Source organism: Balaenoptera musculus, chromosome 4 (genome assembly GCF_009873245.2).
Source record: "Balaenoptera musculus isolate JJ_BM4_2016_0621 chromosome 4, mBalMus1.pri.v3, whole genome shotgun sequence".
Lineage (NCBI taxonomy): Eukaryota > Metazoa > Chordata > Mammalia > Artiodactyla > Balaenopteridae > Balaenoptera > Balaenoptera musculus.
The window spans coordinates 32,840,375-32,912,463 of NC_045788.1; the positions used below are offsets into that span (position 1 = coordinate 32,840,375).

The 72,089-nt window shown below is 38.3% G+C and overlaps 1 protein-coding gene across 2 annotated transcripts; it reads left to right on the forward strand.

Annotated features, from left to right (window-relative positions):
• Positions 1–6,960: 6,960 nt before the first annotated feature.
• On the forward strand, positions 6,961–13,727 carry P2RY1 (purinergic receptor P2Y1). 2 transcript variants are annotated; one of them, XR_005019730.1, is made up of 2 exons: positions 6,961–9,597; positions 11,602–13,726. XR_005019730.1 is itself a non-coding variant. In XM_036851095.1 (2 exons), the coding sequence occupies exon 1, from the start codon at positions 8,059–8,061 to the stop codon at positions 9,178–9,180; it is 1,122 nt and encodes a 373-aa protein (XP_036706990.1). In that variant the 5' UTR covers positions 7,922–8,058; the 3' UTR covers positions 9,181–9,218; positions 11,602–13,727. The 2 variants fall into 2 exon arrangements, 1 of the variants encoding a protein (XP_036706990.1); XM_036851095.1 differs by having other exon boundaries at positions 7,922–9,218; positions 11,602–13,727.
• Positions 13,728–72,089: the final 58,362 nt, after the last annotated feature.

Consider the following 72,089-nt stretch of genomic DNA (forward strand, 5'->3'; position numbering starts at 1 on the left):
GGTCCCAGGCACAATCCTCTAGCCTCCTTGAAGCTTAGGAGTTTGCCTGTCACAACTGTATTCCTGAAACCCTTGTTTTCCTCTTCCTCCCCACCCATCAATCACATCCATGGTTGTACTGCCTTCTATACCAGAGGTGATAACAATGTCACTCCCTACCCCCCTATGTCCTCCTAAGACAGGCAGGCTATACTTTTCTTTTTCTTGGAGTCTGTCACTCAGCCCTGGAGGAAGGCTCTGATCGCCTGGCTCATCCCCTTCACCTCCAGGCCTAAGTGAATTTGACCATGTCAGTCCAGAATCTTTCCTTAGGAATTTATTATTGGAAATAATGCTAGGCTTTGAGTTGCCACGTTGAGTCATATCCATGTAGGAAGAGAAAACTGTTTTGCAGAGAGAGGGAAGAGGAGAAGAGGAAGAAGAAAGGAAGAAAAAGAAGGAGGGAGGGAAAGAAAATCAGTGGTTGAATAGAGAAAGGCAGAGAACAGAGACCCCATGTCTTTAAAGAAATAGAGAGAATAGGCAAAATACATGATTTTCAAGTTCCTATACCTTCTTTCTTCTAAAGCCCAAACTCCTGTACCCTTCCAATAAAGTCACTTTATTTGTTCAAGCTGGTTTTGATGAATTTGGTTTCTTACATCCAAATGCCCACTTATCAAGTTATATCCATTAAGGTAAAAATGATAGTATTATAAATAATAATGATAATAATAGCTAGTATTTATTATGCACTTACTATGTACCAGGCACAGTCCTAAACACTTTACTCACACAATCACATTCTTACAGCTATCTTGTGATATAGGAGTTATTTGATAAGAACATTGACACGACACAGGTTTAGCCACGTGTCTAGTTGCACAGCTATTAAGTGGCCCTAACTGACCTTTGAACCCAGTTCTGTCCTCTTCTCCAAAACCACGTGCTATGATCTAATACATAAAAAGCATTCCAAATAGCACGTGGCACATGCATACCACAGTTCAAGATTGCTAAACCCTTAACGTGTTTTAGTCACTGGATAGGAGGAGCTACAGCATTTTTAAACTGGCATAGTAAAGCAATGTCAGGCAGGATCATGTAAAATCTTGCTACTCAGAGTGTAGTGGTTGGATGAGGAGCTTGGACATCAAACAGAACTTGTTGCAAATGCAAAGTCTTGGGCTCCACCCCATACCTACAACTGCATTTTAGCAAGATCCCCCAAGTGATCTGTATGCACAGTCAAGTTTGAGAAACTGTGCTAAGAGACTCAAAGCAGACGTTGCTGGTGAGCTAAGACAGTATTTTACTTACATGGTTATTATAACTATGATACAGTCTCTAAGATAAATATTTAGCTGCAATATCAGGTGTCTAGAACTGAAGTTGAAAGATGAAAATCAGAACTAATGTTGAGGTTCTGCTAAACCCTATCATTGAAAATCTAAGAATTTCTCAAGGAGTAACTGATTATTTCTCCACTTGAAGCATAATCTAGACTATTTGAGTTCTCTGTCAACTATAAATGTTTCTATATTGAATTATATTTTATTCCATTTTATTGTTTTTATAGACAAAACATGGGTCTATTTCACTTTAGTATGTTGACATATTAGATGCTTTCTTTGGCTACCCAGGTATCTTTCCAGCAGAGTATCCAATCTTGTGTTTGTTGTAAGAAGACCCTCTTGGATAAGCCCATCCTGCCAGCTTTTCTACAAGAATCTAAATTAAAAAATTATAAAAATGGACACAACGCTCATCTGCTTAAAATTGCTTCACACTTTGAGTGCCACTGGTGAAAACTTATCAAATTTTCAGAAAGCCAAATTCCAAAATCTGAAGTTCGAATGACAACAACTGCTATTAAGTTAAATCTTGAAAAATGTGTACAGCACTATATAGCACAGAGAACTATATTCAGTATCCTATGATAAATTGTAATGGAAAAAATATGAAAAAAAGAATATATATATATCTGAATCACTTTGCCGTACAGCAGAAATTAACACAATGTTGTAAATCAACTATACTTCGATTTAAAAAATGTTTAAATTTAAAAAAGAAAAGAAAAAGAAAAATGTGAAATTCTCAGGACATAATTGAGATCAACATCCCAGGAGTGAGCTGATGGAATCTGTGACTTCACATGAGGAAAACAGGTGTTTCTTTATTTTCACACATGGTTTTCATTTACCTATTTGGGATTTAGCTTATGTACTCAAAACATGGATGTATCAGAAATCAACAATTTGTTTATGGTGGATATAATAATGATGACAAATAACACTCAAATTATGTCATATTTTTACCCTTTGTGCTACCATGGAAACCCTCCATGGGTCCATGAGTATGGTGTAAGATCTTGGATATGGGTAACTGGCTTTAAAGATATTTCTGCACCCACAGGCTTTACAAACACTTATTTCCTATCTCCTGAAAAAGCTAAGTGTATAACGAAATTGTAGGGACCTCCCTGGTGGTGCAGTGGTTAGGAATCCACCTGCCAATGCAGGGGACACAGGTTTGAGCCCTGGTCCGGGAAGATCCCACATGCCACAGAGCAACTAAGCCCATGCGCCACAGCTACTGAGCCTGTGCTCTAGAGCCCTCGAGCCACAACTACTGAGCCCACGTGCCACAACTACTGAAGCCCGCGTACCTAGAGCCCATGCTCCGCAACTAGAGAAGCCACCGCAATGAGAAGCCCGCACACTGCAACGAAGACTAGCCCCCGCTCGCCACAACTAGAGAAAGCCCGCGTGCAGCAACGAAGACCCAACACAGCCAAAAATAAATAAATTAACTAATTTAAAATAAAAAAAGAAAATTGTAGAAAAACTGGCATGTAATATAGCATTTCCAATCTATTATCAGTAAATGTTGTGAGACATGCCTTTGTGAAACCAGAGAGGTCAGATACAAAGAGAGCAAAGGGAATATTTATCAGATAAAAATGATTAGAGAAAGACGACAAGCCAGGACTGGCATTTTTATTCTGGATTTAACATAAATTCTTTTAAAAATATTCCAAAGTGACCAAGACTAGGGACTAGGGCTTCATGTGGATGGGAAGAAGGAAAGTAAATACTAAAAAGGGCACTATAGGGAAGCAGTTTCCTTGAATATTCTTAACTCCTGGGAGCAAGAAATTTTGTGAAGGATGAAAAGATTTAGGTGGGCTGGGATTTTACCGGTCCTTGTAAGTGATAGCACACAGATAGTGATAGCACGCAGATGGAAAACCTAGCCTATATATACATATATATATTCATATATATATGAATCATTTTTCTGGATACCTGAAACTAATACAACATTGTAAATCGATTATACTTCCAAAAAAAAAAAAAAAAAAAAAACTTCATTGAACTGAAACAAAAAGAAAGAAAAGAAAACCGAGCTCAATGTCATCTGCCAAGGGGCAGATACTCAAACGGCACATTATTCTAACCACGGGACCCCTCAGCCTGTGTCATCTCACCACCTCCCAGACCCCTCCCCCCACAGCTACCCAGATTCAAACCTAAATAATTGGAAAGCAATGCTCTGTGAGATTTCCAAAGTTCCCTATCAGTTCTGTGCAAGCACCTTGCTTTCTCTTCTCCCCTACACAGTTCCCCTCTTGCACCTCCCTCTCCTTCCTCCCTTTCCTTTCCCCTCCCTCTTTCCTCAGCCTCCCTGGTCCCTTACTCTCCTCTCTTATTCATTCCAACCCTGGAGCAACCAAGCTGTCTCCTATGCTGTGTCCTATAGTCCTGATGTGATTCTTAATGAAATAAATTTCAGGAACCCTACTGATTGGATCCATGACAAGTGAATCATTTATAGGAGCAGCTGGGCCCTCCGCAGCACAGGACCATCTTTCATCCTTTCTCTGTGTGCTTTTTCCACTCCTGCTCCACCTTAGCTCTCTCACCTCTAACTCACTGGAGGATACCAGCTGTGAATTCCTTGGGCTTCTGTCTTCTTTCTTTCTCCTATATTCTTCTTGGAGAATAGAAGAGTCTCCTCACTTTCTTAAGGTATATCTCAGAAGTTATCACACTTTAGTTATTATTCTTGGAGGGATCTCTCAAAAGATTCCCTTGTCTCCCAAAGCAGTCTCATCCTCTCTCACCTGCAAAATCCCGAGTTGGCCTACCCATTAGCTCTCCCTTCTCTCTGCCACCCTTTACATTTTAGGTTTATCAGAAGTTTTTTTCTTTTTATGCTTGTAGACCTCGATTCAAATTTTTTCAATAATCTTTCCATCCTCAATGATTGTTGGATTTTCTGTGACTTTAAAAAAAGGGAAAGAAGAACCTTTGTAAAGATGGTTATTAGAAACTTTGTAACAAGAAGGGCAGCCTTTTTGTTTATGAGTCTGAAACTGAACAGGTTTGACTTTCCTAGAATTGTCTGTCACTTCTCAAATTATATATAAATTGTTGGCTATTTTTTAAAAAGCCTAAGGAGAGCAGAACATTTGGGAAGCTTCTGAAATACTCTATCAGTACCTTCAAGACCTGGCTCAAAATTTTCTCTCTTGATAGAAGGCTTCTGGGAATAACACTTTCTATACTCAATCTTTTTTAGTAGTGGCCACTAATGGTTAATTTTCCTATCACTGCCCTGTACTAGTGTGTATTTTATCATAGAATAGTGGTTAAATGTATGGCCTTTAGGGATAGATGGCTTCAGTTTAAATCCCAGTTTCTACTGTATGACTCTGAATGAGTTACCTAACCTCTCCGTGCCTTCGTTTCACCACTTATAAAATAGGGATATGACTGTCGATTACCATAGGATATTTTTTAAAATTATTTATTTATTTATTTATTTATTTATGGCTGTGTCGGGTCTTCGTTTCTGTGCGAGGGCTTTCTCTAGTTGCGGCAAGCGGGGGCCACTCTTCATCGCGGTGCGCGGGCCTCTCACTATCGCGGCCTCTCTTGTTGCGGAGCACAGGACCATAGGATATTTTAAGGATTAAAGGACTCAGCACTGTGCATAGTGCTGCGTATATAGGAAAGGCTTATTATTATTGCTATTGTTATATGTTATTATCATGGTTAACCCTGTAAGTTCTTTGCATTTCCAACTAAATTGTTAATCTCTTAAAGTCAGACATTTACATCATTAATCAAATAAAAAACAAATTAATACAAAATGTTTGCGGTAAGTCACTTAAAGATATGAACCATATTCTTTTCATAATTTTAAGGCATTTATATTTGGTATTTAAGCATCAATAAATACTTACATGTTATTGGGTTTTAGATGGTATTTTATGTTTTCCTTTATTAAATCTAGTCCAAAGTATTACAAATAGAAAGTTAACATAGTCAACAAACAATAACTGAATACATAAATTATTTCTCAAAAGCACAGTTTTGATTTAAAATATAACTTAAACATATTTCAAATCTGAAATATGTGGCAGGTAAAAGCAGTGTTTACAAAATCAACCTTTTTTATCTCATTTTAAAAAGTCTGTGGTCCACTTAGGACAACTATCTTCTCCAAATGCCTAATAAAGTGTGAAGTTTCTGAAAGTACTTAATGGTATTTAGACTAAGTGTACATTTCCAAACACTCACATTATGGGTTAATGCATTTGCAACAGACTTCTGAATGAAGTTACATATTGCTTATGTTGCAAATGAAAAATGCAAAAGAGTGAGGAGTTAGGACCTATTGAGTACCAGTGGAAGTCAATGTTTTCTTCCACTTCCCTCTCTCTCTTAATAGAAAATGATCCCAGTCAGTACCATCCTAATCAAAGAATATGAAAATGTTTCATGTTAAGACTTGGAATTATAGAATCATACATGGATGGGAAAAAAAATCAAATGCAACTCCCTTATTTTATAGTTGAGAAAACTGAGGCCTGTAGCATTCATTTCAATTCAGACTTGTTTTCAAAACAACATTCATGCCCCTGAGTTATTTACTCTAGTTTTATCATTTATTTTCACGCTGTTTTATTGACCACAACTCAAAATGCCAGTGTGCTCACAATGCCATGTGTTTGGATATGGTCCTTTCTACATGTGTCCCTGGAAAGGACTGTCTGGTCCTTGCGGGGAATTTTCCTTTGTGGTATCAAAGCCAGGAGCTCCAGGTTTTCCTTTAAGCATTTTTTAAGAGAACATTATCATGTAACATCTGGGACCAGAAAGAAATCTTTATGGTATATATTTTACAGATATTTTCTTTTGGGATTTTTTTTCTTCAAAGAGAAAAGCCTTTGTGAATATTTCACATAAAGCATATGTTAATTAATAAATTGTCATGATTGCTAGATTCCATCCCTGTGTGGGCCCATTTAAATATGTCCCTCAATAGCTGATAATTAATTTTCCAGTCAAACTTACTCAACTACAATTTTGAAGTGCATTGCTCTAAAATTTGATACATTCAAGCCATGAAAACGAGTGTTTGAATAAATGTAGTATCCAAGGAAGCCTCAACCAGTATTGTTAGGGTACTTACCAGAGATATTTGTGACTAATCACTTTAACCTAAAGAAATAGGATTGGTAATAAAACCCCCAAACCACACCTTAATCACTTTGGAGTTGAAATTGTCTTTACATCTATCTATATAAATTTATATTTAATATTCACGTTATTTCCTGAACAATATGTTTTTATTTATTTTTTTATTGCAGCCTTTGATATTTAATTAAATGTACTGGACAGGAGGATTTGGGGACCTTGCGTTGTCTGTAAGTGGTAGGTAACAAATTGTGCTGAAGCAACGTCAAGTATCAACTACTAATACTTTTACAAAGCCCTTTTAGAAATTTTCACGTTGATGTTACCAGTTGACGTCGGTTTATTAGCATTTGGTTAATTAAGAGAAACCATATTGAAATAAAAGGGGAAAGGCAGACTAGAAGGACAGAAGGAGACTCTCCCCATTTCCCTCTCCACCCTCCCTCCTCTGAAAGCTTTCTGGGAGCAGCAGGTTCCTGCAAGTGCCAGGAATCCGGTCTCGGAGAATCGCGGAGCGCTGCCACGCCAGGGCTTTCCCGGTTGGGGACTACAGGCTGCTTGGAACGTGCAAACACCTGGCGTGGTTCTTGAGTGCCCCAGAGGCTTGAGTCTCATTCCGGTCCGCTCCAGGGTTGTAGGCAGAAGGCTCGGAGCGGTCAGAGGGGTTTCCTGTGTGTCAGCAACATCACTCTGCCGAGATAGCTGGCGGAAGAGCCAAGGAGCGCTCTCGGGCCAATCGCTCTCCAGCAGCCAGCCCTAACCCTGCCCCTGATCGAGCGCGCCCTGACCGCCGACTCTGGTGAAGACCGGCTTTCCCAGAAGACGCCTCCGGCCCCGGGCGAACTTCGCGGAGGCACGCCCCTCGCCTGCCGGCGGAGCGCGGACTCGCCCGGGCGCCCAAACTCCGCCCATCCTCGCGGGGAGCCCGGCTCGCCCTCCCGCCGCCTGCACTCGAGCAGGTCTCTAGAAGAGCCTGCGAGCTCACACAGACGGCGAGCCGGACGCGATCCAGAAGCGCACGAGTCTGCGACCACGCGCGCTCCGATGGCCCCCAGAGGCTGAGCGCCGGGGGGCGCTGAGGCAGCGGCGCGGGCCCTAGAGCCGAGCTGCTGGCTTGCAAGGTAGGGAGCAGGAAGATGCCCAAACGAAGTTGATCTTTGGGGGAAGGCGGTTGGGGCGCGCCCTCCCCACCTCGGAGCGCAGAGCAGCGAGTTTGGCTCGACCTCACTGAGCCCCCGGCGCGCTCTCCGGCGCTAACCCGCGGTCCCTCGGGAAAGCGCAGTCAGAAAGTTGTCGGCGGCGGTGTCCCTCGCGCCCTGTTGTGTAACCTCGGCGCTGCCAGCCTCACCGGGAAGTTGCTGGTCCTCCGGCCAGTTCGGTTCGGTCGCGGCCCGGGGCAGATTTCATGGCCCGCGGCGACCGCGGGGCCGGAGCCGGCGCGGGCGAGCCCCTGCTTGCCCCCTCCCGCAGAGATCCCCGGCGCCCCCTCCCGTCTGCTCGCCCGCCTTTCCGATGCTCGCTGCGCCCCTCGCCGCCGCCCTCTTGCCGCCGCTTGCCCCTTGGAGCCGCCGCCTAAGTCGGGGAGGAGAGAATGACCGAGGTGCTGTGGCCGGCGGTCCCCAATGGGACGGACGCTGCCTTCCTGGCCGGCCCGGGCTTGCCCTGGGGGAACAGCACAGTGGCCTCCACCGCCGCCGTCGCCTCTCCGTTCAAATGCGCGCTGACCAAGACAGGCTTCCAGTTCTACTACCTGCCAGCTGTCTACATCTTGGTGTTCATTGTCGGCTTCCTGGGCAACAGCGTGGCCATCTGGATGTTCGTCTTCCACATGAAGCCGTGGAGCGGCATCTCCGTGTACATGTTCAACTTGGCCTTGGCGGACTTCTTGTACGTGCTGACTCTGCCGGCGCTCGTCTTCTACTACTTCAATAAGACCGACTGGATCTTCGGGGATGCCATGTGCAAGCTGCAGAGGTTCATCTTCCATGTGAACCTCTATGGCAGCATTTTGTTCCTGACCTGCATCAGCGCGCACCGGTACAGCGGCGTGGTGTACCCGCTCAAGTCCCTGGGCAGGCTGAAGAAGAAGAACGCAGTCTGTATCAGCGTGCTCGTGTGGCTCATCGTGGTGGTGGGGATCTCGCCCATCCTCTTCTATTCCGGCACCGGGATCCGGAAAAACAAAACCATCACCTGCTATGACACCACCTCAGACGAGTACCTGCGAAGTTATTTCATCTACAGCATGTGCACGACCGTGGCCATGTTCTGTGTTCCTTTGGTGCTGATTTTGGGCTGTTACGGATTAATTGTGAGAGCTTTGATTTACAAAGACCTGGACAATTCGCCTCTGAGGAGGAAATCCATTTACCTGGTGATTATTGTACTGACTGTTTTTGCCGTGTCTTACATCCCTTTCCACGTGATGAAAACAATGAATTTGAGGGCCCGGCTGGATTTTCAGACCCCAGAAATGTGTGCTTTCAATGACAGGGTTTATGCCACTTATCAGGTGACAAGAGGTCTAGCAAGTCTCAACAGTTGTGTGGACCCCATTCTCTATTTCTTGGCAGGAGATACTTTCAGAAGGAGACTCTCCCGAGCCACCAGGAAAGCTTCCAGAAGAAGTGAGGCAAATTTGCAGTCCAAGAGTGAAGACATGACTCTCAATATTTTATCCGAGTTCAAGCAGAATGGAGATACAAGCTTGTGAAGACGCAAGAATCCCCAAACACCCACTTTTGTAACATGGTAGGATGCTTAATAGAGCCAAGTGCTTTTTTCCCCTTTAAGTTTCTAGTAAGATTAGAGAAGATTCAAACCAAGAAAGCAGTGAGTTTAAAAAAAAAAAAAAGAGAGAGAGAAGTGGAAATGCCTACACCCACACTTAGCTTGTTTGGGTTTGCTTTCAAGGACTTCCTTCTTTCTCACCAGAAGTATGTAACATAAAATAATACTATCCTACTTAAATATTTACTTTCTCTTCTGCCTTTAGAATTTGCAAGCTCTTCTGTTTAAAGTTTACATGAGTACTGGAGCTATTTGGATATTAATAACTTCTCCAAGAAAACTGACCACCTGAAACTTGAGTTTGTGATTCATCTAGTCTTATTGTTTTTAATAATCTGAGGTAGGAACAAATTGAAACTTCACATTCTCAAATTACTGTAGTACAGCAAAATACTAAACTCGGTTCATTCAGTAGCAGATGAACAGATTGCAGCTGGGTGTCTCTTGGTCCTGTAAGCATAGGTGATGGCTGGCTGAATTACTTTGGAGAATTAAATAGAAAAGTCAAGTCAATGAATTTACAAGTCTAAAAAGTGATTATCTCCCAGTTATTTCTAGAAAACGGCTCACTCTGTGTTGGGTGCTAAATGTTTGGGGGTGAAATCCTGTATATATTATCTTACAGGTAAAATGCCTTCAAAATAATCAAAGTGCATGTACTTTCCTTGTAAACACCATGAACTCTGTTAGACTTCCTGTGACAAAGAGCATTTACTTGCACCACTGCTGTGCAGTGCCCTAGGAGTGTTTGTGTTCCAGTACAAATGCTCACTTACATCTGTAAAAACAGTTTTAAAAATCACAGATAAATTACAGACCAAAGTTGAGTAACTGTTAGCAAGTTGAGGGATGTTGGGCAGACGGGAGAGTTGCTGACAGTCATCCATAATGCATAGCCTGCAAACATATTCTCGAATGTATGAGGCAACTGGGAGTGGGGAGAAGACATTTTTAGAATAAGGACTTTAGTTTAAATTAATTATGGTGTAAAGGCCCTTTTTTTGTTTCGTTTTGTTTTTGCTCCTTCCAAATGCTGGAAAACATTAAATGCAATATACAAAGAAGAAGGCAGAATTTGTATGGGTTGTGTTGGTAGAATGAAATGCTATAATGCTTCACTGGATCTTACATCCTCATATTTGAAGGAAAAAACTCCAAATATATGGGAAAGGGAAATATGAAGAATTAAATTTAAGTACTTGAAGTACCATAGCACTAAAAAAGTAAGGTATAGAAACTACTAATCAGACTAGTAATAGTTTAAGAGGAGACCACCAGACAGTGTTTTCTTTTATATTTTCCCTCTGCCAGGCAGTAATGACAAATCTGTAAAATACTTCAATAACTTTAATGACGATTTTCAGTGAATATGGAAATGCTGCATTTCTAGCCTTTGAAATGGTCAAATTCGATATAATGCCGAATAATGAGGTGAGGTGACAATTTACAACACCAAATAAATAAATCCAGTGTCAAAGGAATTTTTAATTGTGAAGGTACCCCCAACAAAGCCAATATCAGAGTCTGCAACTGATGGTGGGGTAACTTGTTTGAAAGCACTTTATATGTAGAGCAGTTTGGGGCTGTGTCTCAAGGTGAGAACCTTAGCTCCCTGTGGGACCTGGTGACAGGGAAGTCAGAGCTGGGCTTCAGTTCTTGCAGGGCCTCAGTGGACTACAGGTCTGTGAGCCCTAAAGTTTCTTCCTAGATTGGCTCCAGCCACTAAGATCAATGAAGAAAAGCTGTGTTTAGCCATCCTAAAGAGTGCTGCTTTTTCACATGTTCAGTCTTAAAGCACAGAATTATAGAAACCAAATCAAGAAGAAACCTTCTAGATGTCCTACCTACACCTCCTCATTTTGAGAAAAGAGAAGGGTTAGCTAGGCTCTCATTTGGTTAGGGCCCTGCAGTGTTGTCTGTTGTGGAATCCTAAAAGAAAAAGACTAAGATATGTCATGAGTGTGTTACCCCAGTCAATTAATATCACTAAATTAATATTAATATCACTAAATTGGCCAAAATGGAAATGTCAAAGCCCGTATCATCCTTAAACTCAAAGGCTAATGGTACACATTTCTATAATATTCCCTCACCGTTTACTTTAGTGTTCTTCCTTTTAGGTCTGATGCCCAGCCTGGTTTACAGTATGTGTTAAGTACATTGTTTCAGCTTCCAGAGAACTTTCTTCTCTGGATAGTAACAGTGACTAGAAACGCCCTTTTACTTCCTGGCATGCTTTTTCCAGAGTGTTTCTTCTTTAGCTTCATACATCACGTGGTAGACAATGATGACATGCAGATGCCTGCCTGATAGTGACAAGAATGATCTCTCCAACCCCTTCCAGGCACAAACTGGTCTCTGGGACGAGTCTGCTAATGATGAAAACATACAGAGGGTCAAGATAAAGCGGTGATCTATTGGGCTGAAGATCTGATTTCATGATATATGATAAGAGTAGGTATTTTAAGAGTAAAGGCAGAAATCTACTGGCATTTTGATAAAAGAATCAAAATTACAGAACTTATCAGTTAACTAAATTTCACACTACAAAACTGTTTGAATGCCAAGCTCAAGGCGTTTTACGGCTCATCAGTTGGCATCTTTGACTCTTTGAACATCCATGTGTGTTTGCACTGAAATGCTAAAAACACAGACCAAGAAGAGATACAGCATGAGAGTAGGATTTGGAGTTAAAATGGTGACACTGCCACTTGGCCAGCTGTGGAACTCTTGACCCTGTCAAGACCACTCTCCGTGGATTAAAAGGGTTGGATGACATCCATCTGTTGGGGCCTTAGGGGATGTGGTAAAGCCAGAGGTGCATGAAGTCTGCTACTGTATTTTCCAGGACTGTTCAATCCCAGTCCTTGACTGAAAATTCATACAAAGTTCACCGACTGTGATACGGATATGACCTGTAGGTTTTCTCAGTCTCCTCAGGGCAGTGCACTGTACTGCCTTTGGATACAAGAGATGTCAGTGCTTACAGCATGTAGCAGCTTGTAGCAGCTGGAATTGGACTAGTGACAATAAAGATGTGTAACTAGTTAGAGATGTAGTGAAGCTTTAACTTTGCTGGTCAAATTGTAACTATCATAATAGTATTTATTGATGAAGCTCACAGCCCTTCCATTGTACAGATTGAAGAACTTTCTTGAAAGTTCCACCATACTGAGGTAAATTATATTTATTACAATGTATAATATTAATATGTCACACTGGTGTATTTTACATAATATATGATGCATAAAAAATGAGAGTTACTGTATATTATGATGCTTTCCAAATATCAGTATCTTGAAATGTTTAAGTCTTCAGATTTCTTTTATCTAAAATATGAAAATCTGTTTTGTGATACAAGTGATTCATTTTCTCTACAAATGCTTTTGCACGTTTATCTTTTTATTTAGGGTTCTTTCTACATAGACACAGTTTGGTGTCAGTCGATAGTAAATACAAAATATCTTAGCCAGACTGGGTCTGTATTGTCTACATTTTATATACTATTGTAGAAAACTTTATATTGTCTTTTTAATACATTTGGAATTGTGTCCCCAAATACAGTCAGAGCTTCCCATTTCCAAATGCAAAAGACTTGTCCTAAATTCAGAGGAGATCTCTTATGTTTTAGAAGTCTGGTGAGATGGGCATTACAGATACAACATTAGAGTTTGAGGAAATATTTTAGGGAGATGGGGAGAGAAAGAGGCAGCTGGTGTAATCAGTTACTGTGCTCAGTTCCGCTTCAATTTTTATTTTGTGTTTCTTCTCAAGGTGAAATAGTATAATCTTAATTTCTTTGAGATGGAGTTTCTAAGTAACACACTACCAGAAATTCAACACTGCTAGTAATTTTATTGTTTTCTTTGTTCATTTGATAACTTTAATTCCAAGTTTTACAGTAATAACTGTATATTATTTGGCTGCTGAATCCTGTTACAGTTTTTTAGTTCTGTTGTACATTGTATTATACACATCATTGCAAATTAATATGAAGGGGAATATATGTTACATATCAAAAATTATGAATTTGAATTCTAGTATGTGTTAGTGCTTTTGCCAAAATGTTTATTTTTATAATCTCTGTAATTTTAATATAGATAATTGAACTAGATTTCTTTGTGATTAATAGTGCCATTGAATGAGCAGTATGGAAACAGTGTTACTTGACATTTTGAGCTTTCTCAGGTTTATCTAAATCAATGGTAGCTTAACAGATTCCAGACTAATTGTGCATAATTGTGTTTTAAAAGGAATGTACATTTTCTATAAGTTTGCATGCAGGAGTGTACAGCTTGGAATGTGTGTGTGTGTGTGTGTGTGTGTGTGTGTGTGTCCATGGCATGGCAGCCAACTTCATATCTGCTGTTGGTAATAACAGCAGAGCTTTGATATAATCATGGTCATTAGAATTGTACCTACCATAGACAGTTAAAACTGAAAAAGTCTCAATAAAACTATGAAATGTGGTCTGATGGCTTCTATGTTATTATAGTACTAATACTTACAAGTTTCCCCAAATTTTGACATGTACCATTATACTGGCTGGCAAATATTGGCAATACTATTTACTAGTATCCTACTAATACTAGGATATATTGAATCAGCGCAGGCATCTCTTAACATGTAGCCTGGATTGTAGGAAGTGAAGTGTCAAAGAAAGAATCCTGGTGCAAGGTAACTGATAAGATCATCATTATTTGATATTTAAATATTAATAGGAACTTGATTTAATTCTTTGAGGAAAATATGGAACACAATCTTAATACATATTTCTCATACTAGTGTTCTGTGTTTAAAATGTTAGCTGTAATCTAATGTAATGTAATGCCTCTAATTTTTTAATCCATGGAGGTAGTCATTCTAATAATCCTTTGTGGTTTCTGTTTATCTACTAGCCTACATTGCCTACTTCTCTCAAGTTTATATATTGATACACACACACACACACATGCACACATATATATGTTACTATGCAGTGAAAAGCTGTACATGGAATGGACACATGCTTAAAGCATTACTTTTTTTCCTTAGTGGGGAAGGTAAGTGCACTATGGTCCTGCACTGGATTTTTTGGTTGTCTGCTGAGACAGGTGCCCTATCACAGAATCCTGTGGGTAGAAAAATGCAAATCTCTTGCAGCCCCTAAGATACTGTCACTCACTTTTAACTCCTTAATTGACTGTACTATCCAGACTTAACCACTCAGGAGTCCTCACGTATTAACATCAGCTTTGGTAGAGTTTTGTGGCTATGTATATGTGTGTGTGTGTGTGTATGTTTGTTTAGTGCATACACAGAAATTATACAGATAATTATCTTTCTGACTTAAGAGGAATTTACCATAATGCTTTGGGCACCCTGTGATTTTCAAAATCACTTTGGGATTATAGTCAGAGAAACTTCTCTATCCACAAGTAAATATACTGTGTTTAAATTCTCTTTTTTACTTTAATGAACTGGGAAGTTTATATTTTCTTTTCAGGAGGTTTAGACTTTTGCTGCCAGATATGGTCAGAGTTTCTATTTCCAAATGTAAAAAACATGTCCTAAATTCAAAGTAGATCTGTTATGGTTTAAAAGTCTGATGGATGGGCCATTAAAGACACAACATATGTCACTAGGAATCCACGTAAATATTAATACTGTGCTTACTTGATTTAACCCTGCAAGGTTATATTGCTTTGGGGTAGACCCTAGGGCCTAACATCCCCAGCCAGCATGGTTTCTGGGACCGATGATCCAAACAACAGCTGTGGATGGAGTCAGGCCCCTGGGCTGAGCAGCTGACAGCACTGAAGCCCCTTGGAAATGGACGTGGGTAAGGAGTAGGGGTGATGGGAGGCACGTGGGAGCAGTCAGTACTGCACAGAGGGGGAAAAATGCACTGCCTTTCCTGTTTACCAGATGAAGGGAGATCATCTGCGTGAAGGTGGAAACTCCCTGATGATAGATTAAAACAGAAGGAGGCCTTGGAGATGATCCAATCCAGTCACCTCAGTTTGCTCCTGAGAGTAAAATTTTCACGTTCAAAGGTAGAAGTAGCAAAAAAACAGAGGGTTCTCACTCCTATTAACACATTGCTCCCACATCCCAGGGCTCTTCACACTGTGGATCTTGACCCATTGGTGGGTCAGAAAATGAGTATAGTGGGTTATGATAGGCACTCATGCACATAATGGAACATTATGGCTCAGAGTCCGTAATCAGTGAGCAAGTCTTTGTGATTTTAACTTCAGACACACACACACTCATGCTCACACAACACATATATTGACATATATTTACGTGTACTTGTGCCCTGGGTCACAGTGGACATTTGATTTCTTATTGAGGACCTGGTCAAAAAAGTTAAAAAATGACACTACTCAGCAAAAGGTAGCGTGGAGTTATGGAATAGGGCATGAGAGATTGTTTTTTAAAAACTATTTTTAAATCAACACAAAGAATCTTAGTTGTTGAGGAGCTTCAAGATGGCAGAAGAGTAAGACGCAGAGATCACCTTCCTCCCCACAAATACATCAGAAATACATCTACATGTGGAACAACTCCTACAGAACACCTACTGAACGCTGGCAGAAGAACTCACACCTCCCAAAAGGCAAGAAACTCCCCACGTACCTGGGTAGGGCAAAAGAAAAAAAAAAAACAAAGACAAAAGAATAGGGACGGGACCTGCACCAGTGGGAGGGAGCTGTGAAGGAGGAAAGGTTTCCACACACTAGGAAGCCCCTTCGTGGGCAGAGACTGCGGGTGGCGGAGGGGGGAAGCTTTGGAGCCACGGAGGAGAGCGCAGCCACAGGGGTGCGGAGAGCAAAGCGGAGAGATTCCCGCACGGAGGATCGGCGCCGAGCAGCACTCACCAGCCCGAGAGGCTTGTCTGCTCACCCGCCGGGGTGGACGGGGCTGGGAGCTGAGGCTCGGGCTTCGGTGCTAGCCGGGAGGGAGTCTGGGAAAAAGTCTGCAGCTGCCGAAGAGGCAAGAGACTTTTACTTGCCTCTTTGTTTCCTGGTGCGCGAGGAGAGGGGATAAAGAGCGCCGCTTAAAGGAGCTCCAGAGACGGGCGCGAGCCGCGGCTATCAGCGCGGACCCCAGAGACGGGCGTGAAACGCTAAGACTGCTGCTGCCGCCACCAACAAGCCTGTGTGCGAGCACAGGTCACTCTCCACACCGCCCCTCCTGGGAGCCTGTGCAGCCCGCCACGGCCAGGCTCCCGTGATCCCGGGAGAACACACGGCGCGCCTCAGGCTGGTGCAATGTCACGCTGGCCTCTGCCGCCTCAGGCTCATCCCATATCCGTACCCCTCCCTCCCCCCGGCCTGAGGGAGTCAGAACCCCCTAATCTGCTGCTCCTTTAACCCCCTCCTGTCTGAGCGAAGAACAGACGCCCTCAGGCGACCTACATGCAGAGGCGGGTCCAAATCCAAAGCTGAACCCCGGGAGCTGTGCGAACAAAGAAGAGAAGGGGAAATCTCTCCCAGCAGCCTCAGGTACTGGATGTACCTGCATCTGTGGAATACCTGAATAGACAACGAATCATCCCAAATTGAGGAGGTGGACTTTGGGAGCAACGATATATATATTTTTCCCCTATTTCTCTTTTTGTGAGTGTGTATCTGTATGCTTCTGTGTGGGATTTTGTCTGTATAGCTTTGCTTTTACCATTTGTCCTAGGGTTCTGTCTGTCCGTTTTTTTGTTTGTTTGTTTTTTATTACTTAAAAAAATTATTTTTCTTAATTATTTTTTATTTTTTTATTTTAATAACTTTATTTTATTTTATTTTATTTTATTTTCTTCTTTCTTTCTTTCTTTTCTCCCTTTTATTCTGAGCCGTGTGGCTGACAGGGTCTTGGTGCTCTGGCTGGGTGTCAGGCCTGTGCCACTGAGGTGGGAGAGCCAAGTTCAGGACACTTGTCCACAAGAGACCTCCCTGCTCCACGTAATATCAAACGGCAAAAATCTCCGAGAGATCTCCATCTCAACGCCAAGACCCAGCTCCACTCAATGACCAGCAAGCTACAGTGCTGGACACCCTATGCCAAACAATTAGCAAGACAGGAACACAACCCCATCCATTAGCACAGAGGCTGCCTAAAATCATAATAAGGCCACAGACACCCCAAAACACACCACCAGACACGGACCTGTCCACCAGAAAGACAAGATCCAGCCTCATCCACCAGAACACAGATACTAGTCCCCTTCACCAGGAAGCCTACACAACCCACTGAACCAACCTTAGCCACTGGGTACAGACACCAAAAACAATGGGAACTACGAACCTGCAGCCCACGAAAAGGAGACCCCAAACACAGTAATTTAAGCAAAATGAGAAGACAGAGAAACACACAGCAGATGAAGGAGCAAGGCAAAAATCCACCAGACCTAACAAATGAAGAGGAATTAGGCAGTCTACCTGAAAAAGAATTCAGAATAATGATAGTAAAGATGATCCAAAATCTTGGAAACAGAATGGAGAAAATACAAGAAACGTTTAACAAGGACCTAGAAGAACTAAAGAGCAAACAAACAGTGATGAACAACATAATAAATGAAATTAAAAATTCTCTAGAAGGGATCAATAGCAGAATAACTGAGGCAGAAGAATGGATAAGAGACCTGGAAGATAAAATAGTGGAAATAACTACTGCAGAGCAGAATAAAGAAAAAAGAATGAAAAGAATTGAGGACAGTCTCAGAGACCTCTGGGACAACATTAAATGCACCAACATGCGAATTATAGGGTTCCCAGAACAAGAAGAGAAAAAGAAAGGGAGTGAGAAAATATTTGAAAAGATTATAGTTGAAAACTTCCCTAATATGGGAAAGGAAATAGTTAATCAAGTCTAGGAAGCACAGAGAGTCCCATACAGGATAAATCCAAGGAGAAACACGCCAAGACACATATTAATCAAACTATCAAAAATTAAATACAAAGAACAAATATTAAAAGCAGCAAGGGAAAAACAACAAATAACACATAAGGGAATCCCCATAAGGTTAACAGCGGATCTGTCAGCAGAAACTCTGCAAGCCAGAAGGGAGTGGCAGGACATATTTAAATTATGAAGGAGAAAAACCTACAACCAAGATGACTCTACCCAGCAAGGATCTCATTTAGATTTGATGGAGAAATCAAAAGCTTTACAGACAAGCAAAAGCTAAGAGAATTCAGCACCACCAAACCAGCTTTACAACAAATGCTAAAGGAACTTCTCTAGGCAGGAAACACAGAGAAGGAAAAGACCTACAATAATAAACCCAAAACAATTAAGAAAATGGTAATAGGAACATACATATCAATAATTACCTTAAATGTAAATGGATTAAATGCTCCAACCAAAAGACATAGAGTTGCTGAATGGATACAAAAACAAGACCCGTATATATGCTGTCTACAAGAGACCCACTTCAGACCTGGGACACATACAGACTGAAAGTGAGGGGATGGAAAAAGATATTACATGCAAATGGAAATCAAAAGAAAGCTAGAGTAGCAATTCTCATATCAGACAAAATAGACTTTAAAACAAAGGCTATTACAAGAGACAAAGAAGGACACTACATAATGATCAAGGGATCAATCAAAGAAGAAGATATAACAATTGTAAATATTTATGCACCCAACATAGGAGCACCTCAATACATACGGCAAATACTAACAGCCATAAAAGGGGAAATCCACAGTAACACAATCATAGTAGGGGAGGCCCCTGTACCAATGTGCAATCATAGTAGGGGAGGCCCCTGTGACCAATGGGTCAATACTTTAACACCCCACTTTCACCAATGGACATATCATCCAAAATGAAAATAAATAAGGAAACACAAGCTTTAAATGATACATTAAACAAGATGGACTTAATTGATATTTATAGGGCATTCCATCCAAAAACAACAGAATACACATTCTTCTCAAGTGCTCATGGAACATTCTCCAGGATAGATCATATCTTGGGTCACAAATCAAGCCTTGGTAAATTTAAGAAAATTGAAATCGTATCAAGTATCTTTTCCGACCACAATGCTATGAGACTAGATATCAATTACAGGAAAAAATATGTAAGAAATACAAACACATGGAGGCTAAACAACACACGACTTAATAACCCAAGAGATCACTGAAGAAATCAAAGAGGAAATCAAAAAATACCTAGAAACAAATGACAATGAAAAAACGACGACCCAAAACCTATAGGATGCAGCAAAAGCAGTTCTAAGACGGAAGTTTATAGCAATACAATCTTACCTTAAGAAACAAGAAACATCTCAAATAAACAACCTAACCTTACACCTAAAGCAATTAGAGAAAGAAGAACAAAAAAAACCCCAAAGTTAGCAGAAGGAAAGAAATCATAAAGATCAGATCAGAAATAAATGAAAAAGAAATGAAGGAAAGGATGGCGAAGATCAATAAAACTAAAAGCTGGTTCTTTGAGAAGATAAACAAAATTGATAAACCATTAGCCAGACTTATCAAGAAAAAAAGGGAGAAGACTCAAATCAATAGAATTAGAATGAAAAAGGAGAAGTAACTACTGACACTGCAGAAATACAAAGGATCATGAGAGATTAATAGAAGAAACTATATGTCAATAAAATGGACAACCTGGAAGAAATGGAGAAATTCTTAGAAATGCACAACCTTCCGAGACTGAACCAGGAAGAAATAGAAAATATGAACAGACCAGTCACAAGCACTGAAATTGAAACTGTGATTAAAAATCTTCCAACAAACAAAAGCCCAGGACCAGATGGCTTCACAGGCGAATTCTATCAAACATTTAGAGAAGAGCTAACACCTATCCTTCTCAAACTCTTCCAAAATATAGCAGAGGGAGGAACACTCCCAAACTCATTCTATGAGGCCACCATCACCCAGATACCAAAACCAGACAAAGATGTCACAAAGAAAGAAAACTACAGGCCAATATCACTGATGAACATAGATGCAAAAATCCTCAACAAAATACTAGCAAACAGAATCCAACAGCACATTAAAAGGATCATACACTATGATCAAGTGGGGTTTATCCCAAGAATGCAAGGATCCTTTAATATACGTAAATCAATCAATGTGATACACCATATTAACAAATTGAAGGAGAAAATTTGATCATCTCAATAGATGCAGAGAAAGCTTTTGACAAAATTCAACACCCATTTATGATAAAAACCCTCCAGAAAGTGGGCATAGAGGGAACTTTCCTCAACATAATAAAGGCCATATATGACAAACCCACAGCCAACATCATCCTCAATGGTGAAAAATTGAAACCATTTCCACTAAGATCAGGAACAAGACAAGGTTGCCCACTCTTACCACTATTATTCAACATAGTTTTGGAAGTTTTAGCCACAGCAATCAGAGAAGAAAAAGAAATAAAAGGAATACAAATTGGAAAAGAAGAAGTAAATGTGTCACTGTTTGCAGATGACATGATACTATACATAGAGAATCCTAAAGATGCTACCAGAAAACTACTAGAGCTAATCAATGAATTTGGTAAAGCCGCAGGATACAAAACTAATGCACAGAAATCTCTTGCATTCCGATACACTAATGATGAAAAATCTGAAAGAGAAATTAAGAAAACACTCCCATTTACCACTGCAACAAAAAGAATAAAATATCTAGGAATAAACCTACCTAAGGAGACAAAAAACCTGTATACAGAAAATTATAATACACTGATGAAAGAAATTAAACATGATACAAATAGATGGAGAGATATACCATGTTCTTGGATTGGAAGAATCAACATTGTGAAAATGACTATACTACCCAAAGCAATCTATAGATTCAATGCAATCCCTGTCAAACTACCACTGGTATTTTTCACAGAACTAGAACAAAAAATTTCACAATTTGTATGGAAACACAAAAGACCCTGAATAGCCAAAGCAATCTTGAGAAAGAAAAATGGAGCTGGAGGAATCAGGCTCCCTGACTTCAGACTATACTACAAAGCTACAGTAATCAAGACAGTATGGTACTGGCACAGAAACAGAAATATAGATCAATGGAACAGGATAGAAAGCCCAGAGATAAACCCACGCACATATGGTCACCTTGTCTTTGATAAAGGAGGCAAGAATATACAGTGGAGAAAAGACAGCCTCTTCAATAAGTGGTGCTGGGAAAACTGGACAGCTACATGTAAAAGAATGAAATTAAAACACTTCCTAACACCATATACAAAAATAAACTCAAAAGGGATTAAAGACCTAAATGTAAGGCCAGACACCATCAAACTCTTAGAGGAAAACATAGGCAGAACACTCTATGACGTAAATCACAGCAAGATCCTTTTTGATGCACCTCCTAGAGAAATGGAAATAAAAACAAAAATAAACAAATGGGACCTAATGAAACTTAAAAGCTTTTGCACAGCAAAGGAAACCATAACAAGGCGAAAAGACAACCCTCGGAATGGGAGAAAATCTTTGCAAATGAAGCAAGTGACAAAGGATTAATCTCCAAAATTTACAAGCAGCTCATGCAGCTCAATATCAAAAAAACAAACAACCCAATCCAAAAATGGGCAGAAGACCTAAATAGACATTTCTCCAAAGAAGATATACAGATTGCCAACAAACACATGAAAGAATGCTCAACATCATTAATCATTAGAGAAATGCAAATCAAAACTACAATGAGATATCATCTCACACTGGCCAGAATGGCCATCATCAAAAAATCTACAAACAATAAATGCTGGAGAGGGTGTGGAGAAAAGGGAAGCCTCTTGCACTGTTGGTGGGAATGTAAATTGATACAGCCACTATAGAGAACAGTATGGAGGTTCCCTAAAAAAATAAAAATAGAATTACCATACGTCCCAGCAATCCCACTACTGGGCATGTACCCTGAGAAAACCATAATTCAAAAAGAGTTATGTACCAAGATGTTCTTTGCAGCTCTATTTACAATAGCCAGGAAATGGAAGCAACCGAAGTGTCCATCAACAGATGAATGGATAAAGAAGATGTGGCGCATATATACAATGGAATATTACTCAGCCATAAAAAGGAACGAAACTGAGTTATTTGTAGTGAGGTGGATGGACCTAGAGACTGTCATACAGAGTGAAGTAAGTCAGAAAGAGAAAAACAAATACCATATGCTAACACATATATATGGAATCTAAAAAAAAAATAAAAAGTGGTCACGAAGAACCTAGGGGCAAGACGGGAATAAAGATGCAGACCTACTAGAGAATGGACTGGAGGATATGGGGAGGGGGAAGGGTAAGCTGGGAGAAAGTGAGAGAGTGGCATGGACATAGATACACTACCAAACATAAAATAGATAGTTAGTGGGAAGCAGCCGCATAGCACAGGGAGATCAGCTCGGTGCTTTGTGACCACCTAGAGGGGTGGGATAGGGAGGGTGGGAGGGAGGGAGATGCAAGAGGGAAGAGATATGGGGACATATGTATATGTTTAACTGATTCACTTTGTTATAAAGCAGAAAGTAACACACCATTGTAAAGCAATTATACTCCCATAAACATGTTAAAGAAAAAAACAAGAATCTTAGTTGTTAATTTTGTTAAATGTGTTCTCGTTTTTTTAAATGTTAGTTTCTTATGAAGATTTCACTTGGAATTCCCAAGGAAATGATTAAAGCAGCATTTAGCCTACATCTAAGGATGGTTATTTGTAGTTTAAGATAGTAAGTGAAACTCAGATTTATGTAAACTTTGACAGCTTAACTCTTCATTCTATTCCCTCTGGTTTGAACAATTAACAGCAAAATAGCAAATGTCCACTATGTGTAAGAGCATTGGCTTTGCAGTCAAAATGCCTTAGGTTTGAAGCTACCTATCACTGCCATTTACTACTTCTGTATCCTGGGCAAGTTACTTAAATCCTCTTGGTTGTGTTTTACTCAACTATAAAATGGGCATAAAAATTTGCAGCTCAAAGGATGTTAGGAGAATTAAGTGAAATAAAATATGCAAAGACCCTACCATATAATGCACACGTAATAAATGGTAGGTATACCATTCTTGAGGCTGCTAAGGTTTTGCCACTCCACATGCCATTTTCTTGTTGTTATTATTATTTCTCTTTTTATTAATACAAATATTATTTCTACTAATAGGGATATTAACATTTCTGTTTTCTTTCATGCCATGGAGGCTTTGTGGTTCTCCTGGAAATTTACATCGTGGGATTGAAAGTGGGTCTCTCAGAAATTCATGCTATGGGATTGAGTGCATTTAAAATTGCTCTTTTCAGAGAAAGACAAATATCACATGATATCACTTATATGTGGAATCTAAAAAAATGATACAAATGAACTTTTTTTACAAAACAGAAATAGACTCACAGACAGAGAAAACAAATTTATGGCTACCAAAGGGGAAAGAGGAGTAAGGGATAAATTAGGAGTTTGGAATTAACAGATATGCATTACTATACATAAAATAGGTAACCAACAAGGACCTCCTGTATAGCACAGGGAGCTATATTCAATGTCTTGTAATAACCTATAATGGAAAAGAATCTGAGAAACATATATATTTTTTTAATTGCGCTTTTGGACATTCCACTGAATATCTGAGGTCAAATAATAAGCAAGTGTTCAACTTTTTGATGCTTTGTACCATGATATTCACTGTGTGGGACAAAGATATATAAGGCCAAGTATGTACAGCTAAAAATATATCCTCAAGAACGGTCTGCTGACCTCCTTAACTGGGCTTCACCTTCAGATTTATGGTTTATTTTCAGTCACCACAGTCCAGAGCCTGGTCTTCAGTTTTGCAGATCTAGAAACTTGATCTCAACAGTTCACCTAGAGGTCACCAACTCTGGGGCACTGACTAACACCAAGCAAACTGACAAGAAAATCATTTACCAACTAGAATGTCACCTTATGAGTATACAACAGCTATATCTCAGTCACAATAACAGACATCTGCCTTTCTGTTTAATCTAATTATGTATCAGAAAGTTGCCTGCAGAGCTTAAAATAAGAACAAAGAGAGGCACTATTTTCAATAAGATAGAGAAGCTAAAAGAATTGCTTATCCCTAGAGATATTGGTCATGACAATCAGCATTCACCCTGTACTTGAAGAAATTCCACCTGCTTGTGACAGCTTAGCAGCACATAAGTAGAAAATTTCACATCTGCTTATTTTTTTAAAATCAGTCACCACCATTATTACTTCTTTACTTGCAAATTATGTTTTAGTAATGTCTCCCAATGGTGGTGTGGGAAGAGGGGTGTGGTAAAGAACACTGCAGTGCTCGCTAAGTTGGAGATACTTAAAAGACATCTAGTTGGAAAGGTAGAATATGTCATGACAAAGACCATTCTAGTGTTGTAGCAAGAGATCGAGGTTGTCCATGTGCAAATGATAGCTGTAACCAAGTAAGTAGGTGTAAGCACTCAGGGAGAATGTGTCGGCACAGAAAAAAAAAGGGCCAGCAAAGGCGGGTGGCGTTGAACCATAACAACACCAGCATTGGTGGGATGGACAGAGAAGAATACTGAGCAGGAAGAATTGGAGTCATAGAAGACCCCTGACAGCCTCCTGAAGAAATCAGTCTCAGAAGAGGATTTCAGGGAGGAGGTAAATCTGTGTCCCTCGTTACAGCAAGGGCCATGAAGAAGTCTGCTGGATTTAGAAATTAGAAAGCATTGGTATTTAATTGAGAGCGTTTTCAAACCATAAAAATAGCAATGATTACTGATCACCCAAGGAGTGCTTTGGTGATGATATTGAGGAAAAGAGGTTAGTAGTTTGAGGAGAAGACAGGGATTAGAGATAGAAAAACGTATAAAGAAAGAGATTGCTTTATAATGCCAGAGGAAACAAGGTCCTTGGGGAAATTGGAGTAGATGGATGACATCAACAGGACAAAAGAGAAGTGGCTGTGGTTACTGGAGTTGAATGGCAGTAAAGGCTGTCACAGTAGAGGAGAGCCGTAATTGTGAGGCTAGGACACTGGATGGGTCACTGAGTGACAGGAAGACTGTAGGAGTTGTGGAGGAAACTGATTCAAAAGTTGGTGCACAAGAAGAGCACTAAGTAGGGGACAGCTAGCGAGAATTAGTTGGCATTACTCTCAAAAGGCAGGGTTACATAGTGGTGGAGGAATAATGTGAAGATGCAGTGGGGATCTGGGAGAATGCCTATCCCTTTTCTGGTGGGTTAGGGTAGCGAGATAAAAGAAATGGCTTCTACTGGGAAAAAGAGCGAGCAAAATATTTTACTGGAAAGTTGTCAGCAGCTTTTGGTAAAAGAAGGTTGAGGGTACAGAAGTTTCCTTTGGAAAGAATTGTGTCTCCAGAATACATAGCCAAAAAAAAAAAAAAAAAAAAAGAAACAAAGAAAAAGGGTAGGAAGCGTGGTCAAGAGAGGGTAGAAATGGGAAGAGAGGGAAATGAACTGGATGGAGAAGAAAAATTTGGTGACAAGCAAACTTGTACCCAGGAGGTCATGTGAGATCATGAGGATAAAAGAGGCAAGCTGTAGAAAGATTCCAGGGTGGAAATAACTGATATCTCAATAGGAACTTTGGCAGTAAGTTTCCCCATAGTCTAGACAGATTGTCTTTAGATGGATGGAATCAGGGAAGGAGGAAATAGATTGGCTTTAGACAGTGATGGAGAGCTTGTGTGGTGGTCTTAAAACATGGCTATAAATTCCTTGCCATTTCTTTCCATTAAAAATTGGGGTCTACAGGGACTTCCCTGGTGGCAGAGTGGTTAAGAATCTGCCTGCCAATGCAGGGGACACAGGTTCGATCCCTGGTCCGGGAAGATCCCACGTGCCACGGAACAACTAAGCCCGTGAGCCACAACTACTGAAGCCCACGTGCTCTAGGGCCTGCGTGCACAACTACTGAGCCCACGTACTGCAATGACTGAAGCCCATGCGCCTAGAAGCCCGTGCACTGCAATGAAGAGTAGCCCCCACTCGCCGCAACTAGAGAAAGCCCGCGCACAGCAATGAATACCCAATGCAGCCTAAAAAAAAAAAAAAAAAAGAATTGGGGTCTATGTTCCCTCCCTTTGAATCTGAGAGGATCTGTAATTATTTTGACCAGCAAAACATGGCGAAGTGATGCATTGTGACTTTTAAGACTAGGTCACAAAAAACTACATAGCTTCTGCCTTGTTGGTTGGAACATTCTTTCTTGGAGCTCTGAGTTACGGTATAAGAAGCTGACTACCTTGGGGCCGCATGCTGGAGAGACCATATGGAGAGGTCACTTGGCAAGGCCCTGAAAAGAGAGGCAGAGGTGCGTGTTTGTGAGAGAGAGAGAGAGAGAGAGAGAGAAAGAGAGAGGGAGAAAATGAGAACCCAAGATCCTCTAGCATGCAAATCATACCAGCCCAGGCACCAGAGACGTGCATGAAGAAGCCTCATCCAAACGCTCAGCCATTCTAATCCCTCCAACTGGTTGGCTCTCCTTCGCTGAGGCCTCCGACATCATGGAGCAAAGACAATCCATCTTGACTGAGGCGTGTGTGAAAACTGGACCCACAAAATCTATTAGGAAAATAAAATTGTGGTTATTTATGAGTTTGGGGGTAGTTTCTTACACAGCAATAGGTAACCTGAAAAGCCTAAGTTAGACTACAATTGGAGTGGGACTGCCAATGCAGTGTTATCTCTCAAGGTAATTGCTTTTTTTGTCTTTACACAGGTGTGGCCAAGGTAGTGATAGAGGTTGGGGGGTGGGATTGATTTAGGGATATATAGTGTATCCTCAACCAGGGATGATATTCAGTTATATGCATCAAGAGAACTGGATGATTGGCCAGATGCCCATTCAGATTGGATAGAGTTAGTGCCTAATTGTGGCTAAATATTTCTATTGCTATAACCCATGCCTCAAAAACAGTGCCAGGCATTTAGAAGGCACTTAAATTGGCACCAAAGAACATCTCACATGGAGAAGAGTTAAGAGGTAAAATGTATCAAGAAGCTATGAGTATAAAAGGATTTCACAGAGAAGAGAATTTCAGTTAACTCGAGTAGACTGAGAAAGCATATTCATGAAGGCAATTGTTATTAAGTTGGCTTTAAAAGTAGAATAGAATTTAATATTCAGGAGGGGAAAGTATGCCAGGCTTGTTATTCATTGGGGTGTAATGGAAAAATGAGCAAAGGCAGCAGATTGGAAACAGGATGAACTTTGGTAGAAGAAAGGGAGAAAACAGATTCACTGTGGCTCAGTGGATCCGAGAAATTAAGGTTAAGTAGGCAGAATAAAACCACACTGTGATGGAATAGGCAAAGAGGTTTGTATTCACTACAGAAGGCAACAGAAAGTCATGATAAGTTTTAAATCAAGAGAATGACATCATAGGGAATTCAGCAAGGGGAGCAGAGACACTGTTGCTCTAAGCAAGACATTCAAGCAATGGTGGTATGGTAAATTAAGGAGGCAGAAGCATAAAAGATTTTGTAGGAAGAAATAAGGGCATATGAATAAAATGGAGAAGAGAAAAAGAAAAGTCAAAAATGCCTGAGGTTCCATCTGGAGAATTAGGAATAATGGTAGTGATTCTGATGGAACTAGGATGTTGGAAAGGGAAGCAGGAGAGTACAAAAAAAAAAAGCATGAAAATAGAGTGTAAGATGCGAAGGCCCCTGTGCAAGATATAGCACTCCATTTATTTTTCTATACTTAATTTTTATGAGCCTCTCTTCTGCTAATCTGGCAGAAATTTAACTTCACTTTGTTCAGTTCCTCTGCCCTTCTCTTTGAAGCTGTGACTGAAATCCATAAGGAAATTTAGTTGCTGAAAGGAGGGCATCTGGTCCACACCATCTCTCAACACTGGCACTCACGAAGCGGCCTGTGTCTGCAGTGCACTGCTTAGTTACCCCCTTGTTGCCATTCGCATGAGCCCTTCATTTATGGCTCTCTGAGCAGATACCATGCCCTTCTTGGAATAGCATCTTACTGCTGGGGCATGAGGTTTCATGGGGCATCCTGTGAGTTCTCCTAGGCCATCGCCTTAGATATACCACATAGCTATTTCTATTCAAGGGTTTTTCTGCCTCCCAGGAAAATGTAAAAAGAATTCATCTTGATGATACAAATGAACTCATTTACAAAACAGAAATAGACTCACAGACATAGATAACAAACTTACGGTTACCAAAGGGGAAAGGTAGCAGGGAGGAATAAATTAGGAATTTGATTAAAGTATACACACTACTATATATAAAATATAAAGCCAACAAGGACCTACTGTAAAGCACAGTAATAACCCATAATGGAAGAGAATGTAAAACAAGAATATATATATATATATTCAGTTATACATATATATGTATAACTGAATCACTTTGCTGTCCGCCTGAAACGAAAACAAAATTGTAAATCAACCATATTTCAATATAAAACATATATATGTATTTTTCCTCCTTTCCAGTTTTCTAAATTGTTTGATGATTGAAGCAATATTATAATACTATTTGATTTGGTTCTAAATATATGTAGAGAAAATATTTAAGATAATTATAAATGAGGTAGGATAAAGAGACATAAAGGAGAGTTAAGGTTTCTACCCTTAAGTTGAACTGGTAAAATAATGGCAACAGTAAATAGGAACAGTTATGTCCATATAAAGTAATAGCTAGAGCTACAAATAAAAAGTAGTTATACAAAGCAATGCACTCAAAAACAATGTAGATAAAACAAAAATGGAATTCTAAAAACACATTCAAGTAACCCATGGAAAGGCAAAGAAAAGAAAACAGAAACAAAAAAACACGGAGAATAAACAGAAAACCAAAAATAAAATGATTTAAATACTAACATATCAATAAACGTAAATAGGTCTAAATATACCAAGTAAAATGCACAGATTGGCAGACTGGATTTAAAAACATGACCCAACTTTATTCTTTCCATAAGAAACTCACTTCAAATATAACAATACAGCAGATTGAAAGTAAAAGAATGTAGATATGTCATATAAACACTAATTAAAGAAACATAGGAGTAACTATAGTAATTACAGATAAATTACACTTCAGAGCAAAGAAAATTATCAGAGACAGCAAGGGGTGTTTTATAATGATAAAAGGGTCAGTCCACCAAGAAGACATAGCAATCTTAAACATATATATGTGTGTGCGTGTGTGTGTGTGTGTATGTGTATATATTGCAAAATGTGTGAGGCAAAAACTGATAGAACTGAAAGGAGAAATAGACAAATCAAAAAATATGGTTGGAGACTTCAACATTCCTCTTTCAACAACTGATAAAATACTAGACCAAATATCAGCAAGGATATAGAACTTAACAACACTATCAACAAGAGGATCCAATTGACATTTATAGAACACTCCACCCAACAATAGCAGAACATACACTCTTTGCAAGCACACACATCCTGAGCTATAGAACAAACCTCAAAAAATTTAAAGGAATTGACATTATATAAAATGTGTTCTCTGACCACAGTGGACACAAACTAGAAATAAATTAGAGAAAGATAACAAATCCAAGCACTTAGAAACTAAAAAATACACTTACAAATAACCCATAAATAACCTTTGGGTCATGAAGAAGTCTCAAGGGAAATAAAAAAAATTGATTGAACTGAATTAAAATGAAAATGTAAAATATCAAAATTTGTGGAACACAAGTAAAGAGCATATTTTCTTTAAAATTACAGCTAACATCATATTCAGTGGTGAAAGACTAAATGTTTCCCTCCCTAAGATGGGGAACAAGGCAAAATTGGTGCTAAACCAGTAGTAAGAGGGGAATTTATAGCATTAAATTTATAGTATTAATTAGAAAAGGGGATAAAACCTCAAATCAATAATCTAAGCTCCCATCTCAAGAATCTAGAATAAGAAGAGCCAAAAAGAAAAGGAAAAAAAAACTGACATTACATAAAATTCCTCCAAAAATACTACTTTATCCAATTCACCCAATTTGAGTAGTCCTGAAACTATGAATGAAAGTGAATTTGTAACTTAAACCCCACCCTCCCCCTGCAAAAAAAAAAAAAAAACCTCCAGGCTTAGTAGGTTTCATTGGAGAATTGAACCAATGTTTAAAGAAAATTTACACCAATTCTACCCAATTTCTTCCAGAAAACAAAAGAGGGAACACTTACCAATTTATTATATGAAACTAGTACTACCCTGATACCAAAATGAGACAAAGAGCACCAAAAAATAAAAAATAAAAATAAAAAATAAACTATAGACTAATATCCCTGATGAATATAGTCACAAAAATTCTTAACAAGATATTAGCAAATAGAATACAAGAATATATAAAAAGAATTTTCATGACCAAGTGGGACCTGTGATGCAAAGCTGATTTAATATTTAAAAATCCATCTATATAATCATTAAATTAACAGACTAAAGAAGATCACATGATCATATCATTGATGAAAAAGTATTTGATAAAATATAACATTTATTCATGATAAAAATTCTCAGTGAAACAGGAAACGAGAGGAATTTCCTCAACGTGATAAAGAGCATCTTTAAAAACAAAACAACATAAAACAAAACAAACAAGCAAACAAAAACTACAGCTAACATTATACTTAATGGTGAAAGACTGAATGATTTTCCCCCAAGATTGAGAACAAGGCAAACAGTTCTGCTTTTATCCCTCTTATTCAACATAGGACTTGAAGTTCTAGTCAGTGTAATAAGGTGAGAAAAGCAAATAAAAGATATACAGATTGGAAAGGAAGTAATAAAACTGCCTCACTATTTGCAGATGATACGACTGCCCTGTAGAAAACCCTAGAAATCTCCAAAATAAAAGTCCTGATTCTATTAAGTGAGTTCAGCAAGGTCACAGGACATAACAAACAAACAAATATCAATTGTATTTCTATATATTAACAATGAACACATGAATGTTGAAATTAAAAATACAATACCATTTATAATAGCTCAAAAATGAAATGAAATCTATCAAAACATGTACAGGACTTGTATGCTTAAAACTATACAATGTTGATGAAAGAAATCAATAAGCTAAATAAATGAAGAGACATAACATGTTAATGGATTAGAAGACTCAATATAATAAAGGTATCAGTACTCCCCAAACTGATATATAGGTTTAACACAATTTTTATTGAGATTCCAGCAAGACTTTTTGTAGATATAGACAAGATTATCCGAAAAATTTAAGTAGAAAGGCAAAGGAACTAGAATAGCTAAGACATTTATGAGAAAGAAGAATAAGGTGGGAGAAATCAAAACTACCTGATTTCAAAACTTATATAGTTATAATAATCTGTTTGCTACTGGCATAGGAATAAACACATAGATTAATGCAATAGAATAGAGAACGATGACATAGATCCAGAGAAAAATATCCAGTTGCTTTCTGGCCAAGGTACCAAAACAATTAAACGGATAAAAGATAATATTTTCAACAAATGGTGCTAAAACAGTTGGACATCTATGACCAAGATGGAAGAAAGAAAGAAAAGAAAGAAAGAAAGAAAGAAAGAAAGAAAGAAAGAAAGAAAGAAAGAAAGAAAAGAAAAAAAGAAAGAAAAAAAGAAAGAAAGAAAGAAAGAGAGAAAGAAAAAAAGAAAGAAAGAGAGAGGGAGAGAGAAAGGAAGGAAAGAAAGAAGGAAGGAACAAAGGAATGAATGAAGGAAAGAACGAAAGGAGAAGCCATCACTGTAAACCTCATTCCTTATAGAAAAATTCACTCAAAATGGAGCAAGAGCTTAAATGTAAAACATATAACTATGAAACTTAGAAAAATCACAGGAGAAAATCTTAAAGATCTAGGACTAGGAAAAGAGTTCTAGATGACATCAAAAGCATGATCCATAAAGGAAAAATTGATAAATTGGATTTCACCAATCTTAAAATGTTTGCTCTGTAAAAGATCCCGTTAAGAAGATGAAAGACGTGCTTGGGAGAAAATGTTTGCAAACCTCATATCTGACAAAGAACAAGAAATGGAACTCTCAAAACTCAATAGTAGGGACTTCCCTGGTGGCACAGTGCTTGGGAATCCGCCTGCCAATGCAGGGGACACGGGTTCGAGCCCTGGTCCGGGAAGATCCCACATGCTGCGGAGCAACTAAGGCCATGCGCTACAGCTACTGAGCCTGCGCTCTAGAGCCTGCGTGCCACAGCTACTGAGGCCCGCGCACCTAGAGCCTGTGCTCCGCAGAAAGAGAAGCCACCGCTATGAGAAGCCTGCGCACTGAAACGAAGAGTGGCCCCTGCGCGCAGCAATGAAGACCCAACACAGCCAAAAATAAAAATAAAATAAATACAAGACTTGACCTTTAAAAAAAGAAAAAAACAAACAAAAAAAACCTCAATAGTAAAAACACAAATAATCCAAGCAGAAAGTGGGCAAAAATATAAGGATGTAGAAACAGCAAATAAGCACAAAATGTACATTCAACATCATTAGCCACTAGGGAAGCGCAAGTTAAAACCACAATGAGATAACAGTACATACCTATCAAAATGGCTAAAATAAAAAATAGTGACAACACCAAATACTAGTAAGGATATGGTGAAACTGGATCACTCATACATTGATGGTGGCAATGTAAAATGATACAACCACTCTGAAAAGAAGTTTGGCAATTTCTTTAAAAAGCTAAACAGGCAACTACCATATGACCCAGAAATTGTCCACTGGACATTTTTTCTAGAAAAATGAAAACCCATATTCACAGCAAAACCTGTACAAAAATGTTATACACATTTTATTCATAATAGACAAAAATTGAAAACAACCCAGGTATCTTTCAGTGGGTGATTAGTTAAACAAATTGTGGTACAAACTATCTCATGGAATACTACTCAACAAGAAAAAGGGAAAAAAACTATTTATACAGCCAATGTCCTGGAATAATCTCCATAGAAACAGACTGAGTAAAACAAACAAACAAACAAAAATCCTCAAAAGGTCAGATGCTGTATTAGTCCATTTATCTAATTCCTGAGATGAGAAAATCAGATGACTAGTTGCCAGGGGTTAAAGAGGGAAGTTGGGAAATGAATATAACTATACAATGGTAATGTGAGGGATTCTTGCAGTGATAGAAATGTTGCCCTTAGGGGAAACTGGGTAAAAGGTACGTGGGCTCTCTCTGTATCATTTCTTAATAACTGCATGTGAATCTACAGTTACCTTAAAATAAAAGTTAAATTAAATAAAAAGAGAGAGAATGAGAATCGTCAAACCCGGAAATAGCTCAAATATCCATCAACAGATGAATGACAAAACAAATTGTGACAGAGCCTATTTGGCAACAAAAGGGAGCAATCCACGAATACAACATTGATGAATCTCAAAAGTGCTATGCTGAGAAAAAGAAGCCAGACGCAAGATTACGTTCTAGAACTGACCAGTAATTGCCTACGGCCAGAACTGTGCGGGTCTAAGGGAACGGAGGCAAAGCTGCGTAAGGGAATTCTGGGGCTGAAGATTGTGACGTTTTATATCGTGATTGCCGCGATTGTTACAGGTAGCCACCTTTGTCGGTACAAAGTTCATTTTAAAGAAAGAGAAAGAATGTGTGCAATTGAGAAATTAGAGATGACACTGTGGGGTTTATTTGTTTGTTTGTTTTGGTCAGAAGCTATAGCAAGAGAGAAGCATACCCAGTAATCTCTTTTCAGAGCAGCAAGACTCAGAGTAGGAAAAAGATTTTAAAACAGTTACTCAAAGCTAGATAGATTTGTAAGTGATGAGAACATCATGAGAAAAGCATGAGAAGGAAACCATGGCTAAGGAGATGTGTGCAAATGAGGAGATGGCAGGGAAGATGCTAGCAAATACATTTCAAGGGCTGGTGAAGAGAGGCCTGTCTTCTTCTAACAGATTGGCCTGTTAACCTTAGGGTGGAGGGTAGGCTAGGAGGCTGAGGGCTAAAAGAGTTGTCCATGGGTGAGGAAGATGTGGGGAGGGCAGGTCATGCGGAATGCCTAGCGAGGTTGATTGTCACAATTGCAGGCAAATTATCTGTGGGATGGCTAGGTTTTAACTCATGGTACCTGTGAGGACAGACAGCCAGGGTTGGACTGGAATGGTGACGTCAAGCGTGCAATGGGAGTGATAGATGAAGAGGAAACCAGAGGGAGGGACCTAGCCAGGAGTGTGGGTAAGGTCCGAACTAAGACATGACACAAAAGGAGAAACCAGCTCGTGAGACACCAACTGACTAGATCAGGAGAGAGTTAGGGAAGGTCGGGAAGAAGAGGGTGTTGTAACAAAATCCATGCTGCCATGCTGCCATATTCTGTCACAAAGCTCTGTGGGGACATTTGTGCCAAGACTGAAGCTGTCCCTTCCGAGAGTCTAACATTGACCTCTCCCCAATTTACCAGTCAGTTTTGCATCAGGCAGATAGTCTGTCCACTTTACTAGGCTGATTTGTGAGGCAACACCTGTCAGTTCATACCTGGGTTTCCATACCCTGAAATGTCATTACAAGACAGGACTCTGCTCATCAAACACATGGAAAGTGCAAAGAAAGGCTAGACTTTACATGTCATTCTCTTTCCCGAATTTCCCTGGTCTCCCTTGGCCAGGCTAAGAGGAAGAGGAGTTACAATGCAGAAACTCAGATAGAGAGGAACCCAGACACCAGTACAAGATGGAAACTATGCTTTTTGAGTGAGGTGAGAATGAAGAAAATCACAGCATAAGGTCAGTGCAAGTCTTGTAGTATGAATGCTTAACAAATTGGAGGCTAATATTCTGTGGTGTTTAAGAGTGAGACTCAATTGGGTTCAAATCCTAGCACAGACAATTATTAAGTGTGAGAAATTGGGAAAGATACTTAACCTTTCCGAGCCTCAGTTTTCTCATCCAAAAATAGAGTGAGTGATACCTATCTCATTGGGTTCTTGTGAGGTATGAATGAGGTCATTTATTTGAAACTCTGTACAACTACCTGGCACTTAGTAAGTGCTCAATGAATAGTGATGCTGGAGAGTGAGGCTGGGAACCTAGGAAGTGGAATTGGGCAGAGGCTGCCTGAGATGGTCAATGGAATCAGCTGCAGGGAGAGGGAAACTTGAGAGGCTTGGAGTCAAACTTAAAGGACTCAGGAGACCAGGATAGACTATCCAGTGAAGCAAAGAAGGGAAGGAGGAAATAACGGCATCTAAGAAACCCATAAAGAAGTAGTTACAAGCAGGGGTAAATGAGGAAAGAGAATGAGTTTCAAGGGAACAACAGATGGGCTGAGCAATAAGGAGAGGATTAGAGAGGAGGGGAAGTAAGCCAGAGGGCAGAGGGTCAAGAATGAAATATTAAGAAACACTGAGTTCTCAGGGACGGGTCAACAGAACCAGTGGCCCTGAAAGGTCAAGTAGCACAATGTATTGATTCTGAAGTGTGATGTTGTTGAGTATGTCTTTGTTTATACTGCTGTTGTTCAAATCTCAAATTCTAAAAGAACAGGCAGACCCTGGTTGCCAGGATATATTATTCCTGCTGCTTCCAAATCCAATTCTGGCAAGCGCAGCCATTCCCCACGGTATTCCTGTTAGCGTTCATATAGTCCTCATTAGGACTTGAAATCTTTTCAGCCTTGTCAAATTCCATTATATGGCACAGCAAATCTTAACTTGTAGATTGTTGTGTTTCTTTTCGCATCTCCTCAGTTTTAAAATCAACTGCTGAAAGTAGTATTAATCTTGTATTGAAGTTTTTCTCCATAATAAGAAAACTTTCACCTTATTAGGCATTTAGCAATTTAAAAAGTAAACTCTCCTTGTAAATTTCAAAAAAAAAAATTGAAATGACAACAGTGGATTTTTTAAGCTCATTTTAATGTAAATCTGTAAAGTATTTCAAGTAGTTCCTTATCTTCTATGTATTTAATTCACATCAGAAGTGTTCATGTATCTCTTTTGATCTGCCAAAAGAGCAAGTAAATAAAAATAATGATAATATTTAATACCACAAATATCTAGAAGTTTCAAAATTGCTTTAAAACAAAATTTGGAGTGAAACTAGAGTTGATCCTAATTATATGCAAGTGATAATACTATGGAACTGCCTAATTACACCACTTGAACAATTTCCCATAGTGCATTTAGCTCCATATTGCTACTATTATTTCTTCCAATATTACTTAAAATTAAGTCTGCCTTTGTCATGAAAAGTACCCTCAAGTAATTTTCTCTTTCAACTGTTTGTTTTAGGAATATTAGACAACAATTCTTAAAATACTACATTGCTCTCTAACAGCAGAATATGTTCTTCAGTACAAAACTGAAGAAACTTCACAGTTTCCAAATCTATAACAAATAAAAGCTTAAATTAAACTTTTTTTGCAATTATATTTGATACCATTTAGAAAAACAGTTCAAATTCTTTGAACACTAATGTATCTCAGAGATCTCTTTGACCTTTTGGATAAAAAAACTGCATTTTTCTTAAAAATTAAGTTATACTTGACATCTATTTGCCTAAAGGTTTGTACATTTTTACCAATGATATCTAGAATTGTCTTTGATTTTTCACTACGACTCTTCCTTTAAAAATATTGCAAAAAGATGAGAAATTTAAACTACATTTTAAAGTATGAAAATTTTGGCTTTTAAAGCCCAAATAGGGAATATTTCAAATTCAACAAAATATATTGAGTGCACACTAGTTGAGACATGACGAGACCAGAATTTTTGAGTGGGTGCCCTTGTGAATGACCAGAAAATATTAATAGGAGGCATGAGCAATAGAACTCATTGAAGATGGAGGGCATGAGGGAGACCGCACATGACTCCCAAATGTCTAGCTTGAGCAATGAATGGGGTGAATGGTGGAGCTATTCACCAAGCCTGAAAAAGGGGATGGGGAATTGATTGACTTCCTCTTTTGATTAATTGGGTCCAAAAGTGGAGCTCTAATAAATATAATTTTGTGTTTTCCAGCCTACTCATTTGTTTTTATTTAAAAGTGTCTTGTTATAAATAGAGCAAGATTTAAATATTCTGAAGAAATACTGGTGAGAGGGCAGTTGAAATTGTCATATGATTGCTAAATATAATTGCTAGAGTCATCTGGTTCAGAATTGGGCCAAGTATCCAATTTTCTCAAGCAAAGAAATAATTTTTTCTGCATTCAATAGATAGATTTTGAGTGCCTACTGTGTATCAGGCACCACTGAGAGCTGGGGATATAGTAGGCAAAGAAACAGACACAATTCCTGCTCCCATTGTGTTTACAGTCTACTGCAAAAATAGAAATGATGAGTAGACACCAACGAAGATAAATTCATCTCAGAAAGTTACACATGCTATGAAGAAAATAAAAACAGTATAGAACACAGTGAGGAAAGAGGGACAAGAGTGGGGAAGAAGAACATGAGATTATGCCTCTCGGAAGGGCTGGCATTTGACCTGAGCCTTGAATGATGCGGAGCCAGCTCCGCTGAGAAATAGGAGAAGACCTTTTAGACAGTAGATTCCAGAATTCCTATAAAGAGGCAGCAATCTGGTTGGAAGAAGTTTGAGAGGACTTTTTTGGAAGTGACATTTGCAGAGAAAACACACTGTTTTACTGTTTAGTTATAGTGCATATTTATTTGAGATGGAAGGAGCTGACACAAAAAACTCTTTTCACACCTACCAAGTGGTACTTTGGGTTACCAGCAGTTCCAAGCAGAGAGAAGAGTGAAAGAACAGGCACAAGAGCAGAAACTAGCTTGGCTCTCCCAGGGGCTGGAACAGGTAAAGAAACAGAGGAGTGAGTAGTAAGAGACGAGCTCAGGGAGTGGTGGGCTGGGAGGGCCACGTAACGCCTGGCCTGGTAGACCCTGGTAAGAGGCTTAGAGGGTCTAAGCAGGGAAGTGATGGGGGTGTAATTTCTGTTTTCTTATATTAAATCCTCAAGTCATCATCTGGTGCAGTTACTGTTTTTAGTATACACTGGTAGTAAAACAGTACGTTTAGAAAGAAGCAGCACAAAATATTTGTTGTTATACTTTCAATATTTTTATGTAAAATACTCGCCTTCTTCAGGCTGTATCTAAGAGATGCCATATTACTGCTTATCATTAACACCTTCCAAATGTGTGTAAAGTGCTAGTCTTCAGGAGGAGAAATATAGCATTGTCTCAAAATGGCATTTGCTGACACTGAAAGGTATACCTAACTCATGTTGTGGAGAGATGTTCTATTTGTCACCAATGAAATTAACAATACACTTAAGATTTGTTGAACTCCTTGTTAAAGATAACTGGTATACCTAAAGCAAGTTGAAAAAACAGACAAACTCTGTGATTGGGGAAGCTATGTATTTGCCTCAAGACATCGGTAATGCTCTTCCTTTAATGGTACCAGATATCTGATGTTGTTGAAGCATTTTCCTTGGGGCAGAGTAGGACTATTCCATTTTAAAATTGTTCCTTGAGTTTTTTACAAATATGGGGAAATCTCTCACCTGCTCTAGCAATTTCTGATCATATGTGCAAGTAGAGGGATGAATTGCCTAAGAACATCATGATGGTTTTCTTAAACGACATTGGGAAAATACAGGAGACAACTGTTTTTTTCTTTTAAGTTACAGAATCTATAACAATGAAAATGGGATCATTAAAAGCAAGAGATTTTTTTTCTCTCTTGAAAACCCAAACCCATGGACTTTTAGGGTGGAAAAATGTTTTTAAAGTATGGTTAATGCCAGGTACTTGAGTTAATTAATTGATGGGTTGGACCATTGATTCATTGATTCATTCTACAAACAGTTACACACCTACTGCTATTTTGGATGATATCCAGGAAAAATTCATTAAATGTATCATCTGCATAATCAAGTTGTTTACAGCCTAGCTGATGAAGCAAAGCAGAAACATATAAAATGTTTACATGCAGGAGAATTCATATGAAACAACAGTAGAAGAGATATCACAAGGTAGTACAGGTTTTGAATACCAGGTAGCACTACAGATCATTCAGGCAGTGGGAGCTTTTAGAAAGCTGAGTTCACTCAGCTGGGCTCCCTCCTGTCTGGACATTTTCTCCAAGCGTGTAGACAGATTTCTTCAACAGTATACACCTCACTGAGGTCAGATCGGGGTTAAAGTTTACATTTGAACAGCAGAAAATGTACAGGTCCCAAGTCAGTTTCACCGTAACAGTTCTATATCCTTAAAAGGGAATGTTTTTTCACCCATAATCAAAAAGATCTTTCATATATTCCATGCTCTATTATTTTCTTTAGTGAACAGACACTTTAAATTGCATACTTGTAAAGCTTCTGAAAGAAGCCTTTCAGAAATCCATCATTAGTCTTCTCTCCTTCAAAGGACTAGCTCCTCCCTCAATGTTCTTTAATGCAGACTCAGGAGGCAGCCATTGACAAGCACTGAGATTTATTTAAAAGAAATCTTAAATAAATATCTGACCACTATGCTCAAATAGAGATTTGAATTGCCTGAGGGTGACTTGATGGTTTCCTTATATGAAATTGAGAAAGTATCAGAGAAAAAAAAAATTTTTTTTAAGTTGCAGAATTTTGAAGCTACACAACTTATTATAAAATTGTAACTCTGGCTCATTTTCCCTCTCCTTCCCTCCACTCCCTTCACACTTTCCTTCCTAAAGCCATTAGGTGGAACAGAGTGAGGCAGGCATCCATGCCAGTCTGAGGGAGTTGCAGTGGTCCCGATCGGGGTGCCAGAGCCCCAGCGGACTGAGAGGGCATCTGTGCAGATGGGCAGCTGGGCGTGGTGTGTAAAAGCTTAAGGAGAGTGACAAGGGTGTCCATAGGAGTGGTTGTCCCTGCATGGCCCAATCAGGATCTATACAGATACCAAAATAAATAAAAATGGCAAAGAACTATAACCCACTGAATAATATAGAAAACCATGAATCCATTCAGATACAAATAAATAAATGAACAAGTTGAAAGTTCGATGAGGAATAAGATAGTAACCCAGTTTCAAAGCACCAGCCCACACAACACTTATTGATTACTAAAATGAAAACTAACTTTATAGTGGAGAAGTTTTGCAGACTCCACCTTAATTCAGTGAACTTCTTTGGTAATGGAACTAATCAAAATTGTGTGCCATCTGCAACAAGAAGAACACAGCATTGCTCCTGTGATATTCCTGCCGAAGATGTACAATGTGAATCTAAACACGAGGAAATATCAGACAAACCTAAACATTCTACAAAACATGAGAACGTTCTACAAAATAGCTGGCCTTTAAATTTCAAGTGTCAAGATCGTGATGGTCAAAGAAAGATAGGTGATTGTTCCAGGAAAAGGAGAGTAAAAGGACCTGACAACGGAATGTACCCTGTAATTCTAAGCCAGATCCTTTTACTATAAAGGTCATTATCGGGACAACTGGTGAAAGTTAAATGGGGTCTGAGGATTAAATGTTAGTAATGTTTTTGTGGTAATTTCTTGATTTCACTGGTTGTATTATAGTTGTATAGGAAAAGGTCCTTGTTTGTAAGAAATATATCAATACATCATAGTATTCTGGGGTAACTGGATATCAAGTTGGCAACTTGTCCTAAATGGTTCAGGAAAATAAAAAGTTTCCTATACTGTTACCTCCAACTTTTCTGTCAGTTTGTGATTGTTTTAAAATCATAATTTTGAATTTGCTTTTACAACCAATGGCAATCCTTCAGTATTGAACATGTACATCGTTGGTGTACATATCACATTGTTTAAATAGGTAATCCAAGGGGCACTGTAAAGCATTTTATCTGACCGCCTGACAATGATGATAGCTCAGACTGTCACTGGGGTTTTATTAGTATTCATATGGTCATGTAGCATATTCTTTCACCATTTTAAAAAAGGGGAAAACATCTTGGTGATCAAGTGCATTGTTAAACAGAAAATGGGATGATTTATTTTAGTATTATAAGTTTATTTTCAGTATTGTAGTTGAAAGCATGTGATTTTCTTTCAGATTCAGTCTTATGTTCCAGAAAGGTCACTTTTACTCATTAAAGAAATCAGAGCCAGATAAGACATATATTGCAACCTTGGCTAATTTGCCAGCCCAATCCAATTTTATAAATTAATTTTATACTTTCTTCTATAACTTCAAAATTATTCTTGCTTTTGCCCTTCAAAAATACATAGAAATTTAATTAAATTGGACGAGTGATAAAAATACCTACCTAAAGAGATTTAAACAGAAATTATAACCCCAACTCAAAAGAAATAAGAACAACCAACACTTATTAAGCAGTCCCAATTGAAAGGATCTTTCCCTCTAGATAGGGAAAATACATACATACATACATATCCACATACATACGTGGATATAAATATACATCATATATACATATTTATAATACCATAATGCTATTAGATACTATTATTAGACCTATATTATAAATAAGTAAATTGAAGTCTAGATGGTTGCATAAAGTTATATAAGTTGTTAAGTGAAAGGCATAGTTATCTCAACTATCTCATGCTCATAATGTATGTATTACATTACATGTATCTCAACTATCCATGCTCATAAATCTCTTCACTAACCAGCCTTCTGAGGTAGTATGGCTGTCTTCGGAATTGTATAGGACCCGGAGCAATTATGCCCCTAAACCACTGTACCCTATTCCTCCCAGATATTAGTGTTCCTAAGAAATCCGGTTAAGTGCCGTATCTAAAGGAACTCAGAGTGGAAATAAGTAATACAAGAACACCACCAAGCCTCTTATAGGTGGACAAATGAAGTAACTCATTTGAGGGATGGTGGGAATTGCGGGTTGACTGTATTCATCTGAACCTTAAGTCTTTTTGACCCAAATGCGCTAACATATCATTTTTTCCCTCAATTAACGGCGGCCCTGATTCACTGCCCTAAGCAAATAGAACAGAAGCTCCAAAGGAAGGGACACAATATAATCTTCACCTCCTCCCACTCACCCCAATTACTATAGTCATCTGCATTTACATTGACTGGGGAAGGAGGCAACGTTAAGGGAAATATTGATTATCTTTGCAATTTCATGTCCAATCTATTTTAGAAACTATATGACATCAGTTTTATTTGAAGTCAGCTAAGAATGCTAATAGAATTCTATGTTATGGCCTACATTTAGAAATTCATAAAGCAGTAATTGCTGGTTTATTTTTTAATACACTTTCTTGGGTTATTATTTCTATTTTAAATATAAATGTGCTGTGATAAAATTATTCTTGAATAAAGTCCAGAATAATTTTATTTTACTAATCTAGTCAGGAAAAAAGTAGTTCCCTGCTATGGACTGAATGTGTCCCCCCAGATTCATATGTTGAAGCCCTAACCTCCAGTGTGACAATATTTGGAGATAGGGCTTTCAGGAAGTAATTAAAGTTAAATGAGTTCTGTAAGGATGGGGTTCTAATTGGATAGAATTGTTGACCTGATGAGAAGAGGAAGAGATCTTTCTCTCTTTTCAAGAACAGGCACACACTGAGGAAAGGCCATGTGAGCACATAGTGAGAAGGTGACCATCTGCTAGCCAGGAAGAGAACTCTCTTCAGAACCAACCACGCACCCTGATCTTGAACTTCCAGCTTCTAGAACTGTGAGAAAATCTATTTCTGTTGTTTAAGCCATGTAATCTATGGTATTTTGTTATGGCAGCCTGGCTTAACTATTTCCCAAATTGACCTTCAATTTAAAGAGAGAAATTCTATGTGATTGTATTAATTCCTAGTTTTACTCTCGGAAGCTACTGAAATCATTACTTCTTTTACAAAAATCTCCATTTCTTTATTCCATTTCATAAGAAGAAACTTAGTTAGATTTCTTTCCCTGTGACAGAGTTGCCACACATTGCTATTAGAATCCGATCTGATGCAAAATATCTTCATAGTGCCACCGTTCAGGAGCTGTGCAGTATTTCAGGAGGATGGTTTTTAAGCTTACAAAACGGGAGTTACATCTGTTCTAGTAAATGAATCAGCAAGATGCTAATGAGGTTAGAGAGGGGACTGGTCTGGTCACAACTAAAGAGAGGATTGGCTAAGTTCCCTTCTGACACAGAACATCTTGGAATCTGATTCTCAGACTTCATGTGCAGAGTTTGGGAAGTGGGTCATTTCTTTCAGATTAAGTTACTTTGCCAACTGAGTAGTTATTACTCAAGTGTAATAAAAATGACATGAAAACTCAGGGGACTCCAAAATTAAGCAGCTGATGAGTCTGTGTGCTCACAGCATAGACCTCTTGTAGGGATGGTAGTTAGGGTGAACTGCTCTGGTGCCAGATGCTTGAGTTAGCTCCCCAGCTTAGAATCCCACTTCATGTTATTAACCTGAGGCAACTCAGCTGAGCTTCTGTTTCCTCACCTGCAAAATGGGGATGATAGTATCTACTACTAGGGAGTAAATGAGTAAATGCACATAAAGCCGTTGGAAAAATTCCTTGCATGTGGCACTCAAGAAACGTTAGCTGTGAAAGTAGTAGGAACAACTCTGCATGTGAGTGCCTACATACATAGAACATGCATGAAACAATTTCATTTTACAAATTGTACACGATTGGCTTTGTAAGTTTATGTAAATGCAGAAAATTACGGCCCTTACTTCTATAGCTAAAGAGCTCATTCCTGTTCTTTAAATGATCTATAAAGACAGAATCAGGGTAGGATGTTGTCCTGGCTGGCCTCCATTTGTCCCTCCAGATCCATTCCCCACTCTTTCCTGCCTTACTAAGCCCCAGGAGATCAACCTCTCCTCTTTTCAACACTGGCCTCCCGCCCTCTGGTTTTCTGTGGGTTTGTTCAATGGGAGGCATTGGTAGGAGATTAGAAGTTGGAAAGAGAAAAGGATCAGAGTCTCTTCCTCCCCGTTTCCAAGGTTTCAGTTGTGAATATTTTCCCCCTGTAAGGTGCAGCCTCTTCACATGGCCAATACCTGGTCTGTAAGCCTTCCTTCTCTTGCCCATTCCAATTTAGGGGTGGTAACACTATCCCACTGTTCCTAGTCCCTGAGTCAAGGTGCCTCATAATCCCTTGTTCCCTTGTCTTTTTGTTAACTATTATATTAAATATTATTCAATTATTTTTTCCACCTATGGATTTTGACTGATACAGATACCTTTAGTTTACTTCTATGTTTATCGAGTTGATAGTATTCTTAGGGATCATCTTTGATTGTCCTATTTCTAAGTTACATATTTTATATCACAATATACTTATTTAGAATTATAAAATAAATTAACTGGAAATTATCATAATGCCCAGATAGTTTAACTTCTCCAATACAAGAATTCTTTCCATGTATTGTAAGAATTTTTAAAATTTGTAATTATATAATTTATTAGTATCATTCAAGAATAAATCTGAAAACAGTAATTCAAAAGGATACACGCACCCCAATGTTCATAGCGGCATTATTTACAATAACCAAGATATGGAAGCAACCTAAGTGTCCATCAACAGATGAATGAAAAAAGAAGATGTAGTGTATACATAAAATGGAATACTACTCAGCCATAAAAAAGAATGAAATTCTGCCATTTGGAATGTGGATAGACCTAGATGGTATTATACTTAGTAAGTAAGTCAGACAGAGAAAGACAAATACTCTATGTTATCACTTATATGTGGAACTTAAAATATAAAACAAACAAATGAATATAACAGAAACAGACTTACAGATATAGAGACCAAACTAGTGTTTACCAGTAGAGAGAGGGAAGGAGGAGGGGCAAGAGAGGGTTAGGAGATTGAGAGGTACAAACTACTATGTATAAAATAAATAAGCAATAACCACCTGAAAAAAATATCTAAAGATGTAAAGAATTTTAGATATCTTGGGAGAGATTGCATTGTAAGAAGTTGAATAGAAACCAGACAGATCTTTGAGGAATATTTACTTAAAAGAGGTACATAGAGAAAGGTCCTGTAAAGGAGAAAGAAGACTTAGAGAAATAGAAATAAACATTAGAATAGGGAAACCTATCAGTGATTAAAGATCAAAGCATTAGTGGAGCAGAACCAATAGCCATCATTACCATCATCATCATCACCACCAACATAGCAGCTCACAATTATTGAACTATTTATGCCAAGAAATGTACTATGTATTTTTATGTATCATCTAATTTAAATCTCAATCATAAGAAATAAATACTATTATCTTTATTTGACATAGGAGGAAACTGAGGCTGATAATGTTTAAATAATTGTGCAAAATGAAATAGTTGTTAAATGGTATAGCAATAAAAATAGAGGAAAAGGGGACGTGTAGATTTAAGAAAATAAAAGATGGCTATAAACATAATCACAGAAATAAGTAAATTAAAAAAGGCAAAGTAAAAAATAAACTTCATTAAAAATTGAAATACTGATGTAGAAGAAAAGTTTGAGATAATTTTAATAAATGCATAGGAAAGAGGCAAAAAAATTTTTAAGCAATCTCATAGGATGGCTAACAGATATTGAAGACAAATAAAATCCAACATATGGCTATATAGCACTCCTTAAATAAGGAATCTGACCAAAGAAAAGCAGATGTATCTGTAAAGAAAAGAATGTTGCCTGCTATTCCAGTTCTACAAGAATCAAGCCACAAGACACTGCAGTCACCTACCTACTGACAAGTGTAGCCTGAGGGGAATACACAATGAAGAAAAACAGGAGGTCTTTTGTGCTTTGGATATACTGGCCCCTAGACAGTTAAGATGCATATCGAAGGAAAATTTCAATGACCCCAGATTCTTGCATCTTTCCATACTTAGAAAAGCACTAAAATCATTAACTTGAGATGTCTGTTCTTTGTGATTAGGAGTAATCTTTTGATATTCGACTGCATGATTTTTTTTCAAGCAGAAAATTCATATACATCCTGGCACCTCCATTACCTCTTTGGAGTAGTTCCTCAGAGCTACCTGAGGGGCTGTCTCCCAGGCTATAGTCTTCAGTTAGGTCCCAGAATGAAACTTACCTTGCAACTCTTACATTGTGCATTTTTCTTTCAGTCGACATAAAAAATTTTTCCTGAAATGAAGAATTCACTGAATTTCTCTCTCTACACACATATGTGCACACGCACACAGATACACACACACACACACACACACACACACACTTACTTATTTAACGGGAATGGTGTTCACCTAAACATATTGATGACTACTACCAGATGGTCAAATTTAGAACGATTTTTAAATATTTATATCATTTTAACTTTTCTAACTTGCTTAAGGTACACAAGTTTCACCTTTATAAAAAAATTAATTGATTTACCTAAAAAATTTGGTGATATAATAGGCATCGTCTGTACTCCACCCATATCTGTCTAACACTTCTGTGTGCTCCAGCTGACTCCCTACTACCATTATCACATTTCTGTGCCCAAGTGCCATCTCTGCTTAACTGTGGAAGGCTACCGTAGCCCCTCTACACAAGGAAAATGACCCAGAGGTACTGAGAGATTAACATCCACTCCCAGCAGCCCTAAAACCAGCCCCCTTGAACTTCAGCGGGATCATTGCGACCTGTGTCTTTTTACCATTTCCCAGAGTCTTTCCAAGGGATGAATTCCAGTTACCCACCATAGAAATGGATTGACCAAAGTAGTCTTTCTTAACTGCTTTCCCTTCTCCCACTATCCAGCTGCCCTGCTGGTGTCCCCTGCTCCACTCAAATAAACTATTTGCACTCAAATTATTGCCTTAGGATCTTCTTCTGAAAGAACACAAACTAATACATACAGCATGTACAAATAATAAAAATAAACATTAGAATTCCAAAAGTGTGACAAAATGATTCTGGGTAATGAGTATAATTGTTATTTTATACTTTTTCTTCACTGTTTGTTTTAATTTTTTAAATTGTAAAGAAAAATTATAAATAAAAAGTGAAGCAAAAGACACAGACTAAAAGTAAAACACTGAAGCAGACATTATCAGTGTAAAATAGCAACCAACCAATGTCTATAACTAAGTAACACTATAAATTATCAGCACATTCTGCCCCTTAAAACTATTTCCTTTGTGCAAAATTAATTTTACATGATAAATCTGGAAGGCAAGGCTACCCATCACTGTACCTAGGTCTATATCTTCTTCCCTATTTTCCTCTCCTCCCCTATCAACTGTTTTGATCCTGTTAATTTCTTGTTATTGAACTATATCTACCTCTGTGCTTATTAGTGCATTGTATATATCACTAAAAGTCTATTTTTTAAAAAAGCAACCTACATAGAACCTTAACATATGAGAACAGTACAAATTCATGAATACTATTTATTACAGTTCAATAATTTTATAAATTATATCCAGAAACATAATGGGGTTTATTCAAGGTCAATAGCTACTTAAAAGCAGTTAGAACTAAAACCAAACCAGGTCTCCTGAATTCTTGCCTAATGATTTCCAAAAGACCACTCCATTCCAAATCTCCTTCTAAACCTATTTCCCTATCCAGATGCCCGGTAGACAGTGATGTCAGGCAAACAGGCAGGAGGCAAAGAAAAGGTGATCAGAGGCAAAAGCAATGGATAGACCTTGAAAAGGTAAAGATCACAATGGCCTACTCAGGATTCAGCATGATTCACTGGTTCCTACGAGAGAGATGGGTGGGTCTGATGGACAGAATGGGAGTGTTTACGCAACGAGTAGCAAGTCTGAACGAGCTAAACTAGCACATACATCCATGTTTGGCCAGTTTGTCTTCTAGGTTAAGGATTAATCACAGTCTCTGCTACAACTCTCTTCCTCTTTTGTCCCAGAAGTTCAAGGCTCTGCAGTTAAGAAAAATATACCATCTACGTTTTCAGATGTTTTGAAATAAAGTTCAAAGGACAAATACTTCTTCCACAATCCTAATGTCAATCTGAGGTTGGATTCTTCAGAAGCAATTGCCTGCAAGTTAAGGATGGGAAAACAAAGCCATAGCTCTCAGTGTTTCTGGAAGGACAAAGAAAGGGTAAAAGTTGTCTCCCTTTAATAGATTAGTGTGTGTTTTGAATAGTGTACATTTATCTATTTTTTTTTCTTCAGAAGAAACATAGAAAGAAGCAAAAATAAAATTATTTATTATATGCCATTTAAGGTCAAACAAGGTCACAAAAGTTTACATATGGACGTTCACATCATAGTGGCATATTAATATTCTGTTACCTGTCACAGTCTTCTCAAGCTAAACTTTGAAATCAAAGTTCTCATGTCATGCATTCATGAATTGTGCTCACAAATTGTTGAGTGAGGTATTATACATAATACAGTGCTACAGCACGAGCGGTTTAGAGATAAGTAAAACACTGCCGTAGCAGATAGAAGTTTGTACTGTATTTGGTGAAGACTATAATTAGCATAACAAAAAATAAAAATAAATGAATGCTTTTGAAAGATTAGCTTTATTTATAAGCTCAAAACTTCATGTTGGAGTGAGCCACATGGTCTGATTGCCCTTTGTTTCCTTCCTGTTTCTCTTGAGTTTGTTTGAATGCTTTGTTTTAAAGTTCCAGTCTTGGTTGGACTGTGTTGACAGAATTAAGGAAAAAAGTAAAAAAAATCTATCTTCAGACTGAGACGTTTAAAGGGAAAGGATCCCTGTTGAGGTCCCCACACTGCTGGCTGTAACCCATATGAAATTCTCCTGAGAGGAAGGTGAACGACTGCAAATCAGAGCTCAGAACTTCAGATCCATCTTCACACCCTACAGGTGAAGCTCTTCTTTCTTTACTCACCTTGAGAAATCTGGGTTTACTTTTAATGAACCAACTCTAGATGTTTCTACTTAAAGAAAAAAAATGCTTAGTGTGATTACAGAAGAAAAAAATGACTACTTCTAATTGGAGAGTCAAGTGAGGAAGGCTTGTCAAAGGATTCAGTGTTTGAGCTCAGACTTGAAGAAGAGTTTCCACAGTGAGTATGTGAGACAGTCCAGTCTGAGCCGGCAGCACCAGCTAAGCCACAGGGGTATGCAAAAGACAATTGAGGAATACCTCATATTCCATTAAGGCTGACTGATGTTTCTAGCCTGGATAAATTGGTGAATAAAGTGCTATTAACTAGGACTGGAGCAAAGATGATGAATTTGATTTGGGGCATTACAAGTTGGGGAAAGTCCAGTGCTGTGTTGGAGCCAGCACGCAGATCTTCTCCCAAGTGTGCATTCAGTGATGTTAAGATAGTAGCTCGAAAGAGGTCATAACGAGAGTGTTTACACTATAGAAATTAGCAAATGCTTACAAAGAATCTTTTTTGAGAGCCTGGTTGCAATAATGGTGGGACATCTCTGCAAAGTTTGCCAATCAGATGAGGAACTCAGGAGACAAGTCAGGGCCAGAGAGAGGGCCTTTGAACCACCTGAAAAAAATATCTAAAGAAGTAAAGAATTTTAGATATCTTGGGAGAGATTGCATTGTGAGAAGTTGAATAGAAACCAGGCAGATCTTTGAGGAATATTTACTTAAAAGAGGTACATAGAGAAAGGTCCTGTAAAGGAGAAGGAAGACTTAGAGAAATAGAAATAAACATTAGAATAGGGAAACCTATCAGTGATTAAAGATCAAAGCGTTAGCGGAGCAAAACCAAAGCCATCATTACCATCATCATCACCACCACCATAGCAGCTCACAATTATTGAACTATTTATGCCAAGAAATGTACTATGTATTTTTATGTATCATCTAATTTAAATCTCAATCGTAAGAAATAAATACTATTATCTTTGTTTGACATAGGAGGAAACTGAGGCTGACAATGTTTAAATAATTTGTGCAAAATGAAATAGTTGTTAAATGGCATAGCCAACACTCACACTAAGGTCTGTATCAGCCCAAACTTTGTTTTCAGAAGCCAATTTGAATGTATTTCGGAGATCATTCAATCATTACAGACCATCGAAACCTCACATAGCTTTACTTCCTGGCCATTTCTATCTTTGCTAATAAAAATCATGGTAGAAAAGTATAAAACAGAGAAGTAGCTGTATCTTTGTTTTTAGATTGCAGTTCCAACCAAAAATAAATTAAAAACTTGGAAACAGAAGAGACTTAAATAAAATGAGCTTTTAGAGTTTTCTGTGAACATTAATTATCCAGGATACATTTTTCCAATTATCACAGTTAATTAAAAGTTTGGATATTATCCACTGCTTTATTTAAAAGTACTCTTTTTGGGCTTCCCTGGTGGCACAGTGGTTGAGAATTTGCCTGCCAGTGCAGGGGACACGGGTTCGAGCCCTGGTCTGGGAGGATCCCACATGCCGCGGAGCAACTAAGCCCGTGTGCCACAACTACTGAGCCTGCGCGTCTGGAGCCTGTGCTCCGCAACAAGAGAGGCCGCGATAGTGAGAGGCCCGCGCACCGCGATGAAGAGTGGCCCCCGCTTGCCGCAACTAGATGAAAGCCCTCGCACAGAAACGAGGACCCAACACAGCCAAAAATAAATAATAAATAAATAAATTAAAAAAAAAATAAAATAAAGTACTCTTTTTTATTCTTCATATGACTGGTTTTATAATATAATAGAAACCCTCAAGTAAGTCAGCTTAACTTAGTCTTCATGAATTTTAAGTGTGAAAATTTTAAAAACTTAAAGAAAAGGTTTTTAGGGAATAAATAGTTGAGGGAAGGAATTATTAGTCTTAATAAGTTATTTGAATGATTAGATATAGTGCTTCTTTTGGTAGCTGAGAGCTTTCCTGAAATCTTAATTTTTTTACAAAGTATATCTTATATGATTTTTATTTTATTAGTATCCAAGTTTAACTTCTTGCAATCTTTTTCCTGCATTTGTTGCTCATGTATTGGCCTCCAGCTGTGTATAATATGAGGCAGAGCTGCAATAATATAAGGTGAGACTTTTATAGCTCTTACCTTGTAATGGGTACTATTCTAATGGATTTACATATATTAACTAATTTGGTACAACATCTTTGTAAGGTAAGTACTTTCATTATGCTCATTTTACAGTGGGAAAAAACAGAGGCATAATTAGGCATGACTTGACCAAGATTTCATTGTTAATAATTAGAGGAGCAGGGATTCAAACTCAGGCAGTCTTCTTCCATATTATGTTCTCTTTACCACCAGACAAGAGTCTTTTATAAAATCAAGACTACTATAATAATAGCTGGCATGTAGGTAGTTAAATCTGATTTTACAATATACAAATTAGGCCCAGGGCTTCCCTGGTGGCGCAGTGGTTAAGAATCCGCCTGCCAATGCAGCGGACACAGGTTTGATCCCTGGTCCGGGAAGATCCCACATGCCCACGGAGCAACTAAGCTAGTGCGCCACAACTACTGAGCCTGCGCTCTAGAGCCCGTGCTCTGCAACAAAGGAAGCCACGACAATGAGAAGCCCGCACACCGCAACGAAGAGTAGCCCCCGCTTGCTGCAACTAGAGAAAGCCCATGCGCAGCAACGAAGACCCAACACAGACAAAAATAAAAACAAATTAATTAATTTAAAAAAAATTAGCCCCATTTCTAATGAATTTTAATTTGTAAACAGCTGAAATCATAAATCAGAGGAACTCAAAGCTGATTTATCTAATCACGTTTCAACAAAGTAGACAAAATACTGTATAAGCATTTCAAGATGTGTCAATTGATGCATAATTCATTTACTTATTTAAAGTTAGTAAAATAGATTATAAAAGTCCAAAAATCGTTTCTGGATTTTTTGTAGAAAGCTTAGAATATATTTCCTGTAATTTGCTACATAAGCATTATTACACATGAACTCTCAACATGGAACTAAATCCACCTTGTTATCGTAATTGCTCCTTTGATTTTATGGCATATTCACAGCTCTCTATGTGCAGTCAAGAAAAACTTTCAATTACATGTTGTGCTAATGGAAAAATACAGTTCCCTTTAGAGCAATTCTGTAAGTTCTTGTTTTCAGTCTTCACTTAACTATACTGCTAGAATTAAGGTAAGAAGTGAAAAGCCCAACTTCAGATCAAAATACTAAAGGTAGAAGAATTCTAGTTTCTCCATTATTTAAATGAAAAACAGCCTTTTTCAGGCACCTGTATGTTTAACATTGTGTAGACCACATGTTGGGATGAGAGTAAAATGCGTTCACTTTTCCTTTGGATATTTGGGATTGGATAGATGCTGTCAACATTAGTCTTGTGGTAGAAGGTATGTGTTTTGAAATACAGCTGCTGAGACAATTACTCACTTTCACTTTATCTTAGCTGATCTACGGCACACAACCTGTCACACAACCATAATCACGAGAGAAAATTATCTTTTATTGAATAATTGTTGCTTGTGTAAAATATCTTACCCTTTTGTGAGTAATGACAACTGCACTTAATTGCTATAGCTAATGACTAGCTTCTCAACACCATCAACGCTTCTTCTTCCTATTAATTATCTTCCATTTGCTGTCAAGTCCATCTTGCTTTTCTGAGCCACTGAGATTTGGGAGGTATGCATTTCAATCCTGATTCTACTAGAGGTTACTCAGTTGGCCTCTCTCGTGGTTTTTTGCACCTGCTTCCTTCCCTTTTGCACCTGCTTCCTTCCCTCTGCACCTATCTTCCTTCCCAAGATATCTCAGAGGAGGATCATGCATCGACTCATTAAAAATTCTCTACCTGAAGGAGTTTCAATGGCTTTTTAGTAATTACAGCCTTGGGAAGTGTATAAATTACAAGCATTTAACCTTTTAAAACAACTAAATCACTGAACAAAATCAGCATTTATAAATTCAATAATACAGAGTGAGGTCTGGTAGAAAACTTTCCTTAGGTTCAGGAATCCACTGTGTAAAATTTCAGAATTCTGAGTTAGCACCAATCTTTTTATCTTACACTATTTTCCCCTGAAAACTTGGTTGTCAAAAGTACCTTGTCTCCGTTTGTGACAAAGACTGAAATATCTTCTGAAAGATAGAAAGATCTTTACCTCTTCCTGTCTCTGCTCATGAAGCTGGACAAATACATAGAACTTTATCTTATCATCTGGGTTCTGTTTTCTCTTTTAAATTACATTGCTGGTTTCTTCCTTCCACTACCGATTACACTAACGAAATCTAAATGGTGAACAGGAAAATTCTTGTGAAAGAGAATCACTCTCCATCTACTAACACCAAGGTGAAGGGAGCCCTCGTGATTCTCTGTGATGTTTGAAACAATAGGATCGATAGTTTATAACTCTTACCAGGCTTTTGCTTCAAAGAAACATACCAACAGTTTGTACCATGTATGAAAGTCCATAGAAAAATTTAGGAGAATCCTATATGAATTTCTGATAACACTTCATAGACACTAAAGGTATTGTTGTATTATCACAAACATCTAAGATGGTAGCAAACAATGTGAAATTGATACTTTTAGGAACTTTCCTAGTAGTAGCCTATTTGGGGAATGATGTTAAACCAACAGGGCTAAAAAAGTGCACAATATTCCAAAGCTGTAAGGGACAAACTAGACTACTTTAGTCGTGGCCCCAAATCTTGGCTTTTTACTTCAACTTTCATACCTGCTTCTCTTGACTTCAGCACCTTTTTGGACTCCACTCCTGCCATTTTGGATATTGGTCCTCCTGCCAGTGACGACTTCCTTGATCTCCCCCTTTGTCTCATCTTCACAGGTCAGCCATTGATTTTTCTGTGAAAATAAGGAAAGGATTTGGAAAATTTTCCTAGTGCTTCATGGACATTTCCAGATAAATGTCTCAAAAGAACCTTACATTCAACATGTTCAAAACTGCAGTTACTCTTTTTTCCTTCCAAACAAACCCCATCCTTCTCCTGATTTCTGTATTTCTGACCATGCCCCCGCCATTCTCCCAGTTACTCAAACTTCTTTTTCCCTTCCTCCTCAGAATATCAAGTCATAGAGGTTCCACCTTAAATTTCTCACATCCTTTTCAGCTTTTCCATCCCAAGCTCCACAGCCTCGTGATCAGTTTTCCAACCATGGCCTCTCACTATTTCATTAGATCTATGAACCACTTCCAGAACAGATCCAATAACATTATTTCCTTCATGAGAAATCCTCCATGTTTCTTGTTGCATTCCACGCACATAAATTCTCCTCGCTGGCATTCAAGATCATCCAAAATATACCTGGCACTTACTTATCATGTTCTACATACTGATGTGGACTTTATGCTCTCACCAAGCTCAACACCTTAATCTTCTTCGAACAGACCTGAACTTTGCTTTCTTGCTGCCTTTGATGTTTTCTCACTGCGAAAACTGTTTTTCATAGTCCCTTCTGTCCAGAATAGCTCTCTCCAATAGAACTTTCTGTGAGAATGGAAATGCTCTACAATTCTGTGCTGACCAATATGATAGCCAGAAGCCACATGTGGTTACGGAACCCTTGGCATGTGGCTAGTGCAACTAAGGAACTGAATTCTTAATTTTATTTGACATTAATGAATTTAAATTTTCACACATGCTCATGGTTACTGGATCCTGCTTCCATCCCTCAGAATTCTCTCCATCCTACAGTGCCCAGGACAATCATCTATATTCTGATGCCTCTACTGATTTCCCTAGTTGGAATAATTCCTTCTTTAACCCTTACAACAATTTAGCTATATCTTTTTACAGCTTGTAACACTCAATAAGATATTCGGTTGGCCAAAAAGTTCATTCGGGGTTTTCCATAAGATGTTACGGAAGAAACCGAACGAACTTTTTTGCCAACCCAATAATAAGAAAAAAAGTGATTAAAAACCTGAATTCTGGATACACACTACCATACGCTAGCTGTGTAGCTTTGGGTAATTTCCCTAGCTTCTCCAACCCTCAATTTCATCATTTGATAGTTGCTCCCTCAGCGAGTTGTTGTGAGGATTAAATAAGAAAAAAACAAGTGCAATGCTTAGCTTTGTTTTAAGTTGTCTATGTGCAAATTACTGATTGATTCCTTAGAATCTGAATCCTTACTAGATGCTGGATCACTTAGGACGCCACAACAAATAAGATACAGTCCCTGCCCATTCTTGAACTCACAGACTGCTGTGGAAATGTTTCATATCTTATCTTTCCTTCTGGATTTTGAACCTTGAGGAGCAGAAATTGTATTTCTTTATCTTTATGGTCTGCTAAGATCCTTGCACAACATCTGGTACATGGGAGACTATCAATAAATAATCAATGAATTCATCTACTCTCTCTTTCTCCTCCCCTCCCTCTCTCCCTTCCCCACCCCCCTTTTTTAAAAAATAGATGGATTTTTTTTTTTTTTTGGAATTCTGGTAGCTTATTTTACTCAATCTTTTATTATAGTTACTTGTGTGCACACTTTTTTCATCCACCCACTCTCCCTCAAACACTAAGTAATCAATATACATTTGAGGACAGCATCTATCTTGTTGTTTTTCCTCTCCCATGCTTACTTTGGGATATTTCTCTATGAAGTCAAATATCCCCTGGAGGGTTGCAAATAAAACAAATAAAATTTTAGTCTTCTTTAAAAATAATGTTCTGAACATTGCTAACACGTGGTATATCATTTTAAATTCCTGTGGATCACAATGGTCCCACATTAGAGCTACAACTTCATGTCTGTAAGACTTGAGAAGACAGCATATTTCATGTGCCTTTTATTTAGTTTTTCTATGTAAAAACTACTGCCTGCTGTACCCCCATTATAAAACTTACTTGTTGAAAGATTTTTGGTGAAATGTAGTTCTTTGCCTAGCCATGGGTTTTTTTCCTTCTAAACTTTATTTTACGAATATAATTCCTATTATTTGAATGCATAGATCACATTTGTATTGCCCACACTGAAGTTAATCATTTTACTCTTTAAAATATCAAGTAATTCTAAATCATGAAACTCTGTTAAAGATTTTTTTCTTCTAATTTATGATTAAAAATTATTCCTGGTTTTCCATCTCGGGACAGTAAATAAATTGTGAAATATGATGACTACCAAATAGTTTGTAACTGATGAAACCTCTTTAAATATAAAGGGTAAATGGGATTAACCAAAGGTTTTAAGGAGTGAAAATTATGCTTATAAAAATAAAAATTAAAAGTCACATTTCTGTATAACTGATTCACTTTGTTATAAGGCAGAAACTAACACACCATTGTAAAGCAATTATACTCCAATAAAGATGTTAAAAACAAAAAGTCATGTTTCTTATGCATAGGTCAGCAAAACAGAAGTATTACAAGCCTATGAATATGATTGAAGTTATGGATAAGAATTACTGGATGAGTTCAATGTCCTTTCTAATACTTTCTGTTAATTAGAAGCATATGAAAAATACAGTTAAACATCAAACAAGAATTTTAGTTTGAGGTTTGGGCAATATTTAAATTCTTAAAATTATTTATCATTGTTAATTAAGTTTTAACCTGGGTAGAATGTAATAAACTTCGATGTAAATCATCAGTGCTTTTGTAAAATCCAATTAGTGGTGCATGGACCTGTCTCACTGAGGTTTTGCACTTGTCATAAATATTCTTCACATAAGATAATTGTACGTGGAGAAAGCCCTATCAATCCATCAGGAGGCCATTTGAAAGCAAATCGCTATTAAAATGCAAGGCACTTTTGTCATATTTGCTGTAATACATATGATTTATGTTGTGTCATAAATTTCTCAAGTTTATATTTATACTACTCTTCAGCAGATTAGAAGGTTTCAGTCTTATCAACTAGGTAACCTTCCAGAATCTGTTAGAATCTCTATTACCCCTAAAGCTTAGTTGTATAATAGCACAAAATTAATAAAAATTTGTAACTGAGTGACTGTTTGGATAAAAACTGATAGAGATTTCTGTTTCTCAGCTGCTTTTATAACTTTTTAATATGAAAATGTCTTAAAGGGTATATTTTCACTTAGGGAATGTTGAAAGAGAAATTATTTCTTTAATATGGGAAATTAGAAATATATAAAAGATATCTTAAAATATCACATTGACAAGTAGCAGAGGAGTAATTTAAAAGGAAATGGGTGTAATTGCATCAAATATATCTAACTCAAAAACCTCAATCTGTTCAAATCAGTTTTTACATTAAACTAGAACCTTATCTATTTATTGAATTGATTTCTTGTTGAATAATATTGAGTGTCCATTTTTAGTAACGTGAATAAGGAATGACTTTAAGAAGTCAGGGTTACCAAAATAATGAAATTTGATTTCCTTAAAATCTCTGATGCATCCATTTCTGCATACTTTTCTAAGCTTATTTTCCTAAAGAGATTTAAAATCATCCCAAAGGCTTATTACGCTTTAATGCTGAAACAGCTTATCCACTGTTGTTCTCCACCTTTACAGAAGATAAAACAGAGACCCAAACACATAAAGCAACCTGGTCAAAATATAGACCATGTGTATTACTCCACTTCCTTCCAACTTTTAGAGGGTTTTGTTACAAGCGTTATAACCACTCAACTGCTCATGGCGCTAAGATTCTGAATAATCTCTTCTTTTATTTCCTCTGTTTTCCATCTCTCATGAGCTTAGCCTCTGAATATACTTATTACTCTTGAATTTTTTTTCCTGAGTAACATTATATTCTTCTATTTCTTGCATTCATCTTTGACAAGTACTAATATTTTTCACAATATATTTTTTTAATTCACTGCTTTGTCTCCAAGTTTACAGACAAAACTGTATCAGTTTGCTACTGCCACTATATGCTGCATAAGAAACCACCCCCAAACTCAGTGACCTACAGCAACAAGCATGTATTTCTTGTTCACACATCTTCAAGTTGCTGGAATTTGGTTGATCTGGACTGTGTTGGCTGTGTTTGGTGCCAACAGTAGAATAGGTCCAGATCTACTCTATGGGTCTCTCATTCCTCTTGGGCTGGCTACCCAAGCATGTAATTTTCATGGCAAAAGTCGAAAGACTACATCCAATCTCACAAGCACATTTCAAACCTCTGCTAACTTCATCTCACTAACACCCCATCATCCAAAACAAGTCACATAGCAAAACCCATCATCAACAGTACAGGGAAGATATTCCTCCCAAAGAAGTGGGGTCATTGGGCAGTGAATGAACATTTGCTGAACAATCATTTAATTTTCCACACCAGTTCTGGAACTTCTCAAAACTTTACTGATACAGCATTCTCTTCATCAGATATATTCAAATAATTTTCAGTGAATACTTGTTGGACATAAATAAGTACTTGTGTGCCAATACTATTCAATCCCTTGTTTCTGGAACTCGCCTTCCTGTGAAGATTTTGTGATCAAAGAACTCAATAACAATCTCTTTGGATTTCCTTCTAGATGGATTGGATATACAGAATTGGGTGAAAAATAATGAACATGGAACCAATTTAAATTCATTGTCGGGGAGAATTTTACAAGCAGCGTTTAAACTAGCCATTAGGAAAAACAGGAATGATTGTTGCACACTCCTTCCCAGAGTAGAGATTTTAAGTGTGAAAGAGAGAGGGCCTTGCCCAGGGAAGCTGGCAGGCTGGACCAGCAGTTTGCAAGCCCAGGAACATCACACTGTCAATATCCTTTGTGAACAGATGCCTGCCTATCTCGCACCATACTCTGCCTTATGATTTTTCTCCAGTTATTTCAAATGCATGTGTAATTAGGTACCCATTCTATAATTGCTGAATATTTAGGTTCAGATTTTCACTGTAATAAATAATGATGTGACGAACATCTTTGCATATATATTGTCTGTATCACAGATTGTTTTTTAGGCTAGCTCTGGGAAAGGATTATTGGATGACAGGATGTAATTTTTTACAAGGCATTTGACACATTGCAGGGGAGGCTCTTTATGCAAGGTTTTTTTTGTTTTGTTTTGACTTGGTTTTTTACACTGTAGAAAAGGGAATGTAACCTATATAAATTATCTTTTCCTATGTGGCCTACTATAGATTTGTTGACCTATTTCTATATTTAACTGACCCTGCTGCTTATCATCAATCTTTTATAGCATACTTTCTCATAAAGTCTTACATTTTAGTCATCTTTCAGTTGGCTACACATATTTTCAAGTAATTTTCTTTGCGGTCGTACAAGTGAGTGAAATGTTTTTCGAATCTTTGCATATTTGAAAAATCTCTCCTGGCACCCTACATAAACAAGAACTGTGCTAGGTACAGCCTCTTCCTTCATGATGATGTCGAGGCCGTTCCATTCCTGTTGCCCTTCATTTTTAAAAAGAGAAAACTCAGGCCAGCATAGTTTCTTTCTTTTGCAGGTAACTTGCATTTTCTGTCTGGATGCTTTTAAGACTGTTTCCCCCTGTTATTCAAAAATTTCTCTGATAGTCTACTAATCATTCCAGATATGAGGAGTCCTCTTGTTCCACTCTAGAAAGTGGCATTTAGTTATGTGTTTGGTTGTTGCTACCATTTCAGTTGTTTTGATTTTTTTTCCACAGGAATAGCTGAAACAGTTTGAGGCTATTCCCAGTTCACAACCCACTCACAGTCAAGACACAGCTGTCTATGAAGGGCCTGTAGCTATGACCCCAGGGGCTCTCTCCTCTCCTCCATACTGAGATCTCTAGTACTCTGGTCTCCCTTCCCACACACTCATACCTGGGTTCTGCCTTTCTGCTCTGGCCCATATGACCTATGCTTCAGTGAGGCAGGCTGCCCCACATTCTGCTGGGGGTCCCCTTGTTCGCCATCTTATTCTCGGTTCCAATGCCCAACTCCAGCTGAAAGCAGGCCCTCGGGAGGCAAAGCCAAGTCTACTGCCTCATATCTTTCTTATGCAGGACAAGAATTCAGACACTCCTAAGAGCCAAATTTCTTAAATAAATGTTGTTTTTTTCCTTTGTGAAGGAAATAGAATCAGTAGTTTTTAATTGTCTTGTGTACATGACCTTTCCACAGAAATTTCCAAAATGTTTTGAAAAAATAATTCAGAGAAACAATTGGTTTTTTTTTTTAAATCAGTTGAATTCAAACAACCGATTTTATTTGCTAAACTTTTATTTCAAATGATCCATCTAAGTACTTAATTTTCAAACTGCTTTCAATATAGCGTTATTGGCAAAAGGAATCTAGCAACTACTCTGACTCAACAGCATGAATACTCACTAATTACTCAAAAAAAAAAACAAAAACACGTCTCTTTAGTTACCACCAACCCAGTAATTACTTAAGCAATCTACTAATACACAAAACATGGATGAATCTCAAAAATGCTATGCTGAGAAAAAGAAGCCAGGCTAGCTAAATAAGAATCTTTGAGCATGGTACCCATGCCTCAGTTTTGTTTTCAAAGCTCTCCATCCACTGCACAGCCAAGACAAGAACTGTGGGCTTAGGAGAATATTCTGAGCCATGCGGCAGTTAATAATGAGGCCATGGGGCAAGGAGAGGCAGTGAAAGGGTGGACACTTTAGGCAGATGAAACTGTGTGTGCAAAGGCATGAGGCATGGAATTGAGGAAAATGCATTGGAGGGATTAGAAATTCAGTCAGTGGATTACACCGTACATTTCTGGAGAGGTAATGTTGACAGATGCAGTTATACAGGACCAGTAGAATTTTGGTACATCTTTGTTTCCATGCTAAGCAGCTTGGCTTTTATCCCTGAGTGTCCACTGAAATATCATAATCTGGTTGCTGGGAGTTACCAAATTAAATTTGCATGTGAAAAGGAGCATTTTGTTAGCAGCTTGGAGAATGAACTAGAGAGGAAGGCAGACAAGAGTGGTAGCAGGGAGAACAGTTAGCATTCCACCCCAAAAAAGATGATGAGGCCATGTTCAAAGGAACGGATCAGAAAGAAGCATGATAGATATTTAGGAGGTTAAACGGGTAGGGTTTGGAAAGTGGCAGCTGTGAAAATGCATCTCTCATATATCCTGCAGCGTGTGGAGTATAATTGACCGATGGCCCCAGCATCCATCCTGCTAGGTCCACCACTTCATTCATGACAAGGTCATGCTTCCCACGGACTGCTCCCAGCTAACGACTGAGCACGGCTGGGGCACCAGAGCAGGCCATTCCTATGGGATGCAAGACTCCTGTAGGATATAGAATGCCTCTAACGAGAGACTCTGTCTTGAGCACTCCCCTCTCCTGCTTGAAACTTCTTGTCTTCCTACTCAATCTTCCTTCCCCTTCTCCTCACAGGGAAGAGATTGCTTTGCAGTCTAAAGGCTCTTCATATCGACTCTTGCTCCCTTCCCTTTATCCTTCACAGGCATTTCCCCCAATAATCTCTTGAACATCTCATCCTGTCTTGGCGTCTGCTTCTTGGTGGATTCACAGTAACATAGTACTAATTAAATGTGGGGAAATGGGAAGAGGAAGGTTCTAAGAGGATTCTTAGGTCAATGGCTAGAAAAAATAAATCAATTCTGGTGACAATTACAAGGACTATGATGAGAGTCTGGGAAAGACCAGGTCCATTTTGTACATGTTGTCTTTTCAGGATTCTAGGACATCTAGGTACAGATTTTCCACAGGGAACTGCATATTATGAATCAAGAATTCAGAAGAGAGGTCAGAGACACAGGTTATCATACACTGAGAGTTATCATACACTGGTGGTAGTCTGTGCTGTGGTCATGAGTGAGAACAACAAGGATATTGGTTAGTATGAGGAGTAACTGTAAAACTGGGAAAAATCATGGAGGATACAATGAAGGAGGCTGAGAAATGGCTAGAAAAATGACAAAAACATGTGCACACACATGAAATTCTCTATATAAAACAATGGAGGAGGGGCTTCCCTGGTGGTGCAGTGGTTAAGAATCCGCCTGCCAATGCAGGGGACATGGGTTCGAGCCCTGGTCTGGGAAGATCCCACATGCCGCGGATCAACTAAGCCCGTGCCCCACAACTGCTGAGCCTGCACTCTAGACCCTGTGAGCCACAACTACTGAGCCCACATGCCACAACTACTGAAGCCCACGTGCCTAGAGCCCGTGCTCTGCAACTGTGATGAGAAGCCTGCACACTGCAGCGAAGAGTAGCCCCCGCTCGCCACAATTAGAGGAAGCCCGTGTGCAGCAACGAAGACCCAATGCAGCCAAAAATAAATAAATAAGTAAATAAACAAAAAGGAGTACATTAAAACAATGGAGGAAAAAGTGTGAGTGAAGATCAGTCCAATACTCCTTAGGAGCTAGTACATTAGAAAATAAAATGATTCTCCTGGCATCAAGTATGTTAAGTGAACTAAGTAGGGGTTGTTAATTAGAGTAATTGTGGAAAATGCCCAAGTGTAAAATGCTTTAGAGGGAATGGGAAGTAAAGATGCTGGACAAGAGCATTTGAAAAGCTAGGGTGTGAAGGAATGAGAAGAGGTGGGGTAATAGTTGGAGGATCTAGAGAGGCATTTCTGGTGGGGTTTTTTTTCTTTTTTCTTTTGAGATAGAAGAGACTTAAATGGATTAACAGGCAAGAAGCAAGGATGCAGAACTAATACAGAATGAGAGGATGGAAATAAATGATTTGGAAATGTCCTAGACAGTGTGGATTAGATGAAAAACACAAGTGGCAAGTTAAGCTTGATCAAGATGGTGCCGTGGCTCCCCTTCCTTTGAGTCAGGTAGTAGAGAGACAGATACCTCAGTTTCAAGGTGTGACGGAGGGAAAGTAAGGCTGTTTCCACATGGTAGCTTCAGTTTCTTCTGTGAAGGATGATGCTGAGAGAGGAGGTGGTACTGCAAAGGAAAAGGCTCAAGTGCCTTTTGTAAAGGAGGAGATTTTAAAAGGAGGTTGTAGTCTGAGAGTGGCATATTGACATTTAGGACTTCAGAGTTCCCTACTGATGACATTGAAGAGGCACTCAGTAAAGCTGGAGGTGCAGAAAGCAGGAAGTGGTAATGGATGGCTTGTTCACGTGGACGTGAAGTCTGTTAGGATCCTGACAGGATTCAGGGTGGAGGAAAATGCAGAGGCATCTCCAGTCTTCAGTGACAGTAGCCCTGTGATTAGGCTGCAAAGATGAGTAAAACAGGGTTTGGGCCGATGGTAAGAGTCTCAAAACACAATGAGTTTTCACAGGAAGATAGAAAAATAATGGTCTACCAACAGCAGTAGGTAGCTGGGAGAATGCAGTCATTTTATCCCATTGGGGAGAGCTGAGGCATTATTGAAAACTGGGAAGCTTTGCCTTGAGAGAATTGCAAAAACAAAAGTGTATCCTCTGGACAGAGTCAGGTTTCAGTTAATAATTATTATGATCATGATTAAAATGCTTATTGACACTTATTACATTCTAGGCACTGCTCCAAGTATTTTTATATTTATTAACTTATTTATGTCTAGCAGGGGGAGGGGGTGATCTGTGAAAAACAAAAAGCTGAGGATGTAAAGGTGCTTTTTTCCGATGAAATAAGCAAATTCCAGATGGTAAAAAAGAAAGAGTGACAAGGTCTGTGGTGAAAGGGCAGAGGAACATGCAGAGTATTGTGATAATTAGAACATTAGTTGTGTTGAGAGTTTGGGCATGAGCAGAGTCTCTGAATTCTGTTTTCTCACAGATACCTCTGGTGGGTTCCCAAGGAGGGTATACACAGATACAAGGGCCAAAAAACAAACAAACAAAAAGATTAAAATGACACAATTTATAACTAATTTAGGTTTCAGCCTTAAAGCTTATATGGAACCCTTAGTGTTAGTTAAGATATTATGGATAAATGAGCCATAATGGTTAATTTTTGACCCAGACTAAAAGCAAAGCAAGGTCATCACTTGACTCTCCCTCCCTCAGTCCACACTCTTCATCTCTTAAACAAAGATCACAAACTGGGAGGCTCCTGGGCCAAATTTGGTCTGTGTTTTTACCCACAGGTTATTGTTTAGATCTGAATTAATTCCCAATATCAGGAGGTTTTACATAATGAAGAAAGGAAAACTGGAAAGAAGGAAGTTCAAATATAGTAACAACTGGCTATGTTGAGTAGAAGCTAGGGTGGCCAATTCATGCCCGTTGCTCAGGACTTCTTCAGTTTTAGTACTGAGAATGCCACATCTTGAAAACCCCCTCAGTCTATAAAGCCTGTTGGAAACCCTAAGAGCAGCCACTCTTTTTAGGTCGATGCAGTGTGCTTTGGGGTTCGCCAGAGTCACTACCAGAGCAGCAATAATTATCTGGTTCGTTCCTGTAAGTCTGAGTTTTCTAGATTTTGGTCCATCAAAGGCTCAGGAACAGCTGATTTCATCCTCCCAGTTCCTGGCAGTACCTTCCAATAGGGGAGTGACTGACCTACTTAAAGAATCGTAGGGGAGAACAGAAAGAGAAGTAATCTATGTAGATGAATGCTAATAGAAGATCAGTGTCTACAGTCTACACCACACCACAAAGTTTGTCAATTTCTAGCCCATTCATTCATTATGCACTAAGGACTAAGCTCAATAATGGCTTACCTTAGCTTTCTGTGGGTAGACCTTGTAGGGAGTAAGCCTCAGGTTCCCTACTGTGGTTGGAATCAACCTCCATATAACAGGACTGGCTGAGTTTGAGGGCAGTGAGAAAGAAAGAAATGAGAAATATAGATGCGATTAATTGGGCCAAGATTTTTCTTTGGAACCCGGACCTAAAGAATCAGCTTGGAAGCAGAGGACACTGGCAATCACGGGCCACATCTGGGTGCTGGGGCTGCCATAGTCTGAAGTTCAGTGTGTTGCCCTCGTGAAGCTCTAATTGCACAGTACTCCAAGACCTGCCCAAAGAGATGCCAGCCTTAGTTTATGAGCTAAAAGAAAACAAAATGAAGTAGTATGTTAGGGTTCCAGAGTCCTCCAGCCTCAGATAGTCTGAGAGATTCGTAAAGGCTGTAAGATCTGTGTCTTGACTGATAAGTGATTCCCCCCCCACCCCCATTCAATTCTACTTTTTGAAATATAAATACTGTATAATAATCTATTATATAACAAATATAAAATGTCCTGTGTCATTTACATGTAAAAATCTGGGCTGCTTTTAAATGCATTAAAGGTGACTATATTTCAATTCAACGAGGTCCCCCAATGTTAAGAAATGTGTGGTATTTTAAAGCTACCCTCAGAACTTTCTCTTAAGTACAAGTGTGGGTGCTGCCTCTGAAAAACAAATCTTATTAATTGTATAAGTAATAATTCAGATTAAACAATAATTGTTTTAGGTAAAGTTCAAGAGGCCGAGGGGTATGGTAATGAATTAACAATGCACAAATGCTGGTGTGGCCGAGTAATTACTGTGATACATCCTCCTGCTTCCCTAATTCATTGATCTCAAGAGGGAAGGCTTGACTGTGTTTACTACCCATAGCTCTTCCAGCTGTCAGGGAGGCTTCCTGGTCGCTTCCAGGATATCTGCCACTTTGGTACCAATGCTACGGCACTAGACACCAATTTTCTACCAGGAAAGAAATGGAGATGTCATAGTCTCTATGGGCTCGGCCAAGGCTAAATGGGTCAGTTACTCCATCAAGGGAACAAATGAGAGAGTGATTCAGGAAAACAATAGATAGTAAAATTCATTCCACTAAAAGGACTATTTTTCTTAAAGCAGATTAGAACCTATCAAGTGGCAGGTAATCTGCCAATATTTGTTGAATTAATATTTACTGAATATATTATTTGGCCTTTGGTCAAGTTAAGCTTCTGGAACCAATAATGATCTTAATAATTAAACTAATTCACAGGGTGAACAAGCCAAAGTTGGCAGAGCTATCTTATTGGAACAATTATTTTTCTGCTTTTTGGCATCACAACAAACCTAATCACTTAAATCTATTATTCTTATAAGAAATCCAAAGCAAATGCTCTTGTCTTTAATATTAATCTGTCAGTTTAATACCTAGAAATAGTTGTGCTCTTTTAAATTTTTTTCTCAGTTTTTATTATGCCAATATTGTTAATGAGCAATTAAGACTATGTAAAAGAGCACCAAAATGACACTAATTAACTACTAGAATCAACATAGAATGGAGTAGATTAGACTCAACAGAAATCATCTTTTTTAACAGCTTTATTAAGGTATAATTTATATACAAAGAACTACACCTATTTAATGTGTACAATTTGGTGAGTTTGAACATACGCAAAGACCCATGATACCATCACCACAATCAAGGTAATGGACATATCCAATACCTCCCAAACTTTTCTTGTGTTCTTGTGTTCCTCTGGCTTTGTGTGTGTGTATGCATGTGTGGGTGGGTTAAGAACACCTGACATGAGATCTACCCTCTTAACCAATTTTGAAGTGCATGATACTGTTTTGTTAACTGTAGGCACTATGTGGTACCACAGATCTCTAAAACTTACTCTCTTAGCATAACTGAAACTTTACACCTATTTACCAGAAACGGCTTTCATAAAAGAATGCCATCTTAACTAACAGAAGGATAAGCCAAGAATAGCACTGAGAAAATCAAGGATTTATCAACTAGAATAAAAATGACTCAATCAGTGGTATTAAAATATATGTGCCCACTCCATATCCTATACTCACTGGCAGCAAGAAGCCTTTCACTCACACTGGTGGCCCCTGCAGGCCCAGTGTCTCCAGGCCCTCCACCCAGATGCAGAAGACAGCTCAGGGCCAGCATCTCTGGATCTGCTATCCACTACAAAGAACTCCCTGGACCTGACAACTCCCAGCCCTCCAACCAGCAGCAGAAGACAAGACAGGCATCTCCTCACCCTCTACTCACTGGCAGAAGACAAAGAAGCCCAGTGCTTCCTTGCCCCTCCATCTAGCAGCAGCAGAAGATCTAGACAGGCTCTCCACCTAACAGCAGAAGGCAACCCAGAACCCACAATTTCAGACAGCTCCTGGCCCTCCACTCAGTGACAGAAGGCATCCCAGGTGGGTACTTCTCTTTCTCAGTGCACTGCAGAGACTGAGTTGAAAGCCCACCAGCACCAAGTGGCTGGAGGACAGACCAGGAGAAATGCTATCTCTGAGGCCAAAACTAAAAGAAACTGGATATTGCAACTATCTGAAAAAAGGTATTAAAGCAGCCATGAAGAAACTACAAGAAATTACAAACTCCCTGGAAACAAGTGAAAAATAGAAGAGTTCAGCAAAGAAATAGAATTTATTTTCAAAAATGGAAATTATATAACTAAAAGAGTACAATAACCAAAATTTAAACAAAATCTCACTGGATAGGCTCAAGAGTAGAATAGAGATGACAATAGAAATAATCAACGAACTTAAAGACAAATCAATAGAACTTATTCAATCCGAACAACAGAGAGCAAATAGATTGAAATAAACACACACACACACACACACACACACACACACACACACACACACACAGACTTAGAGAGCTGTGGAACAATAACAAAAGATCTAACATTTGTATTATCAGAGCCCCAAGAGGGAGGGGAAAGAATGTGGGGCTGGAAAAGTAATTGAAGAAACAATAACTGAAAATTTCCTAAATTTGACAAACGACATGAACATACAGATTCAAGAAGCTGAGTAAACCCTAGATAGGATAAAATAAAAGAATTCCATGCCAAGACGTGATAATTAAACTTCTGAAAACTAAAGACAAAGAAAAAAGTCATACTCACTTTAAACATAACAACGTAAGTAGATTGAAAGTAGAATAGAAAAGATGTATCATGCCAATGTTAATAGAGAAACTATATTAACATCAGACAGTAGATGTCAGAGCAAAGAAAATTACACGGGAAAAAGAAGGATGTTACATGATGATAAAAGGCTCAATCCACAAAGAAAACATAGCACTAAATAACAAGAGCTTCAAAATACATAAAAATAAGCTGTTAGAACTGAAAGGAGAAATAGTCAAATCCACCATTACAGTTAGGGACTTCAACACCCCACTCTTGGCTAGTGATAGAAGAGTTAAGTAGAAAATTAGCAAAGATTAGGAAGACTTGAACAACACCATCAACCAATAGGATCTAACTGGCATTTATACCTATTTCACTCCAAAATAGCACAATACATATTCTCTTCAGGTGCCCATGGAACATTCATTAACATGGAACATATCTTGGGTCATAGAGCAAACCTAAGCCAATTTAAAAGAAATGAAATCATAAAAAGTATGCTCTCTGATAATAATGAAATCAAACTTGAAATCAATAACAGGAAAAAAAAATTCCAAACACTTGGAAATTAAACAACATGCTTCTAAACAATCCATGAGTCGAAAAAGAAGTCTCAAAGGAAACTTAAAAATACACAGAACTGAATGAAAATGAGTATAGAACATACCAAAATTTGTGGAATGCAGCTAAATCAGTGTTGAGAGGGATATTTATAGCATTAAATCCTTATATTAGAAAACAGAAAAACTATCCAGGCAAAACAAGTATCTAGTCTCTTTGGCAGTTATGCTTCTAATGATAAATTCATTTGTCTTTCTCCCATCAGTCTCCCATTTTACTGTTTCTAAGTTTTACTTAGAGGCATTATGTCATGAGTGGTTGTCACGGTTTAGTAGCTCTTTAGCCAGCTTCCTGTCATAGACATTTCCAGTTTTTCTCTACAGTCATCGCACTATCCTGAAAATTATTATAGATATAACTTGAATCAGGAATTTTCTGGATAAATTCTTAGATATGAAATGTTGTTTCTTTCTTATTTCAACAAATGCTTTGAAATTCCATAGTCAAAAACCTTATTAATTATCCACGTGTGTTATTCTTGAGTTTAATAACTCAACAGTTACCATTATCATGACAGTAATAAACTTTCATTCTGTCTTAGAGGATAGGTACCAAGTAACAGAAAGTGTTTTTTAAGTATAACCTGAAGTTCAGATAAAAATAAAGAATGTGATTCTTTCCAAAGATATAAAACCTACGAACTTTCACAACACTCGATCAGCTATTATCTACAATGGCCTCTGGAGATTTTAAGAGATTTAAGAGATATTCTAGATAAATCAACCATAACATCTTGAGACATACATTACAGGGATAGCAGAAGAAAACAGAAGGTAGTGAGAACATGCTTTTCAATTGCTCTAACATTTGCAAAATTTCCCTAACATCAAAGCATTTTTTTTTTACTTCAGTAAGGAAACTGGATATTCAAAGCCATTAGATGAAGTATATTTAAACATGGAGTCTTCATATAACTTAATAAAAAGTGGATTTTCTCCATAAATAATTCAGAAAATTGCCTTATCTTCTTACTGTGAAGGTTTTCTTACAATGCTCTATTATCTTTTCCTTTAAAAACGAATTTTCCATATCTAAGTTCTGACATTCATTCAGCTTGTAGAAGAGAGGGCTTTATTGTTGGAAATAAGACCTTCTTCTGGAATTTGTTTTTTTTAAAAGCACTCATATCTTCTGACTAAGAATTGGAGGATTGAGGAAGGTTGACAACATATTACTGAAACTGAAAAGGTTTAAAGATTGTAACATATAATTTAAAAGAATCAGTCAGTAATAAACAGCAACTAAAAAAAGCCCAATACTGTAAATTGAAATAGATGTTAATAAAATCCATCATAACAAATAAAATATAAAAAATAATTTTTTGCATAATCAAGAGATTTTAGGACCCAGCTGGCAAGCATTTTAAGAAGCATTCAACTAGATAGTATTTCAATATAAGTAAATAAATTGAACAAACACTTATAGACTGTATTCCAGCTCAAATTCACAAACATTTACTACATATCAAGCACCATGCTAAAAACTTTATGTGTTTTATAACATTTCATTCTCACAATAACCCTATAGTGTAGGGTCTATTAGGGAGGAAGAAACTCATACTCTGAGAGTTTAAGTAACATGCTCAGGATCACATTATTAGTATTCAATCAAATCCAGGCAGGCCTTTTCCAGTGTTAAAGCTGGCTCCTTCTCAATTAGAGCTAATACTCTTGATCTGTAAAATAATCTGCAATTTTACTGAGTGTTCATCAGCCCTTTACTGTGTTATTATGTCTAGCTCTAATGGATAATAATTAAGGGGTTACAAAAGGCTTTTTCAAGGATGGATTAAAGAGATTTGTCTCTAATTTGAGGAAGAGAAAGATGGTAATAGAACTGGAAACCAATAAAACATTATTACCAGAATGTTGCACTATTTCCAATAAGAACTAAAGAAAGTAGGGTTAATCTGCAGCTTGTGGCTTACTTTTAAAGTGAAAGAAGGAAAATCTTAGTTATCAAATTTTTTCTCACACTAGTCTTAGAAAGTGACTTATAGTTTATATACCTCAGTGAGACAGGACCCAAGTCTCCTAACTCCTGGCCAGGGCTATCTACATTTTATCACACTACAATTTAGAGTCATATTACATGATTTCTTAAGATCCCTACATTATGTTCAAATTGTACAATCTGTGATTTGCATAAACATGCAGAGATACAGAGTCTCCACCGGCTTTAACAAGGGGGAAGGAAACAATTTCTCTCTCTCTCTCTCTCACACACACACACACACACACACACACATGTGTGCACAGCTGTTTAGAGTATGGCGTCAGGCTGCTCCTCTATTCCTGTCATCTAGAAATAGCAGAGGGACCTTGGGTGCCCCTGACAGTTCTCTAAGAGGCATGCCCGAGAGCTGAACACAGCTGCCACACACAGTGATGCAGCAATTTACCAGTAGAAAATATGATAGCGAGAAGAAGGAGAATTTTTCATCCTGGATTTGGGTGAGGAACATTTCTCATTGTGCACAAATAAAGAGATATCTAGAGTTATTAATTTGTTCTTTATTCCAAAGCTGCTAATGTGTGTAACTGGCTGATTTCAGACAAAAAAAAAACAAACAAACCCTATTTGCTTTAATCGAGCGTTTAGAATGTAGAAACTGATTTGATAAGTTCATACCAAAAAGAAAATAAAATTTAAATTCAATTAAATTAAGTGGTGATTACAGAAATGTACCTAATATTATATGGCTAAAGACATGAGAGATTTTTTTTCTTGGATAGGAGACGTGTTCTCTTTAAATCTAATAGACATGTGGGAGACCGACTGATAACTTTGTTAATCCTATTTTATAGAAGAGGAAGAGGAGGCAACAGACCACTGAAGGAATGCTCCTCAAGCCATGTTGCAAGAGACAACACACACACAGCACTGCTTCCTGAAATCACACTGTGCCTCTCCAGGCAACGCACATTTCATTAAAATGAAATATCAGCTCTTCCTCAAATCGTCAAGTTAAAAAAGCATACCTTAATGAGAGCTCTCTCGATCTTTCTATTAAATGATTCAATGTGGGTGTGACGTGGCTCCAAGAAGAAATGAAAGGTAATGGCCTTTAAAAAACAACTTTTTCCAAGAAAACTTTGGCCTTCTAGGAGACAAGTGTTTGTGACTCCTTGGGTATGTGGCTTGCTTAAAAGAAAAAAAAAGTGCAACTCTCCAAGAGAAAAATGGAAATCAGTAGTGGAGAGAGAAAAAGAAGGACTTTCAAAGCTTGACTCGAAATTCCTTTCTGAGACTCACATGAGCACTTTAGCTCTAGAACAATGTTTCCAGAAACTCAATCTATCAATAGGGAATTTGGTCTACTCTTATTTTACGGCATATCTGCCAAAAAAAAAAAAAAGTCATATATGGCATGTTTTGACTTGGCTCTAAGCTTTCTAAAAGCTTTTCTTTCTTTTTCAGCTGAAACTCTGAAACTTACCTGCTACCCTTCTGGCCCAAAGCCAGTTCATTACTAAATCTACACTGTGCTGGGTTTCTCTGTATTCCAGCCAGACTCCTATTTCAGACGTTGGCACAAATGACAGAGCGCTGATAGTGAAGCCACGAAATGTTAAGATGAGGTCATTTGGGAAGGGGCAGGGGGAAGAAAGTATGGAATTTCTTGGTTAAAGCCTGTAAAAGGTTAAATAAGCTGAGAACACTCAATTGCTGAAGAACCAACAGGCAGATTCCCTTGGTGCCACTATGATGACAAGCCGCTGTCTTCACAGTTGCTAAGACAACTTCATGATCAAAGGATTTAGAAGATCCACTTTCTATCTCCTGGGAGATAGGCATTGGGGGAATCTGCTTTATTATTCCCTCATTTATTTCTTTATCCATCCATCC

Bases quoted from the DNA above. Each gene is read 5' to 3' on its own strand.
- P2RY1 (XM_036851095.1), top strand. From the start codon at position 8,059: ATGACCGAGGTGCTGTGGCCGGCGGTCCCCAATGGGACGGACGCTGCC.